We start from the raw sequence: 69076 nt of genomic DNA on the forward strand, positions 1-69076 counted from the left end.
GGGATCAGCAAATCTTTATCTTCTCTCTTACTCTTGTTTTCCAGGTTCAAACCACAGCGTGTCTAGTTATGAAGTGAGCTGAACCATGGAGGTCAGTCTTCATAAACCTTTTGGCTTGAATCTGACTTTTTTTCTCCCTCCTTTTTTTCCCTTCAATGCCAGTAGATGAGGCTTGAGTGAGGGGTGAACAGGTTAACAAGGAATCCGTTTGGAATGGGTTAGGTTTTTTTTTTTTTGAGCCGGTTTTGTTTGGCATTGCTTTGGAGAGTGATTTGAGCTCTGAAAAAGGGCTCGTGCGAGTCGTGCTGGAGTCCCATGTAGCAAGGGGATGGCAGGGATCACAGCAAGCCATGCTGTAGAAATTCTTGGAGCAGGAGGAAGGTGAAGTGTCTCAAAGGAAACATGAGGTCATTTCCCTTTTAACTTAGTACATTTCAGAGATATTTTAACAATTAATCAATATCTAAGTCTGCAGTGCATTATAGGGCTTGGCAATGTGTTATTTTATAGTCTAACAAATGGGAGCCTGCCTGTGCTAATAGGCTGAATCCCTGAGCTACAATAAAGGTTACTATCACATGGCAAGTGATAACTTGCTCCTCCCTGGCTCTTTTGAGATGAGATCAATTACGTTTACCATTTATGGAAGATATTCTTCCAATTAAAATGACGAGGATGCAAGGAATCCACTTTTGCTTTCCTTATTTTAAACTTTTAAAGTAATAATCGCTACCAAAAATCTGGGAATGAGGGGCAGGGGAATCTCTCTGTGTAGCAAGCCAAGCGTTACGACACAGCTTTGGCTTCAGGCACCGAGGCTGCTGCTAAGCCCCTTCATAGTCCCTGCTGGAACATCTGGTCCATCTCATGATGGAAGGTCAGCCTGAACAGCCGGGCAACGGAGTCTGGTCCTGACTACTGCACGAGTGCCTAGACTGTGGGGGCTGAACAGCTGTGTCTGGTGTACTTGGACAGAGCTGGGAGCCCGTGTTGCTCGAGATGCCCCTGGGGAAAGAACTCAGCTTGCGAGGTCATGCTGGGAGGCTCAGGCTGCAAATCGGCGTCCTCTGTTCCCCTTCGGGCTCCGGGGTGGCTTGAGAGCCTCAGGGCTGAGCGCTGGACTCGCAGGTTGCCTGGGCTTCCTCGGCCCTCTGAACAGGGTCCTGGTGAGGTGTTCTTGGCATGACGTGTGCATGTGAGGCGGCCTTGCGGTTAGGGCAGTGATCCCTTTCTACTTTGCTAGATCTATAGCTGGTGATCTTGGCCAGCAGTTATTCCTCTGCCCTGCTTACCCGGTCAAAACCAAGCTTGAGGGTCTCATCCTTTGGATTAACTAACCTGCCCATAACTTTTCAGGAAGATGTTACTTTTTTTTTTTTTTTTTGCATACACCTCCTTCATTATCCAAAAAAATGCCCAACGGATTGCACTTCTCTAAATTCTGTCTGGAAGCTTATATGGAGTAGTGGACAGTGAGTAACTCCTGGGTGTGTTGTTAGCACCTGGGCCGAGATGGGGATGGAGTTGACTGCTGCATCTGCTTTGGGGTTATCGGTGAACAGCGTCACAGGAGTGTAAAGGCATTAGTCATTTAATTAGCATTAATAGGGCAATTATTATCTTAATAAAATGCCTGATTATGACATTGAAGTTGTAGTTGAGGTTTAACAGCTGCAGCAGCCTGACTGAATTGTGTGTTTGTTAATCCTCAATGAGGGTGTTCTATTTCACCGAGTGATGTTTATTTAACATGCAATAAGTGTCTTAGTGAATCTCTATTAAAGGCATATGTGGAAACCTTAATTTGAAGCATTACAGAAGAGAGTGAGACTGTTCGATTCATAAAATCCTATTTAAACACTGTGAGCTCCAAACCCCAGCCAGTGCCAAAGCAAACTGTATCCTGTAAGCTCTGTGCCAGATGTCTCATGTGGGGTATACTCAAGGTCCAAAGAAAATAAGGTTTGGAGGGAACAGTTTGGCCATTGAATCTCCAATCCAGCCTATATAAAGGGGTTTCGTTTCCATTCAGGAAACACAAACCTCTTCTATATGGATCCTGTTCAAAGTGTGTTTGCTGAACAATTCTTCCCAGCAGCAGCAATTCTCAGTAACACCTACGCCTGTGAGCAGAAACTAGATCTGGTGGGAAGGTTTGGGAAATATCCTAAACCTTTCTCTAAGTTTCTGAGAAAGAGGAGACAGTAGAATGGTTAGAGTTGGTGCCACACAAAATACCCAGAGACACCTACTACCTCGCTATTCCGATGGTGTTCTGGGTCAGACACGAAATGAAGCCTTAGCAAATCTGAGTTTAATTTTTCTTGTGTGTCCTATGACTTTAGGTAACTCGCTACCATGGCTCATTGTGCTCTGGGTACTGGTGCACCAGGGTATTGGAGAATTAACCTCTGGGAGACTCAGCTGGTGTCCCAGGAGAGCCTGACTTCACTCTGAACCTGGCCTGTTTCTTCCTGGGTGCCTCTGTACAGTATTTTGCAGGTAGATGCGTGCTCATTTTGCCTGTGTTCAGAGATGTTTGGATGTGAACCAGGTCTGACCTAGCACCCTGTAGCGGTGATGAACTCAGTTAAGAGGTGGGATCCTTTAGTGCTGATGTGGTGCTGAGTTAATCTAGCCACAGAACTTCCAGTTGGCTCAGACACAGGCGTAGCACATGTACAGACACGATGCAGGCTGTATCTTGAGCTTCTCTGAGTTTTGTGGCAATTCAGCTCCAAAGCCAAACTTATGAACTCTGATGCCATGCTTCTGGGCCAGGACCAGGACATGTGCTCAGCTTTCTTTCCACCTATCCGTGAGCCATTCCTGCTGGCTGAGGGAGGGATGGGCAGCCCTGGCAGCCTTTACCATGTGAGCAGTCTTTGTTTTGAGTGAAATGCAGTAATTGGAGAGGCTCCTGGGAGCGATTCCCAGCTCTGCACTGTTTCCTCAGGTGAGGAAACATCATGTCTGTGGAACATGCTTGCTGGGGTGAAACCTTCTTGCATGTCTGTATGAGGTCATCTGCTGTAATAGCAATATCTTAATGTATTTTCTCACTGCATAGGGGGTTCTGAAGTATTGTCGTGCCTTGGAGAGGGAAGCAGAGGGGCTGAGAGGATTGCCTGAGGCTATTTGACAAGGCAGTGGCAGGCTGGCATAGAAGCTGTCTCTTGTCCAAGAGAGGCTATTCAAATCCTGTATGGACAAGACTGTCTTCTCCCTCATCCCTGGCTCCTGTTGTGTCTAACTCATGCTTTCCTTCAGTACGGTGTAAGGTATAGTTGAAAGAGCTTTCCAGCTTGCTGAGCTCTCCTTGCCTTCCCAACCACGTCCCTGGCCTAGGTGTCAGCAAGCCCAGATGCAAATTTCGTGGCACGCTGCTCTGAGCCTGCAACAGCTTAGCTAGAGGTGGGGATTTAGCTGAACACATCCTAGCTGCTAGCCCCTCTCTGTGGGGCCAGAGACCTTGTCACTCTTGGCTAGCAATTTACCGTTCCTTGCTTGTAATCTCTTGAGGGCAGCAAGCCAGGCAGGCCCATAGGCACGATCAAGACATGGGATAAATATTCCGAGTGGCTTGATCTATAGGAACAAGCACATGAGGGAGGGAATGAGTTCATCTTCTCCATGCTCTTGGCTGCATCAGGGCTGTTCCTATATTCCCCCACGTGCCACAGTGGAGCAATAAGCGGGTTGCAGGGAGAACGCTCTGTCCCTTCCCTGGAAGAAGAGATTCATCTGAACCTTCCTCCTGGGAGCAGTCCTTGGTAGGCAGCTGAAATTTTCCTTTTCCTCTCATCCCATGACTGCTAGGGAATATCCAGTCCTTTGCATTGTCCAGAATAATTCCTCTGGCCAGAGGATTAGCATGATTTGGTATCTGTAGGCTGGTTGTTTCCTTTCTTGCACTTTTTAGCTGCTTTCTCCCAGGTTGGTACCTCCAGCCCTTAATTGTTTCTCTTGTTCTTGGAATAGCAGGTTATTGCAGCTTGCCTGCAGGAATGCATCTAAAATGAAGCAAAGGACATCTCTGCTCCTTCCCTGCCTCTGCCCCAGCCCCAATGACCATGGCTGTAATCGTGCTGTGAAACATGCAGCCCCTCTAAAACACCTCTGGTAATAGAACAAAAATCAAGTGGATCCCCATGACCTTGATTTCAAAGGTGTCTTAATTTGGTGTCTTAAACTAGTCTGTGGGATTTCCAGTCCTATCAATCCCATTTTAAAAACAAACAAACAAAAAAAACCCCACCCACCACCACCAAAACAACAAAAACACACACAAAAAAACACAGAAGCGTAACAATAGCGAAAGTTATAACTACAATTTTTACTGTATACAGTTGCCCAAAGAGGTGGGGTGGAATTGGTGTGAACTTCTGTGCAGCCAGGTGGCTCGAGCGGTGTAAAAGGCACGTGGTGAAAGGTGACACGATACCCGATATAGTAAAGGTATCTTGGATTTCTGGTGCAGAGATGTGGGTAGAAGAGTGAGTGAGAACTATGGTTGAGGGAGTGGGGTTAGGTCATGGTTTTGAGAGGGGAAGAATTTCATTTCTGGTGGGTAAGTGTTTTGAGGTGTCACTTGCTTTCCTCTGCTATCCCTTCCCAGCTCAGACAACTCTTCTGTTCTTCAGTGTGCTTGCCCAGGGCTGTTGTATATGACTGTTTAAACAGCCGTAAGCCTGTTTATTTACTAAGGCTATAAATTATCTTGAAATAAGAATTCATCACCCTGCAAATACCTTGTTTTAATAGGCAAGGCTGGCTGGCTGCTAGAATGACAATAGTAATAGACCTCCTAGCTGCTCTGCCAAGTCTCTGTTGAGGACAAGTGTCCTTGTGTGGGCAATTGCTGCCTTCCAGAGGTCCAGGCAGGCTCAGAGGGTTGATTTTTTTTTTTTTTTTTTTTCTCTCCTTTGTGGGTGTATTGGGGACTGCAGCGGCCAGTGCAGGTCTCTGATGGATGAACTGTGTGTTCGAGTTATCTTGTGCTTGCTGGGATTTGCTAGGAAACTAATGATCTGTCTAGTCCAGTATCTTCCAGGTGTTAGCAGCAGTTGTGTGCAAAAGAAAGCACGAGAGGCTGATATTAATCAAGGAAAGAGCTTTTCCTAGTGGTGTTTTCTTCCTCACCCCAGCTAATAGTAATGTTTCTGAAGCGTGTGGCTCTTCAACAACAACAAAACCAGCAGTATCCTGTTCAGTATTACTGAGGTTGGTTTCTTGACTGTTATCTTCCAGTAAGTAACTAGAAGAATTTGTCTGAAAGCATATGAACATCACACTTCCGCTATGCAAAGTGTAAATTCCTTGTCGGATAACTTCAGTCTCAAATGTTTGAGGCTGGAGATTTGACTAGTCGAGACTAAAAGCCACGAAAGTGGCTTTTGTAAACTCGCTGCCTCTTGCCATCCTGCCTGTTGCATAGGCTGGGGTTTTCCTGTGGATGCTGGAGTTTCTTCTCATGTTAGAAGCAGCTCTTCATGCACGCAGTCCAGGGCCGAATGCTGCTGTACAAGCTGCGTTGATCGGATTGACTCACTCTGGCAGGTTTGGTAGCAAACATTAATCATAGGACTTACCTGTTTAGTGCTGCGTCAGCTATCGCCTCTGCAAATTTCTGGAACCACAAAAACTGGAGATGGGAAAGATCTGAGGTCATCCAGCTTCTCCATTTTTTTTTTTTTCCCCCCCTATGGGGGAAGGTTTGTTCCCTATGCTAGATTTTCCTGTACTGGGTCCAGTTTTAAGTGACTCAAGCAGCAGGGTTCTCATCGTTTCCCTTGGGAGCCTGGCAGATTTCTCACCATGAGAGATGTTTTCCGAACCCTCCACCTGATTTGTTTCCTTTCCTTGGTTCCAGCCCTGCACTGGAAGAGTGGCCAGCACAAAGCTACAGTGGGTTAATACTCACCAAATTACTTGAGTACTGGTTAACTCTTTCTGGGTGACTTTGATGTGTGTCCTGAATAAAAAGGCCTTTGAAAGGAGAATGTTATGGTATTACTTGTAGACTGACAAGCACTGATAGTGTAGGTAGCATGAGTACCAAGAGCTGTGGTCCTTTGCAGGAATTAAAGTTTTATGGATGATGGGGGGTTTTTTTTCTATACAATATAAGCATACCTGCAACTGGTGGAAACTGGCAAGATCACCCCTGAAATATTGAACTACATGGCAAGCCGAACATGTGGCAACTGCTGGTTTTATTTTAGGCGTTGCTTGTGCCTAGCGCTTAGTCAAGAAGCTTGATTTTATTTTTTTTTCTTAGCAAGCTGAAGATTTTCCCATGGATCGCTTTCTTGGCTTATCCTGTCTGCACTGCCAATGCTGTGTAACCAGTAGCTTGACTGTAATGCTGAAGTAATTCTTAAAATATCGTCTGCTAAATAGATTGGTCATGACGGGATAAAGCCATTTTCCATGAAAGATGAGTGGGATCAGACCTTGGATAAGCTGTCAAATGGGAGCCCGCACAAGAAGGGGGAAATAATTTTTCTAAAGCATGGCTGTGCAAGGGACAGAACTAGAAGCAAGTCCAACGGTCCACCATGAAGATAATTCCAGAAATATTTAGGATAGGGTGGAAAGCTCGTAGTGGTCAAGAGGTCTGTGGTAGTGTAAAATATCACATGAGGGGAAGCTTTGAGGGGTGTGGGTTTTTTGTGTGGGTTGCTTGGGGAGATGTTTCATGGTTTATCCGAAATGAGCAGAGTGGCATCTACCCTGGTTTCTCTGGTCCGATGAATGCTGTGGCCGTGCTGCGGGGGGCAAAGCCAAAGAACATGACTAATGGTAACGTAAAGAACCACCTTCCGCACAGCCTGATTCACCCCATCCTTGCACAGATTCAATCTTTCCTCCAGAAATGTTTGATAATGCAGCGCACACCGCTGAGATCACCCTTCTGGCAAGTGCCTGCTGTGGTATGAGACCCAGTCATCTGGCAGCATGCTGCTTACTGCAGTCTCCAAGGCAACCCTCCATGCTGTTCTTCTTTGGAAGCTCTGCCTATTCGTAAAGAAGCTGTCATCCTTCTTACTGTAAGTGCAGCAGATGTGAAAGATTTTACCTGTGCCAATGAACTCTAGACCAGGACGTTGTCGCTCTAAGGCGCAATGCTGAAAGTCCACTCGCTGCGTCACAAAATGTCTGTCTCCCGCAGCTTACCGAGAGGCTGCTTTTATGTTTCCTTTTCAGGTTCGTCTATCGCTAGTACAGACATCAAGGTCTGGTGTTTCCCTCTCACTGCGGGGATTGTGCTTTGTCGGGGTGAGCAAGGCAGGGGAAAAGCTCCCTGTGCTCACTCTGCAAAAGAACCTCACTGCGAGATTGTGTATGGACCTGAGACCAGAGGACTCTGTCCAGTGTCATCTGCTTAAAAATGGGAATTTAACGTACATTTAGTGACCCTAAGATCAAGAAGGTACATTGGTGTGTAGCCAGGGACTCCTATCTCATTGGAGAAAGCCAAAGCCGCTATCTCAGAGTAGCTGGACTTTAAACGAGGTGACGGTAAGAGCTGGCTTAGCCAAAGTATCTTGTATTCCCCGTGGGTGATGGCGTGCTCCTGAATTATAAAAGCTGCTGTCATTCTTGTCCCCCACTGTGAGCACTGGGAGGGAAAGCGCTGGATTTAGGTGCAAGCACTGGTTTGCTGTGCAGGCAGCTCGTGTCCAGCGGCAGCTGCTGGGAACCCGCTCCCCTGGAGCTTTCCTACTGCCTTTCTGTCAAAGCCTGTGCTCCCAAACAGCACACCTCGGTCCCCGCTTTGCGCTCTCAGCCCCAGGTTTCTCCCGACATGTCTGCCAGCCGTGCCAGGCAGCCGGGATGCAGGCGTGTGTTCAGTCAGGCGCTTTCCAGGAACTCTGCGGCGGCTGCCGTGCCTGTAAATAGTGTCACTTGATGTTTCCCAAGGGGCGGAGGGGAGAAAGGTATTTCCCTCTTGCTATCGAGGTGATGCTGCAATGCTTGAAGACAGGAGCTGTGAGCTGGTTCACTCAGTGCATCCAGGATCTGGCCCTGGGGAGGGAGGGGGGGGAACCTGCCCTTCCAGGCTGCAGAGCCCCAGTTCAGCAGTGCAATCTAGACTGGAGTCGCTGGGCAGAGAAAAATCCAGTGAGGCTGCGGCATTCGGCACTTACAATGAGCCTTCAGCCGTGATAAGATAAGAGTTTGAGTAACTGAGGGGTAGAAAGTCTGCCCAGTGGATTGAGACCACTGTTGTTGAAGGATGTTATGGAGACAATCCACTTATGCTCTTGGCTGCTCTGCTGGATCTAATTTTTTCTTTTTCCCCTGCTCATCCCCCCCCCACCAGCAAGCTGGGGAATACACGTAGGAAAAAATCAGCGGACAGTGGCATGTGAAGTGATTCTCCCGGCTGGCACAGAGGTGATTGCAAAGCAATAACACAAGTGGTGATTTGAAGCCCAAAGATAACTTGCTGCTCTTTTGCGTGCAATCCCTAAAAACATTTTGAAGGAAGGAGGTAAGAACCTGAACTTGCTAGTTTGTGAGAGATGGGGGATGCTACACAGCTGCTTTTTTTTATCTAATTGCTTACTCCAGAGCTCGTAAGAAGTGGGGATAGCTAGCGTTACAGCGTGTGGTAATGTGAACTGATGCTTTAACCGTGGGCAGGCCATGTGTTTGTGCAAAAGGCTGTTGATAAGCCAAGCCCTAAAATGTCTGTAGAGGTGGTTTTTTTTCCTCCCACCCTTCAGTTCTATTTGGGCAACATGCAGGCTGTCCATCGCGGCTGGGTTTGCCGTGCACATGCTGGATAAGAAGGAAGCGAGGTCTCCCCTAAACCTTGCCGTGCTCAGCTGCGGGAGTGAGCAAACACCTGCTATAGTGGATGTAAAGAAGGATGTCATCCTGTGTGGTGAGCTATAGGTAGTGGGGTGGGCCTTTGAGCACAAAGGAGATCTGCTGGCAGAAGGGCCAGCCAAGAGTGAGAAGGGGAGCCAGGGCCTCGTGATGTGCACGGACGCCTGGGGCCAGCCGAGCAGAAGGACGGGAGGCAGGGGAGCGAGGATCGGCCAAGCGGAAGGAGAGCTGGCGCAGGGGCCGGGAGGGAGGAAGTGCTTCATGTGTCCCGGGTCTGATCTTTAACACCAAGGGGACTTTTTAAGCACCCAAGGCTGCTGCGGGTGTGAAACTGCCTGGAGTAGCGTGTGGCACCCCAAAGAGAAGGGATGTGGAGCAGGATGGTCTGTGTAGCTCAGGGTGCGGAGGCAGACCCCTGGCCTGGTCCTTTTGCTGCGCACGTCCACGGGAGCAGCCGGGCTGCCCCAGCAAGACTGAGTAAGAAGGCTTTCCAAGCAATTGTGTGGGATGTTTTCCTTTTGATTCATCAGCAGTAATTCCTCCCGAAGACCTGGCGTGCTTCCCTGGTGGTTTGCCTCCTGCAAGTCATCCGTTCCCATTTGGGACGGGCCGCTCGGGGTGCTGACCTCCAGGCAGCCTTGCCCAGGTCCACTTCCAGGGGATGCAGCCTTTCCTTCCTCCCTAACCCCCGTAGGTATCCCGAGAGCTCCCAGCAGCGTTAAATCCTCTCAGCTCCCTGTTCCCTGACCCCGTTGTTTGTGCCGCCTTCCTGGGGTGAGAGGTTGCCCCCAGTGATTGCACTGGGTCCTCTGATCTCTTTACTTTTCTCACAGTTTCTAAGACAACCGCTGCAATGAGACACAAATGTCAGACCCTCTTCTATTTTGTGTGCCTGGGGACAAGTCTGACTCTGCTCCACCTCCAAGCTGCTGCCGGATTATACAAACCCCTGGTGTTGCCGCTTCTCGGTGTGACTGTTAACAGTTCCCATCCCCAGTTCAGTGGTGTTTCACCCCTTCCAGCCCTGAGTACAAACTTAGGGCTGGGTGTACGTTGCCTATATCCCGTGGTACCAGAACTGCACCGCATGAAAGCGAAACGCAGCATTTGGGGTCTGAAAACTGGTTCCACATTAAGAGAAACAAGTGGAGGGCTGTTCTTTCTGATGCGTCTGAGGCAGAGGTGGAACAGCTTGGGAACTGCTGGTGGGGAAAATAATCAAGTGGGCCGCTGACCATCAGCAAACTCTTAGACTTGAACCTTTAACGTGAGGGATGGGACTTTCCAGGCTGATTCAGAGCTGCTTTTCCCCCAAAGTACCTCATTTAGGCACCTTGTCGGCAAGGCCAGCTGCTGCGAGCTGCCTGGCTCGGTTCTGCATCCAGCGCTGCCCACGCTTGTTTCCCTTCCCTGCCCACTCATTCTTTCTTTCTCCTCTTGGCTGCCTCCTTTGGGAGAGGGCTCTGGGGCTTGCAGACCTGCCCCTTTGCTTCCCTGGACCTCCGTCCTGGTGATGCTTCAGGAGCCCTTGTGCCTTGGCCGAGAGAGACATCTAGTGGGGTCTGACTTCGGGGACCTGGCTTGCTTTTTTTTTATTAATATTTCTTGTATTTTTATTGATTTTATAATCCTTACCAGGAGCTGGTTCCTGCAGGAGCTGAGGTTTCTGAGTAGTCCTGCTGTACTGATTGCTTCGGGGACCCAGGTCACCGCGTGTTTGTCGCCTGGTGCTGCGTGAGTCTTGGTTGGGGCTCTGGTTCCCCTGATGCTCTCTGGAGGTGCCTGTCCTCCAACGAGGAGGTGTTTTCCGTCCTAATCTTGTGTCGTGACAAGGCGTGTCGGGCCTGTGGGAGACTAGCTGGTCATCACCTGCGTGCCGAAGGAAGGAGTCTGCCTTCGCAGAGGAACACACCTGCGAAATGGCTGTGCGTTAGCAGAAGGACCTCTTTGTTTTGGATGCATCCAGGTCACCAAGAGCTCCCCTTGTGTGTCTCCCAGCTTCCCCAAGGCAGGGCTAATCTTTAACTTGGTGTTTTGCCTTTTCCTGAAATCCTTCTCTTGGCACTCCTCCTCTTCTCGCTCTAACAGGCCGCAATAAGCCAGCGGCAGGGAGGAAGGCGCCAGAGGGGAAAGATTGCTGTGTTCTTGGGCAAGGTTGGGGTACAGCAGGGCTTCTCTGGGGGAGAAACTGCATCTGTGTTGCCACCAGACCTCTGGTCCTGTGAGGTGCCTCTTAGAAGGTAGCAGGAAGGTCTTATGGAGAGGGGCAGCTGCCAGGAAGAAGGAGAAGGGATCCTCTTGGGAAAGCAGCTTTTCCTTCAGTCTCCAGACACCTTCCTGGGGCTCCTGTGTGCCAGCTGCCAGCACCCAAGGTGAGAACTGGGCGCTGCCAGTGAACCACTTCAGTACTTCTGACTCCTGTACGAGCCGGGGTGTAGTGGCTGGAGGTTTTGGACACCCCTAATATTAGTTTGCTTTAGCTGGGAGGGTGTTGCAGCTCCCTGTCGGTACCTACCACTTCTCTGGAGACGGTGAGCACGAAAGCTGGGCGTGGAGGGAACCAAAGCGGTTATCGCACCCCTCTAAAGCAGGGAGCCCTCCCACAGCGGTGGGGTGGGCATTGTCATGCCAGTTTCCTCCCTCTTCTGGGGCAATTGCACTTGCTCTGTCCTCTGTACAATAGAAATACTCCAGACCAGGTTATCAAACCGCCGAGGTGGATTTAGGGGCGCTGGCCTTCCTGTGACAAGGGGAAGGCGATGCTGGAGCCATAGTGGAGCCTTCTGTTAATGTTCTCGACTCTTCTCCCAACCGCTTCTTCGATATCCCTTTGCCAAGCTGGAGCCCTCAAGACCGCAATCCAAACAAGACTCCTCTGGAGTTACAGGCACAGGAAACACGTGTCCAAAGCGATGCCGAGAGCGAACGTGGCGTTTTTGTCTCTGCTTGCCTCCCTCACCCATCTGATGATGTCACACGTGTGCTTAGCCCATCATCAGGGCTTTTAGGGAGGAAAAGAGGTACTGTGTCGCACCTTGCTGCGGTGGCCAATGCTGCGCTTGGTAAAACAAAACCTGTCTGAACATGCTTTGTGTTTTGCTTTCACAGGATTTGTGCCTCTGTCTGGAAAAACATCTCCTGTGCTCTCCTGGCCCGGCCCGGGCAGCTCCAGAGCCGCATGTGCAGGCACAACGGAGAGCGAGGAAACGCTGCATCTCGCGCTCAGCAGGCGACAAACCATCCCCCTGCGGTTCCCCCACGTGTGGGTGCTGACCGCCAGGCTTTAATGCCTTCAGGTGAGCTGCTTTACTCCTCTTCTCTTGCATCCGGTCCAGGCAGGACCGTTCTGTAACGGATTTGACGGAACGCCCCAGGGCACAGCGGGGTGTGGGCACAACTGGGCGTATCGGAGGCCGGAAAACTTGGGGTGAGTGTGCTGCTGGGACCTCTGCAAGTGAGGAGAAAATGGGTCAGGTGCCCTGTGCGGTGGCTCGGGGAGGACCTTGTTATCCCCAGGACGTGATATATTTAGCTAGCAATGCCATACTGGGTGGGGTGTACTGGTCCTGGAGTACTACTGGGAGGAACTGGTGTTCCCAAATCTGCCGCAAGATGGGGCAGCTGGTGTGGCAGCGTCTCCGGTGTCTGTGATTTAGGGCTGGGGTGCCTGGAGTGGATTTTTCCTGCTCTGGCACCGTGTAGCTGGAAACTCTTCAGCGTCCCAGCCCAGGGATGGCAACTGTACCCCCAGGCTGGGCTTCTGGTCTCATGAGCTGGACTGGGAGGTGGGGAGCAGCAGTTCTGGGGGTTGGCTGACTTTTCTCTCTCCCCATTGCTGTTGCAGTGATGCCATCGGCCTGGGCTGGGCTGTGGGGAGCAGACAGCTCTCCTACACACAAGGAACAGCCAGCGCAGGACCTGCCATCTGCATTCATGCCTGGAGTCCACCCCAGCGATGGAACGGAGTGAGGGTCTGGACAGAGGTAGGAAAAGTTGCACGAATGGGGAGGGAAGAGCCCCAGGCAGCGGGGTCTCTTTAGCACAGGGTGATTTGGACACAGAAGCAGCAGATTGCTTCAGAGCTGCAAGCTGTGCCTGTGGCAACTTTCTTGCTTCTGTTGGGGAAAACAGAAGCACCGAGTCTGGCCAGCTTCAGGGGAGAAACGTGCAATTGTGCACAATCTGCAATGTGCCTTAGCCTGAGGTGTGTTCCTACAGTGCCCGGTCCTCGGGTTGGAGAGCAGGTTTGCTGCCAAATCTGTACTGGAACAAGCATTTTTCTGCCCAATGTGGGGCTGAGAACTCTGCCAGAGCTGCGGCCGCAGGGACGCCCTGGCAGCTGCTCTGTGTCCACCCACATGCCAGCGCTGTGTCAGAGATCAGGGGTCAGCGAGCGACCGCAGTAAACACTTTTTATGTTGCTGTAGCATTGTGCAAGCACAGATAACAAAAATGTTCCCTAACTCTGTTTATGCCTTGGATCTCTCTACAGGGACACTACCTTCCTGTGAGCCCTTGCAGTCCGGCTTCTGCTGCGCCCTGGAATATACATCAGCCAGTGCTGCCTCTGAAGCTGAATGGTGAGATGGCAAAGCAATTTAAATCCTCCTGTTTCCGGCAGAAAGAACAACCCACCCTGCTCAGCATCGCTCCTAGAGCACCCTGGATGCTGAAAATGCAGGTTTCCAGGGTCAGGGACACTTGCACAGATGCTCACGAAGAACTGCACAGGCTGAGTATTAGAAAATATCCCAGTTTATTACAGCGTCTCCACTTCATAGAGTTTTACAAAACACAATGTATTTACAGGCAAGGAGGGGCTGACTGAACTCCCGTGGAGTGTGCCCTTCTCAGGGCAAGGAATAGGGTACCCAGGAAAAAAGGAATCAAAGGGGTGCATTCCCAAGTCACTGTTGCGTTTTTCTTTACAAAAGAAAGGTCTGAGGCCGGTGTCTAGCACAGTTAACCTGTGTTGTCCTTGCAGGGGAGAAGCTCCAAGGCGGCATTTTGCAAGCCCCTTCTGCTCCTTGGGGCGAGGAAGAGGAAGGTGGTGAGTACAGCACAACTCCAGGCCGCTGGGGCTCAGAAGAGGACGTGTCAGCTTGACTGCAGCGTAGCGTGGAGGCAGAGCGTGGTAATGCCCAACTCCTCTCTTGCAGGCCCGCAGCTCGATGGGACGGAAGAGGTGGGGGGTGGAATTCCCAAGGGGGATCTCCCAAACCATGGCAAGAACTCCCTTCCCCCCCAAAGACTGAAGACCAGAGAAAGGGGTGTGGACGGCACTTTGAAAACTAAATGAAGAAGATGACAGAATATATTCTGAAAGCTTGTTTTTGAACCTGTCCCAATACAGTTTGCCTCTAAACAGACCATGTGGTTGTCTCTTTTTCTTTTTTTTTAATTTTTTTTTTTTATTTATTGATTAAGTTTAACTTGGATATATCCATCTTGAATGACTGATCATTCAAGTTGTTGGTGGGAGCTGTGCCCACCAGGGGAAATCTCTTGCACTCGGAAATCAATGTTTGGAGTTGAGATGTGGGATTACGAAGGGCTAAACCAACCCCTGTTGGCTGTTCGGCACACAAGTGGAGTTCGAGGTAGAGGGAGGGTTTGAGTTCACATTAGAAGCTGTGTGCTGCTGGAGGAGGTGACAAAACCAGGTGTCCCTAGGTCAGGCTCCAGCCAGTAGTGTACAAGAGGTGTCTGTGTCCCTAAAGGCCTGTCTGATTTTTGATCCACGGTCGCAGGCTGGTGACCCGGCTGTAGACTCCAGGTTTGTTCCTCTGTGCGCAGCCATCGCCCCAGCTCACCACCCCGGCCAGGAACATCCGATTGCTGGGCTCCACACTGACCAGCGGCCCTCCAGAGTCTCCCTGCACAGATACAAACAGTAGCATAAGCACATTGTCCTAAGGCAAAGTAAATCACCAAAAAAAAAAATATCCTATAATCACTAACTCCATTCAAAGAATAGGTTTTGAGACTGTCTGTACAATTTCCTGAATCAAAAAAAAAAAAAAAAAAATTGTACATGTAACTACAACAAAAATTTAAGTATGGCAGTAAGAGTCTCAGTAACAACCCAGAGTGCCAGCAAAAGACTCGAAAGGAGAACCAAGGTCATGTGTTGACACAATTTGCTGCTCGTGTCCATCCCAATTTGTCCAAAGCAAGGCGGATCCATGTAGAGTTGTTGATTTTTAAGTATGGGAATACAAGCAGAAGCGCCAGAATAGCAAAGGGCATGTCATCCTAACTGCAGCTCCTCCTAACAGCAATAAACCTGAGTGCTGCTGCTGCTGCCTTACCTGGCAGGCGTCCACGCCGCCCGTCAGGATCCCCACGCACATCATGTGCTCCGTCACCTGGTCCGTCAGCAGCTGGTTGCACACCGTCTGGTTGATGAGCCGGATTTCTGCTTTCTGCAAGATGGAGGCTCCGCTGCCTGCAAGGAGGGAAGGGCGGCGTGAGGAAAAGCGCATGGCTTTTTTTTTTTTTTTTTTTTAAGGCAGCATGTCGCTTCCTTCGGGCTCTGAACAACTGACTAAATCCCCATTGCCAGAACCCGATTTTTCCATTACAGGACTGAGATGTAAACTTTGTGCGCTCCTGAGAGAATCGCATTTAATTCCCATCTTGAGGCAACTAAATACATTTAAATTGTGTCCAGCCAGCCCCCCTCGTCCCTAAAGCCAGACGTGAAAACGCAGCCCCAAATTCGCAAAAGGCAACGCTCGCGCTCACCGCCTTCCACAGTCGCTCCCCATCCGGTCACCCACAGGTCCTTGCCCACAGGGAAGTTGTGGGTGCTATCGGGCAGGCAGATGGGCTTGACAACGGAGGAGAAGGTGACGGGGTGCTGCAGCTCCATCACGGCAATGTCGTAGTCGAAGGTGTAGTCGTTGAACAAGGGGTGGGAGATGATGCGCTTGATTTTCCGTGTTTGCACGTTGGTGCCGCTGCGGTTGCTTTGGTCGGTCAGGCCCAGGTAAGCTGTCCACAGGCTGGGGTCTGAGTACCTGCACGAGTCACGAAGCACCAGGCAGGGTGAGGTCCTAGCTCGCTATCTTAAACAGTTGCCTGGAAGCGCCTCTAAAAACTGCGGGGGGGGGGGGTGGTGGGGGGGGTGGGTGTCTGTGTGTGTGGGTGTCTGTGTGTGTCTGTGTGTGTGTGGGTGTCTGTGTGTGTCTGTGTGTGTGTGTGTGTGTTTCCCGCAGCAGCGGTCCCCGACTCGGCTCGCACCTACCTGACGCCCTGCAGCCGCAGGAAGCAGTGCGCCGCCGACACCAGCCACCTGTCCGAGATCAGCGAGGCCCCGCAGACGTGGCCCTGGCTGTTGACGTGGAGGCTGACCTGCCACGGCCATTCTCCCACGTCCGAGTTCTGCCCGCCGACGATCCGCGACTTCCTCGTGTAGGAGCGGATCCCGCAGTCTGCGGTGGAGAAGGAGAAGAGGCACTCGGTTATTCCTGTTCCCGCTCAACGCTCCCCCCCTCGTTCCTCTGGGACATCTCCTACGGCACAAGTCAGGGACAGCTGGTGCCATCAGCACAATGGCTAAATTTGCTAAAATATTTACCGGCCAAGTCAGTGAAAGTGCAGACAAACTCCGGTATCATCTGTGCGAGCCCTCTCTAAACACGTTAAACACCACAGATGCTCCACACACTACTTAGCTTGGCTATTTTCAGATCAAGCTATCGCACAGAAAAGCCCAGGGGCTCTCCCCACCACTATTAAGTGTTTCTCTAAGAGGCCCAGCCCAGCAACCCGTGTCCCCCCTTCCCCAGAGTACTCACCGCAGTTGTCCTCGTCAGAATTGTCTTCGCAGTCCTGCTCCCCGTCGCACTCCGGGTTCTGCTTGCTGATGCAGCTCCCGCTGCGGCATTTGTACATGTAATCCTTGCAGGGGACTGTGGTGCGGACCGCTGCAGGCAGGACGAAGGGAGAAGGGTCAGCCGCATTTCTGGGGAAGAAGTCGTTCATCCCCAGGACGTTGCCACCCCGTGAAAAAATTCCACGCCAGGATGCGCGGCCAGGAGAAAAATCCGTAAAAGGCCCGTCCTCACCACTGCTGCAGCTGCCCTCGTCGCTCCCGTCTCCGCAGTCATCCTTGCCATCACACTTCTGCGCGTTGGGGATGCACTTCCCGCTGTTGCACTTGAAGCTGTCAGCTGTGCAGCCTGGGGAAAGAGCGGCTCCTGAGAGAGGGCAGGGCACAAATCCCACAGTACTGCCAACACGTGGCTGCGTCCATCTCCCTTCCCCCCGAGACAAGTGAAGCCTCTGCAGCTACAACGTACAAATGCCTATTTCCTGCGTTCCCACTCTTTTCTTCTCTAAATTGCACAGAAACACCAATTTATGCAGCCCTTTCTTTCCCAAAACCCCACGTTTCCTACACCTCTGCTCATCCTCGTTTCTCTCCTCCGAGCTCTCACTCGGGGCTCTGGCGTGGGCTCGAGGAAGCCGTACCAGGCGAGGCCTCGCCATGCCCTGCGGCCAGCTGGCATTTCGGGTTTCTTGCCTTCCTGCCTGCCTGCGGAGTGAGTTACTTACTGCACTGCAGCTCGTCGCTGTTGTCGCCGCAGTCGTTCACGTTGTCACAGACCCAGAACTTGGGCTTGCACCAGCCGTTCTGGCACTTGAACTGCTGCTCAGTACAGGCTGAAAAGGGAGAGCGAGAAATCAGGGAAGGGACCCACAAAGGCACCCGTGGAGTCACCAGTGACCCATCTGCCACCGCATCTACCGCAGCACCACGGGAAAACCCAGGCAGCTCTCCCAGCAGGTGTGCAAGAACATGGGAAGAAGCACACCGGAAAACACCGCGACAGCTTGGGGGCCACGCACACGTACATAAATACATAACGCGCTTATATGGCACGGTATTTCCGCTGCTCTGGGGAACAAAACTATTTGGAGAGCTGTAATGTCTCAGGCAGTGAAGGCTGAAGCTCACACTACGCCGGCAGCAGGACAGTCAGAGGCAACAACTCGATCAAAGCGGGAAAGCCCCCGGGACACCCGGCTCACAGTGCTGGCAGCCAGGCCGGCAGCACGCTCGTCCTCGGAATAAAACCTCGTACCTGCCAACGAGATCCCAAAGCAGGGGATCCCCTCCTCTCTAATTAACCGCACAATAACATTATCTATGAGATAGCTCTGCTAATCCAAGAGAAAAACTTGTGGCACAAAGAAACACGCCCCGTGTATCACACAGGTTTTCCAGATGTGCTCTGCAAGAACTGCTCGGTTCGGTAACTAAATACATCCCTCTGTGCCGCCCTGCTCAGCCCAACCCACAACAGCCTTGAGGATTAGATGGCAAAACACATTCCCAGCTGGGAGGGACTGGAAAGGGAGGGAGATCCCACCGGGAGAGGGCTAGATCAGCAGGAATCCACAGCTCCTGTGCTGGGGAAGGATCCGAAATTGATCCCTGCACGGAGTGGCTCTCGCTCCAGCCTGGGGGAGTGAGGCGGGCAGGGAGACCGGCAGCTGAACCGCAAACCTGAGTGCTCAGGCTTGGTTACCCAGAAGGAGCCCAGATCAAAGGCCCGCAGCCACCCCGGGGCAGCACAAGCTGAAGGAAACAAAAGGACAGACTTACTGCAGGATCTCTCGTCGCTGCCGTCTACGCAGTCCTGCCACCCGTCGCAGCGCATGCGCCTGTCGATGCAGCGGCCAGTGTTGCAGGTAAACTTGCCAGGGCAGGCTGAGGTGGGGGAAAGGGACAAAATGACACGTGAGCCTCCCAGCCGTCCCCTCTACGTCTCTTCCCCAAAGCACACAACGTTCCCTGTGCCTGCTTACAGCATCCAGCATTAAAAACGCCTTTTTCCTCAGGACCCAGCAGGAATACAAGGAGGTTTGCAGGAAAATAAGACGTGTTCCTACACCCCTGGGAAAGCGCTCTTCCCAATTTACGTGGCAGCCTCAGGCAAATCAGTTCCCCCCACCCCGCCAGAGCCTCAGGTTTTCAACTCACGATCGCTGGAGTCATAGGACAGATACTCAGCAGAGAAGCCAGTGTCTGTGTAGGACAGGTCTGAGTGGAACTGGACCTCTATTTTGTTGGTGGTACTGGTGACAACAAACTGGGAACGCTCCCCACAGTACCTGCGGGGATAGAGAGCAAAGATGAACGAAGCGGCGTAGGTCAGCAGTGGGCAGCCCTCCTTCCACCCCCGACCTCCCCGTCGGCACAACGGGTCACCTCGCACACCCGGAGCTACGAGGGCAGGAGAAGGGACAGCGGGTCCGATTCCAGCCAGACCTCAAGGTCTGCACACAGGAGATGAATTTTGCCGCCTTAGTGTTGCAAACACCAAGTTGTGACCTTGGAAATGATTGGGAGCGAGATCATCCAAATCCCTGCCCAACAGAGCGATGTGTCTGAGCTCAGACCCACGTGTCTCTGGAGTTGTGCAGGATCCCATCCCACCACAGCCTGGCAGGAATCACTGGCGCGAGCAGCGCTGCAGCAACCAGCCAGGGCCACAGATGCAGGTCCTGACTTTGAAACCCTCTCTCTTTGAGGAAGGGTCAGCTCCCTTGCCCAAAATGTTGTGAAACAACACTGCTCGTTTTCCCTATGCAGTACCAAGTTGTCTTTTTGGCCCAGCTTACACCAGGTTGTGTAATAGCAAACAGTAAATCTAACGGCAAATGCATCACAGAACGCGATGCAATTACCCCACCGATGGGGATTTGCTCTTTCACGCGAAACCAGGCCAGATGTTTCTGCCTCTCTGCACGCGAGGCATATGACGTGATGCTCCACAGCGTTTGGGGGGGGACTCGGCTACAGCGTGGGGCAAACCCAGGGTCAAATCCTCAGAACCAAGCGCGCGGCTCCCCTCTGCCCACGGGGGCATTGAGCTATGAGAGCAGGTCAGAGCCGAGCCCCCTCCTGCCCCGTCCCGTCCCAAAGAGCACCAGCATACATGTTCCCACAGCAAGTTTGAGGGAAACACGAGGTGCCGTATGACTACGGCCCACTCGAAGGGCCAAAGCCGCGGGTCGGAGAGCACCCGACACCTACCTCGTGCTGTTGATCTGCACATAGTCCTTGGTGCAGGAGCTGACCGGGATCCCGGGCTCCAGCACGAAGAACATGTTGAAACGCACCTTCACGTTCTTTTTAGAGGGAACCTGCAAAAGGAAGTGGAGTCAGCGGTACGTTGTTTTCTGGAGCAGAGAAAATGGGATTAAGTTTCATGGGGAAAGGGCTTGGGGGGGACGACAGAAGAGAACTGAGAAAAGAAAGAAATCCAGTAGAAAAAGAAACACCTTCCTGAAAAGCCACTATGGCTCACACGCCCTTTAGACAGTCGCTTGGCTTCCTGACCCCAGGATCCCAGATCAAACAAGCATGCAGAGGGGGGGTCGAAGCCAGACCTCTGCCAGCAGAGCCTGCTCTCCCAGGGCAGAAGGTTCCCCCCGACCAGTTTTGCCAGCAAGTGACCGGCCTGTCCCAAAGCCCACGCGCTCTAGTGCTTTTTGGGTAAAGCTACAGTCATTGGGGGCTACGGTAAGCGTCACGCAGGGTTCGGGCCCCTCGCAGCCTCTCCTGCCTTCGGCACCAGCTCCTAAAGCCTCTCTCCAGCCGTGCCAGACTCTGAGCAGCCTCTAGGCAGCATCTGCTGCGAGCTCGCTTGCACGGTGTCCTGTGTGAGCAAGTTCATTTGCCAGACCAATTAAGGCAAAGAGAGGAACCCCATCTTACTTCTATCTTCCAGACACAGTCCATGGCCGGGGGGTAGTGTGCCGGGTAATAGGGAGTCGTGAAGGTGCCGCTCTCTCCTTTCAGAGTCCCACCGCAGACTAGGAGATAAGCAGGAAGATGAAAACGGGTTAGAGATTCAAAGAGACGTGGTTTTGCCAAGCCTCAGCTAGCTATCGCCCGAGGCAGGAAAGGAGGCAGACGCAACAGTCTCTAACAAGGTTAAGTCGATGTCTGGAGAGAGCGGCTCTGCTCCAAAGCTTGGAGAGAACCCAGAAGATCAATTAGGTGCTTCCTGCATCCATCAATCTGCACGTCTCATCCAACATCATTCTTACTTTGCCCATCTCAGGGGACATCATTACAGCAGCCAAGAGCACCGTGGGCAAGGCAAGCTCCAAGATGTGACCCACTCCCAGATCTCCTGGTCCTGGCAACATCCCCAGCAAACTGAGCCCAGCCACAGCTGCGCCTCCCTCTTGGGTCGCCTGCGGCAAGGAGAGGTGATGGGGGAAACTGGGCCAAGGCCTCTGCTCACCTTTCGTCTTCGGGAGCTGGAAGAACTCAGCCTTAAAGCCAGGGAATCTCCCCTCCTTGTTGGTAACCAACGTGACGAGCATGACATTCTGGGAGGACAGGAAGGTCAGGTTGTAGGAAGGGGCGTAATTCCCACAGAGCCTACAAAGTAAAGGACAAAATCCGTTAGAGACAACTGCGTAGAGAGCCTCAAGCAGCACAGATCACCTCTGAGCAGGGAGAGCAGCTCAGTTACCAGCAGGACTTCTCGGTGTCACCTCACGCCAGGACTCGGTGACGTACAGGAACCCAATGGGGACACTCACCTGACCAAAGCGTGGGGCTCCACGGGGCTCAGAGAGTTGTACACCTTGATGTAGTCACCGTTATCCGTGCACTGCTCCAGTTCCAGTGTCTTGAAGGTCAGGCTGATGATGGAATTGGCGTCCGCCCTCAGTGTCCAGTAGCAGAGCGCGTTGTTGGGGTACGGGCTGTTGGGAAAGCCCGGCGTGGTGAAACTGGTGATCTCTCCTTCCTTGGCGTGGAGGGCAAACACACAGCTATCTGCCCGGGAGCGCAGGGAAGAGTTAACAAGGCAAACGAGGCAGTTCTGCCCTGCATTTCCCCAGATGCAGAGTGCAGCACTGGTAATTCCTCCCCTGCCTGGAGGTTGTCTCGAGGCAGAAGCCTCTTGCAGGGAGCACCCTTGCTTCCCACCTCCACCTCCAAAGTAAGGCACTGGGGCAGGGCAGCCAGGGCCACGCAGCACTGTGCCGCAGTCCGGCCGACCCCAGGCCAGCTCCAAGCAGCGCACAGAGGTCTGCCTCAGGCCCTTCCCCACCCCGCGAGGGAAACCGCCACCCCAAAGAGGTCTGGGGATGCACAGAGGCTGTTATGAGACTAAAAAGAACTGTACTTACTGTCCCGAGCGGAGTAAGCTATGCTGGGGTCGGCAGCTGCAGGAGAAAACAGAAGCGGTGTCACCCTTCGGGCTGCGCAAAGCTGAAGTGGTCCCTGGGACCCGCAGGAGCTTTTCCTCCGCAGGAGGGAGGATTCATCCCTGTCCCTCTCCAGATGGGCTCAGAGGAGAACACGGGGCGTTCGAGCGAAGGGTAGGGGTCCACGCAGCCTCCCCCACGCTGCACGGCCCATGACAGCAGCGCCGTGAAAGCCGGGTCCTTACACTCACCCTTAGAGCAGTCCCCGCTGCCGAAGGCACCCAAGGGAGGGCTGTGACCGGCAGCTTACCCCTCCAGAGAAATGTCCCCCCCCTGCAGTCCCAAGCAGAGGCCCAGGGACAGCGGAGCCAACACTCACGGAAAGCGATGACCGACTCCACTTTCAGCACGGGGTTTCGCAGGCGGGGGTTCAACCTCTGGACCAGGCTCTGCTTGTCTGCCATCGCCCTGTCCAGACTCTGCTCCCGGTACTTGGGGACAAGGAACTCGGACCAGTAGTAGGCAATGACGCTGCCTTCACTGCAGGGAAAGGGCAATTATAGGGTGAGAGCAAGGACAGAGACAGGGGGCTCAGGCGTCAGTAGAAGAAGGGGCCAGGCTACTTGACATCCCAGCCTCGCCCTCCTCCACCCCCAGATGGGACTCAGACAGCACCTAACACTCACCTGAACGCAGTTATCACTGTCTCTTTGTGGTAAGGGCCGATATCTGCATGATTCCTGTAGATGTCCTCCACCTGAAAGGTTTAAAGAAAGTTCAGCAAGTCTAGAAGTGAGGAGCAGGGAAAGGCTAAAGACAGACAGCTTCAAGCCTGCTACGGAAAATCAGAGCACGTACCCGGCATCCCTGGCTGCAGGAATCTGCAGGGGCCAGAGAGAGGAAGAGGGAGAGCTGAGAGTCCCAGAAGTGCCCAGACCTGCACACCACAGCCTGCTCTGCCTCACCTCGCCCTGCTCTTCCCTGAATACCTGAGTCTGAGGGGAAAGGCAAGACCAGCCACAGCTTCAGCACAGAGGGCAGACACCCTCCAGCCTCAGCTCCCAGCCCCGACTCGTGCACCGACCCTGGGATTTGCCCAGGCAGCCTCCTACGGCACAGGCTGGGTTGCAGAGGCAGGGAGACGCCGCGGCAGTGGGCTGGAGCTGCGATGCCAAGACCCAGCTTAAAGGCAGGCTCCCTGCACCCAGCCCAGCATGTCACGGTGAGTGGGGAGAGCTGAGAGGAGCGAGAAAGCTCCAAGCAGTCTTACATTGCAAGATCCCCGTGGCCACGGGGCAAGAGGCACAAGAGGAGGGATGCAAGAAACCTCTTACCGTGTTCTTCACCTTCTTGGCCAACATGATGAACTCCGGGGAGCTGGAGTTCTCGTAAGCATCAAGGAAATTCCAGTTCAGAACTCGCAAGTGGCCATTGAAAACCTTCTGAACGGCCGCGTTCCTGTCTGGAAAGCAAAAGTAGAGAGTCAGAAAGGGCAGTCAGAGCTGGGACTGTGGCACAGCAGGTCCCCAGGGACAGTAAGCAGGGCAGGGAGGTGGAAATGGTGTCCCCCTGCTTCCTGGAGCCTTTCCAGAGAGGGCACATCTGAGCAACAGCGGATAATGAAGCTTTTCCATGTGGATATGTTCCCAGGGTATCACTCTTCATGCCACCACCCACCAGATGTCATACTTACATTTGAAGTGCCAAACCAGGAGGCCGGTGACCAGGGAGATGAGCAGGAAAACCACGATCACGACGGTGACAACCACCCACCGCTTTGGGCCACGCTTCTCCATCTTCTTGGAGTTCATGGCAGGGAGGAACTCCACCCCTTCCTCCAGGTTGTTCATGTCCTAGGAGAGGAGAGAAGGCCAGACGGTGGAAAAGCTATTCCCAAAGCCTGGTTTGGAGAGGTCCAACCACGAAGCAGTCTAGAGCAGAACTACCTGTCCGTGGCAGCTCTCCAACACTGAGAGCCCAAGGCATCCACAGCCACCCCACGCAGGACAGACTCTGAAGGCTTTTGCTTTGCTTTTCTGCACACCCCTAAATTCCTTTTTGGACCTAATATGTGGTGATCACAGCTCAAGTAAACTCAGGGGTGAATCTGCACACCCCGCCATGACCATGGTAGGACACAAGCCCACGACCTCCGAGATCTCCGCACGCCGACAGATGATGCTGCAAACAAAAGTTCACCCCTGCAAAGCGCTCGCTGTGCGACAGGTGTGTCACCCACAGCTCGTGGGGCACAGCACGCTATAAATAGCATTCCTGTAAAAGAAGAAACCGAGTTACTTCCTTCCCTTTACGTTCGCACAACTCTGTACATCTCCTGAGCCAACGCAGCGCTCTTGTATTTCTGCTCGGGATTTCCCATTCGGCGCAATTACCAACTCAAAGAAATAAACCAAAAAACTAAGATGAACACATGAGACATCCCCATGACCAGCCAGACTCTCAGGACAAGACGCAGCCGCCCAGGAACGAGGAATGACAGCCGTAACACACAGCTCTCACCGCTATCGCTGGGCAGGGTGATGAAGAGGAAGGTCTCTGTTGCCCTGCAGCAGCTGCGAAACCCTCGGTGCCCCGGGGTTTCACTTTCTCGCGCCTTTGGCTTACCAGTCCTCCATCCCTGCCCTGCTCGCGTACCTGCACCTCCAGCCTGGGGTGGGCATCAGAACAGCTGCAGATCCAGATGTTTTCAGAGGATGCCACACAGCCCAGAGCATCCTCAGGACAGACAGACGTCGGGAGCTCGGATCCACAGCCGCTACCCCAGCACTTCCTCTCCTCCCCAGAGCTGGCTAACACGCACTGGGAGAGCAGACCACATCTTCTGCTTTCTTCTTGTGCCTCCCCTCAGGTAGGGAGGGCTCTCTGCCTGCTGCAAACTGCCCAAACCACGAGGACGCCTTGCCTGTCCAGGCTCCACCCTCCCATTTTCCCCTCTCTCAAGCCTTACTGGGCACCCGGCATCCTCCTGGGCAGCGACACGGGGCTCCGGATGACAGCAAGGATGTCACAATGCAAAGTACCGACTAGCACAAATTCACTGCATTCAAATGCATTCCTGTGCTCCGGAAGGGGTAACGTGGTCCCCGGGGTCAGAGGCTGCCTGCTAACGGCTCACGATAATTTGATGCAAATGTCACAAAAGCCCCTAAAAGTCAGGAAAATAAAAAGCAAAGGGCATCCTGTCGAGCGAGGGACCTCTGAGCCCCCCGTGCTCCCGTGCAGACCCAGGTTGCTCCTATCACCAACATCCAGCCACCACCAGAAGAAAGAAAAGACCTGGCAGGGCCACAGAGGACAATCCCACGGGGGATGCTCTGATCCCCGTTGGGTTTCCATGATCATACAGGAAAAAATTGAAAACGTAACCCAAGGAAACTTCAAAACAGACAACGCATTAAATAAAGCTTAAATACATACAGACATCCTAAATCAAGACACTCTTCAAGCAAAGTCAAGGCTGCCTGGAGTTTGATGCACTGTCTTTGAAACAGCTGTCGGACTCCCATCAGTTTCCAAATCATGCAAGAAATCCCCCCAAACCAGGTAAAGAGAAGAAACCGGCCACAAATCTTGCAAGCATCTCCCTTCTCCCACTATCAGGCTGCTTGCAGCACCGAGCCTTCCCAGGACTTCCAGTACATTCCTGATGTTAACAGAAAGAAAAATGCTTAATTCTCTTTTCATATCTTCAGGAACCTGTGGCAAGAAAACAACCTCAGGGGCTTAAACGCTCACACAGCAGCAGCTTTCCCAGACTTCCTGGGGTCAGCGAGGAAGAACCGTCTGCCCCATGTTCGTAGGGGGAAGACAGCATCCCTATGTGTTCCGAGTAACAATTTTTGGGCACAAGCTGTTAAATCTTGGCCTTAATAACACGCTCCCCTGGCAGGCTGAATTCAACTAGACGGCATTTCCATCCTGAAAGGATTGCACATTTCTTGCACGAGAGGTGAAACATTACAGGGGATAGCAGCAGCAAAACGACACAAGGAAATAAGGTCTCCTCTGGCTACAGGGAGAGCAAAGAAAACCCTGTTTTCAAATAGTATACCCTCCTGCAAAATTCCCAAGACACAGCTTCATCAAACTGCCAGAAAAAAAATGGGGCTCGGCTGCAAGCAGGAGATACTGCTGTACAAGGCCAGGCTGCACAACACTGTGGCTGATGCATTTTAACATCCTCTTCAAGCTAAAGGTGGTGTCTTTCCAGAGAGAAAGCTCTTCAGACGGGAACAACTAATCAGTGCGACTGAATCAGAAGGAAAACACAGCTCCTCTCCGCCTCCGACACATACAAACGCGCGCACCGCTCCTGCGGCTGCAGCGTGACCAAAGGAAGTTAGGCAAGAAAGCTCACCATCTGAACTTTCTTTGGACAATTTCTCTGCTTTTCTTGGAAGAAAAAGAAAAAAAAGATGCAAGATCTTAAACCTGCCAGAGTTTACAGCACGCCTCTGTCAGTGTGTTCACTCACAGCACCAAGAGAAATTAAAGGCGTGTGGGGCCTCCTGGGGATGTTATTTTTGTTATTACTATACGCAGAAGTTACCCAGTGACTAGAGGCAGATGGGATCCAAAGAGGTTTCCCTTCTTGCCCTCTGTTTTATATTCCAGATCTCATCTTCCCCCATTCTCACACCTTACATACATCATTATATTCCCCAGCCGACTCTGAGGCGTGCGTGAAGCTGCTTCGAAGAGCTGTCGCGCGTCGCGGCCCGGGTAAGCGACGGTGATTCCTGCAAACTCTCTTCTTGACACAAGGCAAAGGATCTCAAGCATCCCCCGAGCACTACGTGAACGCTGAATCGGGTCGTGCCGGGAAGGTTTCAGACGAGGCCCCACGTCCTGACACCTGATAAAAGGCTGAATCTTCCCTGCCCACACTCAGCACGAAAAGCGCCCGTTTGAGCTTAGTCCCAGACCTAAACAGCATAGCTCAGCCTCACTCACTGCGCTGCACATCCTCTTCGCTGCCACCGCTCCAGCCGTGCTGGTGACCATCCTCTAAGCCACGCAGAAACCAGATGGAATCAAAAGCAAGACAAGCTCAAAAGATCATAGTTAAATCAAGCAAAAGACAACTATAATTTTCATCTCCTTTAGCTAACGGGTGCTGCACGTTTCCTTCGCGTGTCCTGAACAGTCCATCGCAAGAGCCGATGTAAACCAGAGAGGATCTGAACGCACATCCCGCTCTCACCTCGTCCATGATTCCCCAGGAAAGAGTCTCTAGCCCAAACTGACTCAAGGTCTGACTCTCTCGCCCTTCTCGAGGAAACTACTCCAATAAACATCATTAACAGAAAACCTTCCTTGATATTCTCTCCACTTTAGTCACAGGTTCAGTTACTTCCTCTTGCTCCTCCTCGCTGAGCAATCACTGTCACCGTCACCACGGGGCTCCCCACGGCAGGATTGAAGGTTTTTGATCACGGTGTCAGCCCGGCCACGCGGTGCCCTGGCAGGAAAGCCACATGCCAATCAAGTGAAAGGGTCAGAAAGACGTTGCTCCATTTCTTCCACACCTCGGTTTCCCCTGGAGTACAGTCTCCACGAGGAATCTTGGAAAAGGAGAGCGCACAGATAGATTTATACAGCGCTTGGAGGTCTCCTGCACGCAACTCCTCCGTGCAGAGAGCCCAGAGGGAAGTCCTGTGCATAAACAAACCTTCCCACTTCCCCTCCGCAAGCCAGCCCCACGATGTATTTTCAGACAGCAACCGCGCTCTGCCAGACTGGACAAACCAGACGAAGAAGTGACTAATTCTGTCAGCAGGAAATTCAGCAGGCACACGGGGACGGTGGGAACTGCCACAGTCAATGCTGGGCTGGAGACACTTACCAGAAAGCAGAGATATCCTCCTGCAAAGGGGGAGGGCAGAAAGGCTAGGACACAGCTCTCCAGAAAGAAGATATCTGGGATGCGTACAAATCACGGGTCCGTCTGGGATCGGCGTCTCCCATAGGGGATGTTTTCTGGCTTGTTTGGTGGTTCCAGCAAGACACCTTGATGTGCCCCAGGCACCAAAGGCCCTCACTGCTCCCCTCTCCTCCAAAATACATGCTTCATCTCTCACTCCATGTCTGCATCTGGTTCACTGGACCCTGACCCACCGAAGGACAGGGCTCCTGGCCATTAGACCTGTCCCTTATCACCAGCAGTTAATTTGTTTGTCCAGCACAAGGCAGCTATGAAATAGAGCTGCTTCCCTTGACCTTCAACACATTCCAGCCTCAGCTGTTCTGCCACAGGACTGCTCAGAGCCAAAGCTGCATAGATGGAAGAAGGGAAGAGTAGGTGTGCAACCGAGGCAGTCTGGCTGCAAAAGACCCGCTGCCTGGCACTAATGTACACAGCCAAGAAAAGGAACCCGTAAAATACAAACGTGGAGGTGGCCTGGGGGGGGGTCTCAGATGAAGCAGAGTCATCGGACTACGTGGTTAGACGCTTGCCGGGTAATTACACCCTGCAGATCCCAGCTCGTGTATCCAAGAGGCAATCCCCACCTCCCCTTTTCCAGCCGCACCTGCCTCGGGTAGTGTTCAATAAAACAAATATCACATGAGAAACGAGAGGAACAAAACCCGTTGATTCACTAACCAGCTCAGGACACTGCCATCGAGCCAGGCTCAGAGCTTGGGACACCCCAGCTTGGAGATCCATGGGGTGGGCTTGTGCGGTGCAGATACAGCCAAGAAAGTTGTATTTTCAAAACCTGAGGTTTCCCAGATCACACCGAAAGCTAACACCAGCTTTGCGGTGCTGGCACAAGGGAAAACAGCCTGTTTCCCATAAGAAAAAAAACCCCAAAAGATATAAAAACTGCTGACACGTGGTGTCGCTTCACGCAAGTAGCTCCAGCACGGCTACGCAACTCTTGAGATCAACTCCTGCGCTGAATCTTGCTGCAAACCCCAGTACTCCTCCAGGAAGAAATCTGATAAGAATTATCTTCTCACTTCACTTCTTATTCTTGATAAGAAATACATGAAAACAGCACACATAAGAGCTAAACTTCCGTAAGGCATATTCATGTTCTGTTGCCCCAACATGGGCAGTAAAGCAGTGAGGAAACTGTGCCAGCATATTATTTTTCATCTTCAGTTCCTTATTAAGGGCAATGAGACTATAAAACGATGGCATCTGAACTAACGAGGGAATATGGAGCAGGAAATAAAGAACACAGAGTCCTCCAGACCGGCTACCTTCCAGGCACAGAGGGCAAGTGCAATAGTGAAAGATACAACTCACACACCCCTACTTCACGCACCAATTTCGAGCTCAATCCTCTACAGGATCCAATCATCTTGTGACCATCCTGAGTCATACGAGAATACAAATTCCTTTAGGTTTATTACAGAAGAAACTAAAGTTAATGTTTGCACAGGACAGCACAGGCTTGGCTTGCTGCCCCGCAACGGGCTTATCAGCGCAGCTGTGTCATGCAACACAGCAGCTCAGAAAAAGCGACCACGCTTCTAATCGTGTTTCTCTTGTAGCAGAGATTTTTACATGTAGGACTTAGCAATTCTTGAGGGGACGTGGGAAATAAAGCTACCTTACTGGCCTGACAGACATAGCTATGAGCCATGAAATTCCTCCCTACGACCTATGTCCCAAGACCAGAAAAGAAACATGCCAGAGATGCAAATAGCTTATTTAAAACACTCTTACATCTTTCCTGGTACAGAAAGTACTGTCTGAGCAACAAAAACGCCCTCCAGCAGCTTAATAAAAACAGCTGCGCTCCAGACCTCGATGAAACACTCCATGCTCATCGTTACATGTTGCCCACGCTCTTGACCCACTCTAATAGTTTTGAGGTGGATCTGGCCCACGACATTTGAATGTTTGGAGCCAGCAGCAGGGGAAGCACCAGCATCTCCGACCGGGCAAAGCCTTTGTCTGACAATCCCATTGCTATTAGCTGCTCCCTCCTCCGCCCCAGCCTATCGCCTGGATATCGCAGTGCCTTATTTGCAAGGGTAGCCCCGGTGGCCTTTGGATGGAAACGGCATATTCTACCCCAGGACCTTTGGTCTGATACCTTCCCCACAGCCAGGCCCTCAAAAACCCTCTCGCTGCTCCCTCAGTGGTTTTACAAAGTGATCTTTTGTTTGCTGAGCAAAGGTCTGACGCGCTCTTGATCAGCCTCGGCCTTTTTCTCGTCGTGCCTTCCTTATCCCCATTTGCCTTTGGCACCAACAGCAGCAAAACTGGCCTGGGCAGCAGCTCACCCACCAGCCACTACCCAAGAGAAAAGATTTGCACCTTCCCAAGGAAAAGGAGTAGCTTCTCCTCACCGTGCCCAAGACCTATCGCGGTTCCTTCGCCGCCGCAGGAGGAGATGCAGTCATTGCAAAACAACTCGCATTTGCTCTGCCATGGTATTTATAGGGAGCCAAGTCCAACAACAGCTGGTCCACGAGGAACAAATTCCTCAGGCCGTTTGCTGCCAGGAAGGCAGGTACCATCTTCGGGGAGGTCCTCCTGGATCGCATCAGCTCCTCTTGAACTGATGCAGGGGGAAAACTGATCCAGAGCCAGGGGAAAGGACCTGGCACACCGTTGCCCCGGCACAAAGGGACCCGCTTGAGCACTGAGCCCTGCTGTAAAGACACACCAGCGAGCAAACCTACCTTTTGCCAGGAGAACAAGCGGGGCAGGGAAGATTACGCTGCTTGCAACAGTGTCACCCCGACCCGGCCAGGGAACAAGGAGCTCGAGCTGCGTGGTATCAGCGAGAGCATCTCTTCCCCGCTCCTGGCAGTCACCATGGCCCTGACACACGCAGGACGGCGGGGCTGGAGGCAAGGGAAACTTTTCCTTGCTGTAGGCCAGCTTTCTGATCGCTGCTAGGACTGCTGGCTCCTTTGCCCCTGCCACATAACAACCGCTAAAGCCAGGTCTCAGAGACCAACACCAGACAGCCCGCAGGTGACCTGGAAAGCGCTGCTGTCATGCTTTAACCTAAAAACCCAGTTTTGAAGCAGCTCTGCGGCACAGAACAGGCTCTGGAGGTGCAACCCAAAACCACCAGTCCCTGCCCGACCCTCAGCCGGGGAAACCTGTACAAAAAGCCAAGATCGTGGCTTAAGTTCACTCAAGTTTCAAAGCAGGCTGATAACGCATCGATTAATTAACGAAGCCCCAAAGCCCTCTGTCAAAGCCAGACCTTCCGACGGCTTGAACAGGTTTAGTTAGATCTGTTGCTAAACAACCCAGACCCACAGGCTGCAAACAGTTCACCTTGTATTCACATCCCCAGCCCCGAGCTTAAGCCAAAATCAAAACCATCAGAGCAATGTTAGTGCTGACATCGAGGCGATCAAACACCGGCACAGACCGCTGCACTGCGACAGGTGGGGATTTCCACTTTCCCAAAGCTGGTTTTTCTTTTCCTGCTCTGCTGGGCTCAGCAGCATCCCCCAAATGACTTCTCCTGACCTTATCCGACGGCAGAGGATAAGGTCCTTCCTGAGGGATCCTGAGCCGCCCCAGTCGGTCCTGACCCGTGAGGCTCAAAGGAACCGGAGCAAGCGGAGGATGAAGCAGCTCAGCAAAAGGCTGACAGCTTTTGGGAGAGCCCCGCCGATCCCCCCCCGGCACCGGGTGCCGCTCTTACCTGCAGTTGGGCGCTGTACCTCATGCCGGCACCGGCGGCCATGGGGCCCTGCTCCATGGCGAGGGCGGCTGCCGCGCCGGCTCAGGCCGCCATGGCGCGGTCGCTCCTCACCTCGGCACGGCACGGCTCGGCACGGTGCCTGGCCCCTCCTCTCCGCGCTCCTGGCAGGTGCGGGAACCCGGAAACACCCCACGGGTCCCCCAATGCTCCCGTGTCCGGATGCAGCTCCCGCCTCTCCCGCTTTACAGGCGTTCGTGGGAAAATTAAGGAAAACGTCATGGCCAAAAGCCCCACGTAAGCTCTGCATCATCCGAAGAGAGCCTTTCGCCACGTGCTTCGCTTTAGTAAGTGAAACCAGAAAAATCTGTCCTTTACCAACACAAGCTGCCCCGCAGCCAGCAGGAAGGCTTGCTAGCACTCATGTACACAACAGTTTCTAGGGCAAAGCTTTATGTACTCAAGGTCTTATCCCTTCTCAGGTGACAACAGCTATCATGCTATGAAACCCTGCTGTGCAGAGGGCACTGTCCGGCACTTTAGCCCCTGCAACAAACCTGCTGTTCCCCGAAACATCCGGTACACTGAGGGGCTGCCAAAGCAAAACATTCCCTTTATCCCAGCCTGAAACCGGCTCGCAGCTAGGCTACGGCACTTTAGGAACGAGCCATCTCTCAACAAACAGAGGAGACCGGATGCAAAACGACGAGCCACACAGCAGTACAGCAGAAATTGCATGTGTATCTAAATTGGGTGCCCAGAGTGCAACAGCTCCCGGGGACTGTACGGTCTGATATTCAACAGTGGCCTCAGAGAAGAAACGGAGGGACCAGCAGCAAAGCCCTGGGTTCTGAGAATGCTCTAACGCAGGTGGAAAGAGGGCTTTTAACACTGAAATCTGCATTCCTGACACACTCTTACTCCTTCCTTTTCTCCTTCTTGGAAAGATGAATGCCCCCACACTCCAATATTTAGATTTCTCACATTCAAGACTAAGTCAAGATTAAAGATAGCTGGACCAACATCATCTTTCTTGGAAAGAATCTTCCTTTCTCTGTCTTACATGTGACAGTCTATACCAACATGGGTTATGCCCGTCAATCTATCTGAAGGCTGAACTGACCATGCCACTGCTGATCTGAATCCCTTTACACCAACTGCATCCAGCCCTGAAATTGAATTTTTTCCACATCGGAACATTTAAATATTTCCCAGAAAGCTGGGTTTGGTGTAACAGGAGTCGCCCCTGATTCACACGTCGCAGGGAGATGCTTGCTGGGTTACCTTTGTTTCCCCTTGCTCTAAAACGCCTCCTGCAGAGCGCAAGTTTTGTGTCCCTTTTGCAGGTGTTTCTCTGGGGGGAAAAAAGAGACCGTGTCAGGTCTCTGATGCTGCTCTTTTCTCTTTAGGTGAAAAAAATAACATAACTTCTGTGCTCTTACCAGAAATACTTCTGTCACCGCCCTCCCTGCTCCCTCAGCAGCTACCAGAATCCCACCCACTCCCTAAGCACCGCACAGCAGGAAGTATCTCTGGATTTAAGGCATTCCCCTTCAAAAGGTGGCTTTGTTAGTCAGCCTGCTGAAACTACCCGGCTGGCTGATGTCAGGAGCTGCTCTCAGCTCTCCCGCTGATGCCCAACCCTGCCCAGAGCTCTAGTTTTACAGCCACTCCCTACCTGGCTGACTGCAGGTGCTCCAGCCTGACTTAATACCTCCGTGAAACAGCATATTTTAGGTACAAAGGAGCAGATTCACTTTTTGAGGCCTCTCTTGCAAAGATCCGCAGGTCCTGGTTTCACACGGGGCTGCGAACGCCCGGTGTTTCCTGTCGTCCATGCCACTGGCATTTCACAAACCAATTCATTAGCCCAACTGGCTCTTTGAACAAAGGGATGCAATCACCGTGGGGAAAAAAAGAAAGCAATACACACGCTAAGACTAAAATATTATATAGCTGGGAGGCAGCTGGTTTAGAGCCCTAAATGATCAGATTCCCGTTTCTTTGCTGCAGTGATTTATTTTGTGGCTAAGTCACCACGGTAGACGAGGGCCCCCTTTCTGGGCCCTGTCCAGTCCCAAAACATCAAAGCAGCAGTTCCCAATAAACAGCCTGCCACGTGCTTTTGCGGTGAGACACTTCCACGCGTCTCTCTAGCCTGACTGAAGGACGCTGAGCCTGGCCAAGTCACTATGAAAAAAGATGTAACTGAAGCATAAAGATCAAGCCACTTACCCACGTGCAATGGCAGCAGTCAGCGACAAAGTCTCTGTTTTTTCCCCACTTATATCAACTCCTTCAGTAAAAGCTGTCGCCTCCTCGTCCTCCTAACGTCGTCTCTTCGTATCAGTGTGGCCACAGCAGCATTATGAGAGCAGCAAGTCGAGGTTTAACACGCCTTTAGGAGGAAGGAGAGCACTGGCTTTAGGCACCGCTGAAATCTGAGAATCAAGTCTGTCTTTGTCGGAACTGTATGCAAGTTCCAAGAGCTAAACCGCCCTGAGCTCGACCCCCAGGAGAGTCCCAGAGGAGACAGGGATTAGCCGCAGGAGCAGCAAACGCTGTCTGAAGAGGCAGGGTACTTCCGCATCAGCTCCCAGCCCTGGGAATGCCATCCATGTGAAAGAAGGGGAAAAGCAGCTGCTTACATAAGGAATGAAGGCAGGCTGCCTGCAGGGGAAAAGTCTTCTGATGGAGGCAGCTCCCAGTAATTCTAGCCCCGCGAAAGAGCACCGTCCATCCTCGCTGCCACACCAGTGAAGGGCCGGATTCAAACAGTCGGTGACAAAGGCTTTTCCTCCCTGCCGTGTGCCTCAAGGATTCTGTTCTCAGTGTGACTCCTAAATTCAAATTTCACCGACAGTGCCCTCCCACCCAAATTCCTGCCAGACAACCCTGAAACCAACCCCATCTATGTCTGCAGCTAAAACCTTCAATCCGGTCGGGCAACTTCAGCAGCGATACAAAAGATTGGGAGAGAGATAAAACTCACAGGGTGTCCTGTTACTTTGCATTCCAAAGAGTAAATAAAAGGCTGATTCAGTGGGAGGAGAGGAAAACGTCATGCAGAAGCCCTGTGGTTTCCAGCTGAACCGGCAGCCCCCGGAAAGCAAAGGTGAACTCTGGGTACCGCTCAACTGACAATCTGCACAGGGACAGCTTTTCCTGCGTTCGGGCCTGAGGCAGGTTGTCTTGGGATGATTCAGCCTCTCCATCTGTAATGCAAGGAGATTAATTACTGACTTTGGAGAATGGGACCTGTAAAAGTGCAGTGAGTCGCTCTCAATTGGGCACATGCTGCTCTGAGGCAGAGCCGAGCGGTGGTGCTACTTTTCAGAAAGCTGTTCAAGGATTACTGCGTCATTTGGATGGGAACTTATCCTTTGATCTGAAATGCTTCTCTCAAGAGCTCTGGAGTGAGAGTCCTGCTTCCACACTTTGGCAGGGATCACAAGTAGATTTGCCCTCCTGAGCTCATGGTCACTAGTGCCCAGCTCCATCCTGTGGAAGATACGGGCATGAGCAGCAAGGAAAGGACCTGACAGCGTGCAACAGGCTTGCAATGAAAAAGCCCACCCTCAGCCCTCCAACACTTCCCAGACAGCTCTGAGACACGCTTTCCAAATTAAGGGGGATGGTTTCTCACGCCTCTGTTGCTAATGGTGCCAGTGGACTCCAAAGGGAATCCAAAGCACTAGGAAATAACACCACAGGACGTAAGTTTGCTTCTGGGAGTATACCATTAACTGGGTCTCTTTCTTGAGCTCTTCTGCGGCTCGTGAAAGCAGAAGCTCTCTTGTGAGCTCTGAATCAGCCACAGCAGTGTTTGCCAGCCCAACTGTAAGCGCAGCAGAGTGGACAGGCTTGACTGCCTGGTTTCTGGCACTGCGTATTTTGAAACCTGGCTGCACACTCTGGCACGCCCAAGATTCAAAGCCAGTTAAGGTCCTGTCTGCCTAACACGCTGCGAATGTGTAAGCTGAGGCCGTGACTTAGCTGGGGAGAGAGATGCAGACAATGCTGTTGGAATTGCCCATTTCTCTTCAGTTTATTACAAACAAGTAGAGCTGACCCACGCTCACCTGCCTTGCCACCTTATTTTCCACAGAAAATCAAAGTTCAGACTTGGTGTTGGTGTTACCTCAACCAAAAAAAAAAAAAGCACGCAGCTTTGACTTTTCACTTACTCCTCTTATTTCCCTCACTTTGTTGGTGCAGGTCATATGTAGTGGGGGTTTTTTTCCTGTTTTATGGTCCAGCTCCTGCTGTCTTTCAGACAACACGCTGCCCGATGTTCTTCCAGCTATCCCTCCAGTGGGGTATGGTGAGACTGCACATGCCGTTGACGTGCCCACTCTACAGCAGGAAAACCGGCTGCGAACTCACCCACAGAGTTCAGTCTGTCAGAGGTGAGAAGCAATACGTGCTCTCCCAGATGATGCTAGTGCTCTCCGGGATGAGGCAGCAGGCTGGATGAAACACCCTGCTGACTCGATCAGGCTTGCAGACCTGCTCTAGTCCATTCTCCACCTCAAAAGTAGGATCACTATGTATAATGTTTGTCTGGAAACTCCCCTCCACCCAAGACAATCTGTTCTAGCATTAAGGCGTCCTTTCTTTCTGTGATTTTTCAAAACATCCAACCTAGATCTCCCTCACCATGTGAAAAATCGGTAAGCTCTGACTTACTTTCCCATGGCTCTTCTACCAGTTCTCTGAAGCTCAGACATTTGACGCTGGCTCACAAGTAGTTGTCGGGAAAAGGCTGTCCACAGGCTGAAGGAGAGCCCTCAGACACCTTCCACAAGATGGCAGGGAGATGTTGGGAAACCTGCCTCACTTTGCAACCCATCCCACGTACTGAGAGAAGAGAGCGCTCCTCTTGAAGAATCAAGGAGCTGGGAACAGCGGTTCCCAGCCAATTAGTTGTTACTCTCTGTGATGCTCGACTTAGATCATTTAAAAAGCAGGAAAAACAGAAGCAGGGATTAAATCCAGCCCTAATGCAAACTCTGATTCTTCTTGCCAAAATTGTTAAAATCCAGGTGCGTGGACATAGTCAATGAAAGACTTCTTTCCTGCTGGAAGGAGCTCCTGCGTTTGCTGCCTCTGAACAGATACAGTACCCTTTCAGCCTGCCCACATCGCTTCGACTCACCTCCGCAACTCAAGTCGCAGACAGAATAAAAACAGAATAAATCCTATCAACCAGACACAAATTCAGCTTTCTAATTACAAAGGACTCATCCCTCTGACTGGGGGCTCTCTCTCTTGGTCACAGCTATTTAAAAACACAGACTAAGATTTCACGTTGCCCTTCAAATGGATAGGGTGCTATTTTTGTCAAAATGAAGCACTTCTGGCTTTTGGGGAAATCCTCAGCTTTGCACATTAACACCTTCTGGTCTGCGTGTTTGGAACAACCAGCCAGTTAAGTTTATGATTTCTGGTAAGCTACCAGCTTCCCACATACCACACTACGACAATAAAACGTTGTTAAAACAAGGGAACAGCCTCCCTCTCTGCCTTGTGCCAGCTTTAACACCCCTTCATAGCCATTCCAACCCAAGTTGGAAAGTGCACTTTCAGTACAGGACCGCTGTTAAAAGCAATCCCTGATACAACAGCTTACCAAGTTGGTGCTTGTCATTTCAGCTACTCAGGCCACCCCAGCTACAAAACAGAACTTATTTCCTTACACGAGCAAAGCAGTGCAAAGGGAGATCAGTAATGCATAAAGCTGCAGTGACTCAAGGGCTTTTGACTGCCCATACACATAATTTCACTGTATAAATGAGAACACAGCAACGATTCTCACCACAGGCTGACTTACAAGCAACTGGCTTAAGCAGTTGAAAATTCCTCAGTGTAAATACTTTTTTTGAGTAATCAAGCATATTTTTTCATTGTACAAAGCGTATTTTCATATGTGCATCTCATAAATACCAAGTAACCATTGTTTCCTTGAGCACAAACTGAAAAAAATTTTCCCATTGACAAAAATTCATTCAGAATGACGCATCAACACGTTACGGTCACTCACCAAGTTTCAAATAATGTCAGCATCTTTGTGGGTCCTCGCTTCCAGGTCCTCGTTAACTCCTCAAGCAGCATCAGCACGACAGGTAAAGCAGCGTGACCTTCAGCAGGATTGCTCTTCTGTTTTCTGGGCAGTGACGGCCTTGTTCTGGGTCAGCGCATCCACGTATTGATGATCCCTCCTGTATTTGGGTGGTGCCTTCTGATCTTTTTTTTTTTTTTTTTGAAGTGGTGTTGTGAAACCACTTGATCCTGGAGCTCTGAAAGACCAGCATGTTTCTGCTTCAAGGATCTTGGTTCTCGCAGGTGAATTATTTTGCTCCAGCTCTTGCAAATTGTAGGACAGGGAGAAAATGTAATGTTACCAGATACGGATGTAAGGCTTACCAAATTGGTTTGGTGATTAATTCTAGACAGAAGGAAACAAATTGGTTCTGAAAATATTTACCTCTGAGTTAGCAGATCGTAGGCCTCAGCGCAGGATGCCATATACAAGATTAATCCATGCTTAAATGGATTAATCCGCGTTGAATGGGTGACTTTACATAAGACCTGTCACCCCTGAATTAAATCATTAAAAGCCCAAATTTGAGCTACTCATCCAGAATTCTTTTGATAGTCCACAGAAAGAAATGGTTGTATCCAGAGTGATTCACCCTACAAGAACCTGAAGGAGGTCAGATGAATTGCCTTCCGGAGGTATCAGTGGCTGCAAACACAGCCTAGGGTGAGTAATTCAGATTTGTCTATCTAGAAATTCAATGCAGAAGTTAAGCAAGATGAATCCATAATTTCCCTTTGGCAAACTATACGGTTATTCTACCCTATCCTCAGCTCTACCATCACTTACTGGTACATCATGGGGTTGGACAGTGAGAGTTAGGGTGCGACAAATGGTATCCATGGTCTGCGAAAATGATCCTGTGTTTCAAAACACATTCACAAAACTCCCATTAAACGACGATGCTCGGTTTGGATTCAAGAAGCTTCACCAGCTAGACCAACGCTACCCTGATGCTTTTCGACTGAATGATATTTTAGGCTACTGTTGAATGGTCCAGTGTAGCGCTAAGGATTTCCTTCGATGTACAACACATCCGACCTACCCACGTAATTATGATTCGAATAAATCTCAGATCAAGTTAAGTTGGTTGCTATGGGGTATTAAGCCGTATTTCTGTTTGAGCCAGTTTCCACCTAGGACACAGCAGAGCCTTCTCCTTTCCCCCACCGATCTCCCCAGCCTGCAACAAGTTGTCGTGTTTAAGGTTGTGGGGCAAAATTCTTAGATTTTTGGACTGCCATCCCACAGCGCTACGTGCACAGTACTCAGCCAGAAGGGTCTGAGGTCAGGCACCATGTACCGAACCCACGTCGGGCAGGACAAGAGTCGAGTCTATCGTGACTTTGTTTCTGTGGTTGGGGTTTGCCATTTGAAAAACAAACACAGACATTTCTGTATTTACCTAAAAGCTGTGCCAGTGACTTCAAGGGATTTGGAAAAGGAAGATCCACTATTAACAATATGCAGGTTGATGTGCAATTAACTATTTGGTTTTGAAAAGGAACACTTGAAGTATCCGTGAGGTGAGTTCATGAGGTTATGAGGGCATCCTACTGAGGTCTAAATCCAGAGATTTCCCCCATGATTTAAATAAAACAGCAGTTGTTATAATAGTTAGAAAAGCTTTAAATGGCCTGTGGCAGTTTGTGTAGTACGCTTAGTTCTTGTAAGCAAGGATTACATATTTGCTTGATGGAAACATCTATCCCACAATTTTTAAGAAATAATCACGGCTCTTGGATAACTCTAGCGAGCATCTCACTGTGATGAGAACAGGCTGCCCTTCCATTTTTTAATTAAAAAAGGTAATGGCACAGATGCATCAGACTGAAAGCCCCTTCGGTTTCAGGCAGGACAGAGATGGAGAACGGGTAATGTCAGCATACTACTTTCTCTAGGCCTTCTTCCTCCGCATGCGCGCTGCGCTACGCAGCTCCTACCGTCGTACTCATCTGGAACAGCTTTCAGTTGCCACAGCAAGAGGACACAGGAGCAAACACCACCTGGAACACCGCCTGGCTTAAATATACCCTCCTCCAGCCCCAGCATACACCGAGAAAATAACTCAAGCCCCTCCAGCCTACCGCGTGGAAGTTAAAGGTTACTTATTAAAAGCAAGGGCTCTTCACCTGCAGCAGCGAAGGGTTATTTTTCAACCACAGTGGAAGCAGCTCATCAGAACCATGAACCATAAAACAGGCTGTACTTTGTTCTTCAAAGTTGGGAGCAAACATGTACTATTAAATACAGCATGCAGCCCTTCAAAATAAGAAGCCCACAGAGTGACTGATGCTCTTTCCCCAAAGACCACAGACTTCAAAAAGTAAACAGAACAGGTTTTGGTGAAGAAACAAGGAATGCAAAGGTTACTCACACATTAGCAACGACCGTTATGGAAGAAAGGAGATGGTGACGACCTGAACAGCAAGATTTGAAAAACTCGGCAGCCACAATCTGAGACACGCTAAACTCATGGGATTAGATGCAGGTTTCTGGTTCTTAATACTGCCAAAGCCTCCCGTGTCCACTGACAAATTCACGTAGTTACTTGCAATAGGATTTACAGAAATGCAAAGAGCTTCACACTGTAAGCAGCTTTCAGCACTTGATTGTAGGTTTTGACACTGAAGAACTTTATTAATTATGAACAGAACCAACAGAGCAGGATTATCTTGATTATGTTTTGAATTTAGAGGCTCTTCCATGTAAGCAATACCAGGAAGTTGCTTGTCTCTTTCATTTATTTTAACTTCACAATTGAAAGGACTGAAGAATGTCCTCGCCTCCCTCTCACACCACAGCCTTTCTGCTGTCTCCTTAGTCAATAATTAAATGTACAAAAGGTAAAAAATTGACAAGGTAGGACTGGTCCTCAGAAAACCTTTATCACTCCAAATTCTGTTCCCAACGCACATAATTCAAGTGTCAGCTTTAAAATGGTGTACTTATGTGCCCTGCTCATTCACTACTTGCAGCTAGCCGCTTCTTTTTTTACAGAAACACCTCGATTTCCTCCAACCCACCCCTGAGGTAGGTTAGTTTTTGTACAGAGAGATCGACACACCAGAAGTCCAGCAAAACTGCCTGCTCCGCTCAGGTGCAGTGGTTCTGAACAGCAACACACATGGCTCCAGCCACGCAGTTCAGCCAGCACTGGACATCACCAACTAGACTGTACAACTTGGTTCTTTAAATAGTTTATATTCAATAACACAAAACTCGGAGAAAACCAAGTATTTTGGAAAAAAAAAAAAAAGACAAGAGAAACCAGGTTAAAAAGAAGATGGACAATCTATTAGCCCTTGGCTTCTTACAAAGAAGACGGACAATCTATTAGCCCTTGGCAAGCTAGACAACCATTGTACACAAACCAACAAGCTGTACGAAACCAAAAGGAGATGGCAGAGAGATTTCTAAGGCCTTCTGCCCTTTTATTCTTCTCCTGGTCTCCAACGTGTCTTCTGAGAACTTCAAGGTCATGTCCGAACAGCCACGAATTCATCTCCAGTATGTGCAAAATTCAAACAAATTTACGTAGAGATAAAATTGCAATGGTAAACCAAAACTAATGGTCAGGATCATGGGTTAAAATATTTCTTCTGAGTCCAAGAGGCTACAGTTTGGGTATATCTGAAAACATATTTCGAAATTTTAAAACAAGCTACAGTCTTTTTGACTGATAAAAAGGTTTATTTGTTGAGAAAAACTAAAGGAGGATCCTTCTGGTGAACACTTTCTTTTTGCCTTTCCGCTATATTCCCGTTCACTGACAGACTTGTTCACACAATGACTTTCTGTATTGCCTCCACTTCTCACTCTTCCCCACGGTTACTAGCTTTTTTACAGCAAAAACCGTCTTGACTCTCGTCCTGCCTTCGACAGAAATCTGATGGTATCTGGAAATGGTATCTGGAAGTGGTATCTGTTCAAAAGAAGTCTGAGCTCAGAGATGGGGGAGAGGTATTTAAAAAGTCTATAAATAGTACACTGAATGTGTTAGGGATCTACTTCCAGGCTATGTTACAAACACTCTGGTGTCCAAGCCACCATCCTAAGTCATCTGTATAACAGTAGTGACAGCTAGACTCTAGCAAAAGGAGGCAGCTTCTTCATGACTCTGAAAAGCCACTGAATTACCCCTTCCAAGCAAGTTTCCCTGGCCAACAGAGACCCAAGATCAACTGCTTTGTCTACAACCCAAACAGCACAGAAATGATATTCACAAAAAGCCCTTTGGATGGGAAGAGAACAAAGAAAAGGAAGACATCTCTTAAATGATCAACGCCACAGAACTTGGCTTTACATATCTGGACCGAAACATTTTGTTTTGCAGGTACAGCGTCTTTTGCCGTGGAGTTTCTACCTAGACATCACAATGCTGACTCCAGAATCCAGTCCAATCCCTAGCGTGACTGCGGTTAGGTAGCCTTGGGTGGTTGAATGGAGGATGACAACGGACTCAGGGAAGTTCTTGGAGAGCGATCCGTTTTCAAACCAGTGTTCATAGCTGATCTTGGGTCTGCTTTGGAGATGGAGCTGTTGTCACAACCACAGTGGAAACTGCTTTAGTAGAGCCAGAGACTGTTCCTTGCTGGAGATGGGAGGCTGGTACTGTTTGAATTCGCACCTATTTGAAATGGAAAGCAAAAAAAAAAAAAACACCTCAACTCATGTCAGGAACAACCTGGTGACACATTGCACTTGCATCACACTCTGAAGCTCTGGTAAATTTTCTTTTTCTGCTGCCAACAAAAAAGCAGTTCTATGAACAAGACCGAGCACCAAAACACATCAAGAACAGAAGATGATCACTCCATCCACTGTTCACAAGGGATGGTGGCAAGAGATCTCAAGATTAGAGAGGAAGAAGTAAAAACTAGTTTGAATAAAAAACTACGGCAGCTGCTTTTACAAGCTTTCAGAAGAAGGACGTGGATCCACTGGATACTTCACTTCTACAGAATTGTTACTAGCAGCTCTCAATGCAGATTAATTCTTTGGAATCACAGAACACTAAGTTTCCAGACAGAAAGATGGATATGCAAAGAAGCGATGTGACTTCAAGAAGAAGTGATCTGCAGAGGCCAAAGTACAAAGCACTTTAAAAAAAAAAAAACCCCACAAAAAAAAAGCCAAGTGCATAGAAACAATCCTTCCAGCAGTTGGGAACATTTCCTGACAGGATTTTGGGGTTTACATTCATTATACTATCAGTGCTTCAAAAACATTTAAAAACTGTATCTGGAAGGAGGGAAGGTAAAGGAGATGATGCACTGCGTGTGCTTAATGCAGATACTACAGCCAAGCTGCATACCTGTATTTTTACGGAACGTCACGTATCAAGTATAAAGTCTCGATGGAAATGTTAAGCCATCAAAAAGCAAATAATCGCATTATTCTAGGTGCTGTTACCTGCGTGGCCTGGCCTTGCTGCTGCAGCTGCTGTAGTTGCTGTGCAGTCAGAAAACTCACTGGCTTGTTCCCTGCAATCAGTTTTGTCCCTGCTGGCATCGTAGTCAGGATGATATTTCTACCTAATCCACTGATGCTAAGGAAAGAGAATTGTTGAAAGGTTAGTATGCAGCACAGCAGGCTAGGTCTTTCACAAATTGTTCTTCCACTGCTAGAAAATTAAAGTTATTTATCTAATTTGCTAATGATTTTAAGCAGTGGAGGTTTTTTTCCCCACACAAGCGCCAAATTTATGTCAACATTTACCACTATGATAGAGAATTACTTTATGGCATGAACTAAAACCTCTAATTCTGGACTGTGCACATCACTGGGTTAGTCTGATCAGACCAGAACACTTCTCAAGGAATGCAGAAAATAGTCGAGCACAGTGTTCTGCCCTGAAAGATTAACTGAGGGAGACACTAGCAGAATTCATGGAAGAATAAACAAAAAGACTTCAATATCTGAATGCCAGAGGAATTTGCACTGAAGCAGTTAACACTTCCCTAGTTTCTTTAACGGAGAGATGGCCTCAGATGACACGTATTTTTAGTTATGTCAGCAGGTTAATTCTTGCTCAAACACACAGAACTAATCTAATAGCTGGTTTCAAGGCACAGAATGTTTTTTCTTCAGGGTGTTTGCTAGAACCTACCTCTCAGGGCACCTAAACAAAGACTATATTCTCATTGCCAGACACCATATTCATTCAGTTTCTTGCAGCTAATGGACCTATTAACGGCCTGCAAGACTCTTCCACCCTCTGCTTGCCCGTTCCCCAGGAACCTATTGAACGTAGCCCCTCCTCAGCCTATTTCTAAAGCAAAACTACCAGATGCAAAGTACTCACTTGGCCCCGAGGTTGCCCTTGATGATGGGGGCAGTCACCACGCTCTTGCCTTTCACTGGCTGGCTGATCACCGACAGAGGCACGGTTATTCGTGCTGGTAGTTTACCCTAGAGGAGTTGAAGAACACGTGAGGAGCCACAGGGAGTTCAGCAGTGAAACTGCTTGACAACATGCAATTACCACTCAGCTTGCTTTTTAGGAGTCCCGGGAGTAGATACCAACAGCAGCTTTGCTGATGAAATCTGTGCTCCATTTCAGGCTCGTTAAAATTCACCTCCATCTCATTCACTTCACAGCTGCCTCCGCCCTGAAAACCCCCATCATCTTTGCACCACAGTATTTCTCCAAGAAGGATTGTTGCATCTGTCCGTGATTTTTACCCTCAGAAAACTATGGTAATGTCATCAGCCTATTCAACTTTCACAGTACAGTTTATGGTGCCTTCAGCTTTGGGCATTAAAATGGCATTAAATGGGGAACTCAGTAAAAAAGTTAATACGTAACAAGCGCTCCTAGTTCTGACACTATTCCAAGGAAAATTACTTCAGAGGTGCGGGGCAAGACGCTGAGCTGCACAAAGTAAGACTTTAGATAAGCAAAGTTTATTTCATTCACTCACAACGGGAGGTAAGGGAAGACATATCTGACTGTTTTCTGGTTATCCAGCATTTAGCTACAATTTCAAGCAAGCTGCAGAGCCACGTTCTACAGTACTTAATTCGAGCCTTTGTGGATGTAGAGTTTTGAGACATAAAGCATCAGTACATTTCAGCATTCCCCTTTCTCACCCACCTCCAGAAAAACTTTAGCATTACTTACTGTCTGGGACGTAGATACTACCGTGGTGCTGACAGGTACCTGCCGCACAGCAGTGGCTCCTGCGCCTATAGTTATGGGAGTCCCAGCAGCTCCCGAGGCCACAGCAACCGCTTTCGACACCGTGGCACTCATGGTCGGTAATGAGACAGCCGAGGTATGGACCGTGCCGGGCACGCTCGCTGCTGAGGAAGAGGGCACTTGCTTAGCGTGAGTAGCTACTGTAATGGTCTGCCCGGCTTTGGGCGGCATCACCCCCAGCCCCTGCACAATTCTGATAGTAGCAGCCGGCTTGGCCTCAGTGGATGCCACCGTAGTTATGGCTTTGCTCTTCTGATCCGCCACAGTCATGCCCAGAGCAGGCATCAGTCGGAAAGCGGAGCTTGTTGGCTCTGCAGTCTTTAAGTCAGGAGTCACTTTAACCACTGTGCTTCCAGCTGGGCTGGAAGAAGCAGAAGTGGCGGTGCTAGTCTTGGCTGGAGAATCAGCAGTCTGGACAGGATTGGATGTCACGTGCAAAGTTGCAGAGATGCCTTTCCCACTAGCACTGCTTCCTGCAGCTGCCGTGAAGAGGTCCTGAGTCAGTTTGACAGTAGTGACTTGAGATTTGGCCAGGGTGGCCATCATGTCCGGGGTGATACGCAGCACAGTCTGTCCCTTCGCGTCTGTGGTGATAGAGGACGGGGGTAGGCGCAACACATCCTTTCCCTGGATCCGAAAATTGGTCGCTGTGAGCGGGATGCCACTTCCAGGCTGGGTCTTCATGCCAAGTTGTCCTGTAATAGCCACCTGGAAGAGATCCGAGAAATGGCTATATCAAACCAGGACACAGTCCAAGGCACAAAGTAAAACTTCCCAGCAGGATGGGATGTTTGTTCCCATCAGAACTGAAGCGGCATGATACCAGCACTCAGTACGCTACCGAAAAAAGTTTTGGTTGCGTATCAGATGGCATTCCCCAAACCATGTAAAATATGAAATACTGTGGAGCTGCTTTGTCAAACAAGATGAATGAAAATGAGATCAACATCTGAAGACCGTTAATTAAAGAACCCGCACTAACACATCTTTTACCCATACGTGAAAATGGGGCTTAAAATACAGCACATCAGCAACTACCTAAATCTGTGTGGTCAGTAACTCATCCAGCATTATGGCTCACCATATGGCTACCGTTTTCACTATCATTTCACATCTGCCACAACAAGCAGGAAACGGCTGGGTTGTGGAGCCCAGTTCCTCGTCTCTCCCTCTCTCTCACCTGTTTGATGATATTCTGGCCAGCTACATTCTGGATGACAGTGGTAGAGGAGGTGCTTGTAGCAGAACTGCCTGGAGAGCTGGTTACGGGCTTTACAGCAGGACTGGGCGCTGCAGACAGTCCCGTCACAGTGATGCCTGTCTGTCCTGTCACGGAGCTTCCTGGTCTTTGCACCTGCACCGGGCTGGTTTGAGCTTTTACCGGCAGAGTCATCACAGCCTGCAGCAAGACACAGAGGCAGCCCATGAGCAGACTAACGTTATTCTTTGTATTGTGCCTTAGCTCGCAAGTTTCACAGACTTTTTACTGTAATACACAATTTAATGGTGCTACATAAATAAGGAATGGGGTGAAAAAAGGAGCACTGGACATTATTGTTTACGCAAAACTGTTTCCGTGCTCTTGCTCTGCAGTTACCGCATGCTCCAAGCCAGCAAATAATCCCTGTGCACCGCACCAAAATACCAAAGTCGTCAGATTAGAAGTCAGAGCTACTCCACCATTTCCACGCAGCCAAACTCACCTGAGGGAGCACTTTGGTTTGCGTGGCTGTAGCTGGAACGCGGATTTGAGGCACTGACGTAGGTTGCTGCTGCTGGGTTACCACCGGGGCTTGCTGAGACACAGCTGGGAGGCTGGACTGGGCAGCAACCACCCGGACCTGCGGCAGTCCTGAGGAGGTGCTATGATTTACCACCCGCGTGGGAGGTGGCTGCGGCCCTGGCTGAGTCTGTGAACTCTGGGCTGTGGAAAGCAACGTCCCGAGCTGCGGCATGGTGGGGGATGATACCAGAAGAACACTACGGAAAAGATAAAAGCCAGTAGGTCAGTAAAGATGTAGGAAATGACTGAGAAAGACCCAGTAACATTCACTTCTGAGACAGAAGAAGTACCTTTGGCTGGGTTTTGCTGGCTCCGATCCAGCACTAGACACACTCTTGCTAACCACAGACACTGGTGGGGGTGAAATAGGCGTTGCTGGTAATGCTGGGGCAGTTGGTGTCACGGGAGTCACGGGAGTTGGTGGCATGCTGGAGTCACTAAGGCTCAGCTGACTGGGCTCCGACGTGCTGCTGGGGAGCGCTTTCACAGAACTCTCCTTGCTACCAGACTTCTGCAAAGAAACCATGTCAAGCGTGAAGGTCTTTACAAAAACTGTTTTTGATTGCTGTGCTCTAGAGTGGGCCAAGCACTTTAAGCTGAGTTCTGTATGGTTTTGAATGATGCTCCAGTGCTAAATCCTGAAATCACAGATGACTGACTGACTGCTTTCCTCAAGTGCAGTCGCAAGTGGGCTGCTGCATTTCGCTGCTCCTGTTCTCAGGGAGAAGCCATGATAACATGCAGATTTCCACCTTGATTTATTTGCCAACAGCAACTACTTTAGAGATACTTAATATCAAGAACAATTAAAAAAAAAAAGAGACATCCAAACCCTGACAGCTTCAGCACAGCAAGGGGGGGGGAGCAAAAAACGTGTTCCACACACTCTGCTACAGATTAACCTCAAAACTGGATCTGAAAGACCATCCCTAAGACAGGGAGCACAAAGAATTCCATTGACCTTTCTGCTGAGATCCACAAGGATAACAGTGGAAGCTGGGAGGAGCAAAAGTTCCCTCCTTCCCTGAATTGATAACCCAAATAGGTGGTAATTTTCATCAGACATTATGGATGCAGAATTTATGGATTAAGTCCATACCTCCTTCCTCATCCCAAAAGCACCAAAAGGAAAGAAATTTACCATTTTAGCCGGAGGTTTTGGCTTCTGCTGAAGAGCTTTCTTGGCCTTTGCTGCAGCGGCTTGAGCCTGGTGGATCCGTTCTGCAAATACAAATCAATAGCTAGAGCTCCTGAACCCAAGCAAACTGATTGAACAGAAGAGGCCAATTCAGAACTGTAGGTTCATTTTCAGACAAGAAATCAAACACACGTTGTTATGTAATAGCACAAAGAAAAATATCAAGTAAAATTAGTCAAAAAGGCTGAAAATAAGACACGTAAGAAGTTGTAAAGGTACATAGATCTGCAGTTCTTGTACACAGGATGTTATTTTGCAAATGAATACTTTTCACACTGACACACTTGCTCTGCAAGACTTGGATGTAAGTGTTGATAGGCTAACATTAGCAAACTGACTAGAGAAAAAAGCTAGACTGACAAATTAATGTTCACTATCCAGCTGAACTGAAAAAGCTCAAGAGATTTATAAAGAGATCTTAAGATATCACCCAGAGAGGCTTACCAAACTCTTCTTCACTCCTGTCCCGGTGCAGGTAGATCCACAACTTGCATCCAATATCGTATTTCACACAGGGATCTTTCTCATAGTGTAATCGATCCAAAGCACCACTAACAACAGTATTAACCTGAAAGTTCAGAATTCATGGAATTACAAGAAGTCCCTGGTTTGGCTACCAAAGGTCATGTATAGAAAAGTAATCCTATTCGGCATAAAACCCGAGTAAGCTGCTAGCAATCTTCATTTGAGTTAGAACTGACTGAAAGCAGACGTTGCAGCACGGAATGCTGTTTGCCACCTTGGATTAAATAGAGCTTCCACCAAAGCTGAATGTTTTGAATCTAAAATGTGAGCAGCTATATGACACAGTGTTAATTCTGTGGCTTTTCTAGCTGTTTTTTCATCATCCAGAGTTCAGAGCAGATTTACAACAGAGTAGTACATAGCTGCTTTTTGCTAATCAAAGCAGCATAAAAATTATTGGGCCTTAGCCACTGAATACTGCCCGGGCCTGCGCAGGGTTATTTGTAGGAGAATCTGTCTGAGGCCAGACACGACATCCAACTTACTTGAGCACTTGTGACATCAGGAGCTAGGAACTGGGAATCTTTAAGCAGCTCACAGATTTCAGCACGAGTTCCTTCTCCGTTAGGAAGGCGAGCAGCAGCATCACGAACTGAAATGCAAACTCAGAGATTAAACTTCCAGCCGTAACTAGGCAGCTGTATTCAAGTACTTCAGCAGACACATTTCAGCATTGCTCTTTCATCCTCATTCTCCTAGTGCCTGCTTGCTCACTAAAATCTACACATACACACCTTCTTTTCTAGTTATTCCTGCTGCCAGCACTTCATCACCTTTATTTCATATCATTTGTATACATAAATATATAAATACACATTCACGTCATCCCAGCCTGCCCACCTCTTCCCTTTATAATGTAGATTCCTAAAGTCATTACTTGGGAGGGGGTCAGGGGAGCCTTTTTCTTTTTTAAAAGCAATTTTTTTGGCCATCACCTTACCAAGGGACAAGATGGTGACATACGCTGGTCTGTCTGAGCGCAGGAGAGAATGCTCTCGGGCTTTGTTTAATGAGGTTTCCTTGTCAAAAACCCCTTTCACAGGACCAACAACTGACTCAAAGCCATGCATACGGAAAGTGAAAGCTTTGTGGGGCTGGCTGTAACGGTAACGTTCCTGTATTTGGAAACAAGAGGACTGAATTTAGCAGGAAAAGTTATACAGAGGAAAGTTTTAAAGACTGTGCTACATTTATATTTTAATCTAAGTTATTTTCATTCTCTAGAGAAAGGTTTTTAATTTAAAGGCTCAAATACTGCTGTATTTGAGTTAATACCCAGTTAATATCACCCAATATCCAATAGAAATACAAGTGGTTTTGAAGTAATCAGCTAGGCCATATTGTTAGCAAATTTTATTTAAGGCCAAGATAACTACTTCAAGGCAGAAGAAACATGTTAATTCTTTACATTAACAAAGTTTGTGGAGAGTATACAACTGCCGTCACATATGCATTCTCTTGTTTTAGCGGCCAATCGTTTCAACATGTGCGTTTAAATTTAAGGCGATTCTCCTCTCACCTGCTCCTGAAACACGCGTTTCTCCTCCCCAGTGCTAGGTCGGACTACGTAGTCAGTCCTTCTGAAACAAAGGTCACCATCAGGTCTGAGCAACAAGCAGCCCCCAACGGTCCCAAAGAACAACCCAAAGGCTCAGTCACCTCACCCTTTCTGCAAATTCTTCTGAACGAATTCCAAATGCACTTGATATTATAAATAAATCCTGCAGAGATCTTAAAATATGCTCTATGCACTACCTGAAAGTTAGCAAGGACTGTAAATAATCTAGTTATCGGGACATAACTTGGGGAAAAAACAACTGACTTTGTGTAAAAGCAGACTATGAAGCTCTCTCCAGCCCCATAATGTAAAATCTTTTTATTTTAAGCAACCAGCCATTGACATCCAGAGGCGCAAGGACCAAACTTCATAGCTTTAGCATGCACTGCAGAAGCTTTCAAGCAGTACTGTATACTTACACTCTGGGAACCGGTGTTGTGGCATCTGAGCTGTCTTCATTTTCCTATCAAAAACCAGAGAAACGTCAATGTTGGACATAACTCAGTCAGGTTTTGTGCTGGTAGACGGTGATTTTTTTTCTGACTCACTTTGAAAAAAGTCTGGTCTTTGGTCTCCAACCAGAGCTGAAACAGCGCTGCCAATTCCTTCTCATGATCTTGGCAAGAACCTAGTCCAAGAAATCAGGAAAAATAAGAGATAGAAGTCCTTTATATGTTATGAAGCCAGCTGCTTGTACTTCCCAGTCATCTCCTACTCCCTTCCCCCCTCTATGCATCACGAGTCACGAGGCATCTTCCACACTTCACCAGTGCTCCAATTTCAATACTTGAACACATCCAGGCTTAGAAAAGTGCTAAAAACTAGTTAGTCCCCTCTGTCAGTATGAAGGACGGTGCTTCAACTCTGGCACAGCAGGCAAGATACTGTTGGAGATTCACAGCTCTGCTTGTCTTTCTGGGCTGCAGCAAACTCAAAAGTCAAGTCCTGGAAAAAACAACCCACCTTTACTAGAGTAGAAATCACAGAAGAGCACAACATACTCACCGAGCAATTTCCACTGCTGAGTTTTTTCTTTGAATTCAACAAAAGGTGAGAAGCTGGAAGGAACACCTACAATGAAAAACGCACGGGTCAGAGACATCACACAATCGTCCACCCCCCAAAATCCCACTGCTGTAATGCAAGCTGTTGAGTTAGACTCATGATGACAAATAAAGTGTTTTACGTGATTATGTAAGTGCATCTCTAAATTTGACCAAAGGGAAGGTAAGCATCTCAGAATAACAGTACGAGCACAAGAAAAGAACAGGGCAGCATAACGAGTCTTTCATCCCCAGGCTGTCAGATGAGATCCTGCTCGTGCTGGGAGGCACCAGGAACTCATGGCAAGCCAACTCGGTACTCACCAGCATAATGGACAACATTAAGTAGCCACTGCAAAGGCCACTACAATCTACACTGCCTCTCCCTTTAAAGCTTCCCACTAGCAAATGAGAACCACAGAATAATTTAGTCTGAAAGGAACACATCTGAAGCTTAGGTCAGAAGCCCCAGGTCCAAGCTGGGCCAACTTCATGTGTCCAGTGGAATGGTCAGGGCATCCATCTAATTTATTTATTATCTCCGAAGACAACCACAACATCTTTGCACCAAGAAGGGACTAATTTCTTCCTGCTTCAAACATCCTGCCTGCAGCACATGATCTCAACAGGAAAAACTGCCTGTCTAGAGTCAGTTTCACACACATTTTCGCACACTTGGGAATCGAGCTGGGTCTTATCTACTATCCACATGCAAAACAAGTCTACCACAATCAGGCAATGTTAAGCCATAAAGCCTATCACAGACACTCTGTCATGATTTATTGTAGTGATGAATTAAAAGTTAGTTTGAGCTACAATGTAAACCAGCACTGATTAGAACTGAGGTTTGAGCATCATTAGTATTTTTAACAGCCATTCTTACCTCTGCTGTCACCTGTCAAGTACTGCAAGGCAGGTAAAACCAGTTCAGACCAGTTAGGGGCAAAGGAGAACCAGTTATTTAGTGCACTGGCAGGAGAAGATTGCCAATCTAGGACTTTATCTTCAAGCTGAAGAGGAAAAAGAGATATTCTGTTAAGGACCTCACACTTTAAAGTATGTTTTAATAGAAACAAACCAGCTAAACATATCCAGGGGACAAAATGATTTTTATGTATATAAAAAAAAAATCACCTGACTTTTTCAAGTAACCATAACATGGTATTTCAGACAATAGACACCAAAAAGGGGAAAAAAACTTCCCCAACATCTCTGCCCTTAATATATAGGATATATCTGACCATGCTCTAAAGAACAGGTATGGAAAGACTTACAGATTCAACTGACTAAATTTATGAAACATGTTAAAAACAGACTGTGGTATGGACTCCCAAAGGGATTAACAACTTTAACATGTAAGCTACCTCTTAATATAATTTACAGCAGGACAACTCTGGAGAAAAATCACTACTACATAAATCACTACTGCTACTATAAACTCCTCTATCCCCTTGTTTTGCTTTCTGCAAAGATTCCTAGATAAGTGGGTGGTTCCTTACCACAGAAAGAGTAGCAGGTCCTTCCAGAAACAGTATCTCCAAAAGAAGGAAAAAGAAGCTGGAAGATATTTCATTTATTCCAAGGCATGGTTTCATCTCTTCAAGAGGTCTTCAAATGAAAGAGAACACAAGCAGAGTAAGTTTCCCTGAGTAAATACTTGCCTTCATATAGAAAAATGAACACGACACATTTCACACATCCCAAGCCGCACAAACCCAAAGCCTGCAAAAGTCACACAAAAACCCGAGCTGCAACATCTCTTGCTCTCTCCATCCAGGTGAGGCGTCCAGGGTCCTTTCAAGCACTTACTCCTCTTTGACAGATGACAGAGGGATGGGGGAAGGATCCTGAGACATCGGTGGGATTCCATCTGCATTGCTAAGAGAGTCAGCCAAATCTTCCACCTCAGATTTAATAATCTTCAGCCTTTTTTTCTTCTTATCTTCCTTCTCCTTTACCTTTTTCTTGAGGGTTGCAAGGTCAAATAAGGCTGTAGGTATGATAAAAGATAAGAAGAATGAGGAAAACTTCTTACCATATTTCACTGAGAATCACAAACTATATATCTAAACATATATTCAGAAACATGGATAGTGTACACTCATTCACCACCAGTTCATTCCATCCTCTCAGTCATTTCCATGATTCTTTATTTTCCCCCTCAAGGCACTCTGTCTTAATAGAAAACCTCTCATTTTTAAACCAACACGTATGAACTTAGAAAGGGCAAAGATAACTGCTTAGAGGAGAGATACAAATTAACTTTCATCATTTAACTGGAAGCACCTTCGGTGGAAACTGGAGTTGCTTGTGAGCAACTCGCAACCCCAGAGAAGTTAGCCAGCTCTGTGAGGAGCGAAAGGATACAACAATCTATCGAGACCACCTTCCTCCTTAGCTTTTCCACACACGGGATACTCTGGATTCATGCAGGATACAAGTACCGTCTCTGAGACACTGACCTGCTAAGGAACCTTTCCTGCCAGCATTTACTCGAGTCATGATGTCCTCAAGAGTCAGGTCTGTTGTCACTAGATCAGGGTGATCCTACACAGGACAACGGGATAGAAATTAAAATTGGGAAAGGATGAAGAATTAAAATAGCAACAAGGGTACAGAAGATGACCAAGTACTGAAATGCCCCAAACTTATCCGGGATCAGCTTATAAAGTTATTTACTGCAATAGAAGTAGGGAAGTCTTCTAACCCCGAAATCCAAAATTTTGTCTCTCCAAAACACATCACTAAAGAGACAAAATCCTTCTAAACAGAGAAGCACGAACAGGAGCTGCATATATACACTGACAATCAAATACAGGTTACAATAAAGGGTGGAAGGGTGGCCACACACAAAAAAGTTCCAATCATTTTGTCACCCAGAAGTAGCCTGCACTTTACAGCTAACAGATCAAATCCAGTCCCACTGCCCAGATGTCCTGACATCTTACAGGTTGACGTTTTCGTTTCTCATGGTGCTTCTTCAACATCATCTTCAAATCGCTTTCCCCAAGCTCTATCTTGTCTGCAACCAAAAAACATTCAGAGATTATTCGCAGTTTCCCCTTATTGTTACTTTACAGACTTCTTAGAGTACCATGTTCTATCCATTCCCACGATCTCCAAATTTCAGTAACTAAACTTTCCTTATTTGAATTTCATTCTTTCAACCAACCAATTTATTTCAATCCTTTCTTCCTTGCATCATCAGATTTCACTGCTGATGCAAGGACAGAAGTGAAAAGGAGCAAGAACCAGCTGTGCTGCACGAAGGGTTTGCAGACTGGATTACAGTAACCTTAGGAGGGATTCCCTCGGCACACACCCCAAAATATTTTGACCTGGACTATGCTAATGCTTCAACTGTTACAAAATATGAGAAATCAGTAGTATTGCACAAACTGCAGACCCTTGTGCTAAAATACTAGCCTTCCAAGGAGAAAAAGATTAAATAAACCAGGTGAAGAGCCAACTGTTTTGGAGACTGCAAAAAGGAAGCGTTACAAGATTTCCCATGAAACAACAGATTTTCAAACTGATTTCTTGCAAGATTTCAAAGGATTTCTCACCCGTCAATCTGTATCGACCCCTAGATTGGTTCTCACCTGCTGTTTTCATGTCCAAGGTTGACAATGTGGGGATCACTCTCAGGGGAACTGGTGGACTTGGACAACGTGCCGGAGAACTCGGAGGCCAGGAACTTAGATCTAAAATTAAGAAATAAATTTATTTCCGCAAGACTAGCACCAATCTATATAATTCGATCCCACCCCCATGTTCATTAGATCACAGCTAACAACACTGGAGTCCAGTTTCCATTCTTCTACCAAAGACGCTATCCTCACATCAAAAATTTGTCTTTCTCCATTCGCACCTCAAGTCTTTAGCTCAGTCCAGGGCGTTACCTTCTTCGTCAGAAGACAAGGTGGTATCTCCGCACTCCTCCTTCACTTCCCGCAGAATCTTCAAGTAGCGCCGATGCGTCCGTCTGTCTCGTTCTTCTGTATCGTATGTCGGCGAGAAGTGCTTTCTCCTTAAGGTCATATCAGGGCCTCCTTTCCTAGCTAAATCTAGCAAGTGCTGGAAGATGAGATAAGCGCGACGTTAGCTATCTGTGGCGTTGTAAGCTAGAACAGGTAAGTTCAACGTACATACTTCAGCAAGTTTAACATCTGGAGCTGGTGTGGTAAGCACCTTGGTTCTTTATATGACAGGCCTTAAAAAGCATTCGTATCTGCCACATATGAAATTTTAAAACCAGCATTTTAGACCACCATTTAAAGGGAGAAAAAAGCTAGGCGGAATTTCTGCACCTTTGTCTGCACACACAAAACCTCACTGTCATTTCATGTGGACTGTTGAGAGGAACCTAACCATTGGCCTGAGATCCACTTGTGCAGTTTCCATGCCAAATACCTAACACAGACATAGAATACTGCCTCTTTTGAAGAACACATTTTACCCCTTATAGCTACAGAGAAAATAACTTCCTACATGCTTCCCTATTCCTTTTCCCACATCACTGTGAGGCATTTTATACAGGCAGACATTCTTCTTCATCCATACGTTGCATATGTTTCAACGCCTAAGTGTAACAGAATGATAAGCGGGCAAGTATTTACGATGAACGCATTTCAGTTGGCAGCAATTAGCTGACAACAATATCCATCCAGGAAGAAGGCTTCATCAGGGATTTACAGGCATCAGAGTTTTGTATCTATTCTATACCAATCCCCAAGGAAGCTGGGGAATTCATACAACTACAGGTTTAGCAACCTTTCTTGTTTCACAATGACAGAAATGGTAGAAAAGGAAGGCAGAATACCTTGTTAATAGGACAGTAAGGTGTAAAGGGGCAAACGCAGGAAGTGGGGAACAAGGTGGGCGTGAAATAAAGACACTACACACAAGTGAGAGCTACGAGAGTTTCAAAACCTGAAATCTGCAAACCTAACAAAGCGTTCCCGTATTATAGGGTCCACTGGAAAACTAGAAAAGCAGCATGCGTTAAAGGAAACACCTCAGAGCATTATAAATGCACAAATACCAAGACCCTCTGTTGTAAAGACAACCTATTCATTACAGAACACAAGAACAGGATGACCACGCCCCAAAGACACTCACATTGCGGGAAGTGAGGATCTGCTTGAGCAGTCGGTAGAAGTACTGCTGCTGAGAGCTCAGGTATCGTTTGTACTGGGACTTAAAACAGAGCTGCCGGTATTTCACAACTTCAGGATTAAAGTGTCCATCTGTAAGAGAGAGGTCAAAAACCCTCTGAGTTTTCATCAACTGCTAGTTGAGAACTTAACCCCAAAACCACACAGAAGTTTATTATACTGACGGACCCCGGAAGAGTTTCTGGGCAATGTGCAGTGGATTTCCAAAACGGAAGTTTTCACCGTTGAACAATGCAGAGATGAGTTTGTTCTGATGCTCTCGGTTGTTTTCAGGAAAGTGAGGCAGGAATTTTTTTAGGTGGTCTTGCTGCGCGTCGGTCAGCACCTCCTGCCAGGTTGACAAGCTGACAACTTCAAAGAAGATCTCAGGCTAAAAATAACCAAGAAAACCCCAACAGTGAAGAAAACACACCGCGTCCTTGACAATCTTCTAGCCCTTAAGGCTCGCTGTGGTGAAATAACACAAGGCATGAGGCAGTGTCTCACCAAAAGCAGAAAGCAACAGAGTGTAAAGAGATCAGGTAAGGAAATCAACAGTACTATTAGCAACAAGAAAATAAATTCAAAATTTGTAACAACCAAAACTTTCTCAAAGGCAATTTTAAAATAAGAGAGATTGCGACCTAGAAAAAGAACGGAATGGTTTTAAAAGAAGTTTTCCGGAGATCAGTCAAAGCCCTTTTTGACACCTTTCCCAGGCTAGTCAGAAACATTTGCCCACTGTTCAGTTTGCTCTGCAAGCGCCACAGAGAGTTAAGCATCCCGTTTACCAAAGGTTCTGAAAAGGTACTCACGTCCTCCAGAAGGTCCTCGGGCAGACTAACCCTGGTAGTACCCAGCATGCAGTCCTCCATGATGCGCGTGCCACTTCCTTCGCCGCAGGGTCCCAGCTCCAGGGGGTCTGTCAACATGTGATCCAGGGAGTCCATTCTTCACCCTCCCCCGTCCCTGAACAACGGCAGAAAAACCCTCAAGCACCCAAAATCCCAAACCCAGATACAAATCCCCAGCTGAGGAATGACTGAGAAGCTGCCTTTGATGAAGCAGGTATTTAAATGCAAGCTACAGAATCAGGCTGCAAGATAAGTAAGATACTACACTGTCAGTTTACAGTTTAATTGCAATGTGAGTCCTGTCAACAGAGGAACGCTTTTCCAGACAAGAGAATACAGATGACCCATTTCGCTTGGCTTCCCACCTGCAGGAGTGGCTGTCAATACGGCTCAATACTGTGAAAAACTATATCTAAATGCTGAAAGTGGTTTTAACGCGCAAAACCAAGCAGCAGGCATAAGGCAGGATTTGTCTGGGGCTGAATTTGCATCTGTGACTGGGCCAGGAGCCCTGTTCCCCTCAAGCAGGCTGGAACTGTGCAACTCTGGGCTGCCCCGGCTGGCTTCTGAGGGAAAAAACGCATAAACCACGCGGAATACATTAACAGGGGGAAAAAAACCCAAAAAACCCTTCAAACAGGGTCGGACAGATAGAAAGCACAGAAACCCCCTCACTTCATACCCGCTATGCTGGCTCTGGGCGTGACACCGGCGTCTCGACGCGACAGCGCTTCCCCGCTCCCCCCTTCCCTCCCCGGCCAGGCCAGGCCAGGCCAGGCCGTCCCGGCGCGCTGGAGGTCGGGGAGAGCCTCCCCCGGAGGTACGCGGCACCCCCGGCCCGGCCCGGCCGCTTCCCCGGGCCGCTCCCCACAGCCCCGGCGGCGACCGCTGGGCCGGGGCGGGCGGGGGGGGGGAAGCGGCGGGAATGCCCCGCACGCGGCCCGCACCGGAAGGCGGAATCCGCTGGCCGCGCCTGCGCGTTACCGGCCTCCGCGCCTGCGCAGTGCGCGTCTCCCCTCAGGGAGGCCATGACCCTTCCCCCTGAGGCGGCGGCGCTGTTCCTGTCACGACAGAGGCCGTCGCGATAAGCAGCGTTTCTAACCCAAGAACGGCAAAGCCCGCGGCCCCAGTGAACAGACGGATAGCGCCAGTATTTTTAGAAAAAAAAAGAGAAAAAGATTTATTTATTTCAGTTGTGGGGTTTGGTGGGGGGGTTGTGGTTGGTTTTGGTTTTTTACACCTGCCATGTTGCACGAGACTATGAACACGATAACAGTCACCGAATGTACAACAAACATACACAGTTAAATAAGAGAAGGGGCAAAGTCAAACAGCCCGAGCAGTCCGAGAGGTGCAAATTCAGGGGGCTTATGTGTTGTTTGTGGGTTTGGGGTTTTTTTTCCCCCCATCCAGGAAAATACAGAATCTGACCCAAAACACCTACAAGGAGGAAGGTGAAGCCTCAGAGGAGCCCAGCTTTGAGCAGAACATGGCCCTTGCAGGTAACAGAGGGCTCCAGTTAAGCTCCTGTGGGACATAACAGATCTTTGGGTTGCTCTGGTTTAAAAATAATAATAAATCCTATACCTTCTGCACTGCAGAAATTGGGAAAAAAAAAAATCCATGCAAACTTGTCTTTTTTTTTTGTTGTCTTTCTAAAAGCAGGCACCTGCCACCTGTGCACTCACTGCAGTTCCTTACTTGGAAAGGAAAATTCATGATAGTTCAATTTCCAGGGACACTTCTTGCACAATGAGGCGTTTGTTCACTTGGGACACCGTGAATCACTTAACGCAGGTACCAAGCACGCTGCCTTGCTGTGGGACAGAGCAGAAACTTTGATAAGGAATATTTGAGTCCAAAGAGGCTGTTTTAACATTGTTTTTGGAACACCTTGTAGTTTTCAGCTTTAAATAACTGGTACAAGTGTTCTCATTGTGTGACCCTTTCCAACAAGGGTGAATAGAGCAAAATATTTTTAACCCTCCCCTCAATTTGCCATATCATTAAGGGGAGAAAGTTTGATGTTCATCTATAAAGACTACAGACCTTTTAAGACTTTAAAATCTGCCTGAAATATCCCATCTCCAAGTCTCCTATTTGCCCATTACTCGTACCACTTTTAACTCATTACAAAATCATCTAGCAGCCTGAAGAAAGCCAAGACAAAAATCTCTTCTCCCACACCAACAACATCGCAATGCCCGACGTCGTAATTCAGAAGCCGTTGACAACACGACTTCAAGCAAATCGGCGGGAACTGCAGCCACTTGGCCACCGTGGGCTCCCAAACTGGGAAGACACTCATCACTGCACATGACTAAATGGGAGCTCTGGTCCTCGTTAACTTTACCCACCTCATTAATGCCCCAGGACAGTGGTACAGCAAGAGAAGCGAAATCCCAGGAACAAAGTCATCCGCATTTTGGCAAGTCACTTCAAAGCTGTCTCAAAGTTCTGAGCTAGCCAGTATTTTCAATCTGAGTTCTCTCATCAGTATTTCCATGCCATATTAACAGATCTGTTAATTAGCAAAGCAATACCTGCTACCAGGCTTTGCCTGCAAGGAACCAGACCTCCTCTTGGCCAGTCCGAACGTTAAGTTCTCTCACGTCAAAGAGCTTTAACTGCGTAAGGCCCGACAGCACAACCTGCAAACATCTGTAGCGTTTACTGACGCAGGCAATCCTCATCTCAATCTGTGGGAGTACCTATGGAAAAGAGTCCTGCAGTCACACTCAGTGCGGCACAAGAGAAAAATGAAGCAAAAAAAAACCCCAACCTCTCTCAGTCCTTCAGTCTCAAGGGCCGTTAAGACAAAACATCCTTCTTGGCTTTTGATTTATAAATAAATGTATCCTATTATGCACAGACATTCTGGGATGAGTTTTCAAGCAGAGTGAAAGGAGGTTTAGACATACACAGTATATCCCATCAGGAGACAAGGGAGTTGTAGTCATATTCTTGCAAATACCAGAATGCATTAAATAACCAACCAACAAGACCTGTGAGGGAGAATTATGTAAAAAAAAAAAAAATAAATACACTGCCTTAAAAGATAAACTTTCCCTTTCTCCTGGTTCCTAAACGTAACATGAATTCTGTACACAGACCAGGTGTACCAAAGCAGGCAACCCTCACAGATGGCTTTCTGTGTCCCATAAACAGTGGTCCACTAGCACGTTTTCTTGTGTGTTTCCTGAGTCCAGGGCTGGTCATTTTACAGAGCTGTCCAAAGGAATTACAGTGCATTGTTAACAAGGTATTTGGAAAAATCAGAGTAACCAACTCTCCATCCAGGCTTCGGGGCGGGGGAAAAAGATGTCCACTTTGAGGTGGCAACAGAGACAGCTACCCTGCCTCCTCAGAGGTGTGCTCCTGTACCCTCGTTTTCTCCTGGCATAACTGTCTAGGTCACAGCAGGCTGAGCTGAGCCTTTTTTAAGTTACAGGCAAAAAGGTGATTTTTCCCTGTAAATGCTGGAGGGCGAAGAGACATAACAGTGGCTCCGTACTACCGTTACATGCTACTATGATTTCAATGAGTTTGTCAAACGTGGGTTTAAGACTGCACTTTTCATTCTTTCTGGAACTGCTTGGTAAAAATAGGGCAGGGCAGACAGCATGTAAACACTTCAAGGGTTGGAAAAAATAATAATTTAATGGACTGCTTCGGCACATCTTCACAGCTTCATTGTTATATCCATCCCTGCACACGTATGCAAGGAGCCACCGCTTTGCTGCTGCTCTTTTTCTCCAGGCAGTCTGCTCACGTTGAGCTGGTATATTCCCTTTCACCTTGGCTGCTGAAACAAAGACACAGGAATCAGTTCGGCCATATTCTTCCAATTTAGATGATGTCCTCCCATTTAAAACTATACATACAACATAATCTGCCAGTTCACCTTCAGTTAGGCAAGCTTTTTCCCTATACAATTTGAAATAAAAAGTTGTTTACTGGAGACACTTCCAAAGAGGAAAAATAAGGATCAGCAGCATGCCAAAAAATAAAGTCCAGAGCAAGCACAGGTTTCACTTCTCTTGTCCTTTTTGTTAAAAGCTGCATAAAATGGCATCCCAGAAGGATTTTGAGGGTACTTCTTCACGGTCACTGGGGACTTAAACCCTCTTAAAGCATTAACAAGAGCTCCAAGATTGTAGTTGAAGTTACGTGAGCATATACTTTAAAACATTGAGCTCCAGGATACCCATCTAGCTGGGCTTTTGGGGAAGGTGACAAGTACAAGCAAGTGACACCGCAAGGCTTCTTCATTCATGTTCTGCTGAGAAAGTTCTCGGTTTAGCGATGTGCACTTCGCTGCCACCGTTCCCGTTGGTGGTTGTAGTGATTATGTACTGGGTGGTTTGCTGCTGACTGCTCGTTTGTGATTCCAAGGTATCCGTGTGGGCTGGTGGCTGGGAAACGCCAACCTGTACCTCGCTGGAGAGCGAAGAGTTCTGTTTGACATCCAGATCAGGCTGACCTTCAGATATCACATAGTGAGTCTGCACGGGGAATATAAAAAAAAAAGTAATAATTGTTTCACCTTCTGTAACTTTTCTGTTCTAATAGTCTGGGACTTTTCTGTTGCTGTGCTAGAAGACATTTTGGTAGGAACAAGGAATTCTGAAATTACATTGTGTTTCATTTAAATGAATTTGAGAGCAACATAATCCTTGTCCTTTGTTTTGAAGTACGTTGAACTACTTTGCATTTGGTTACCTTACCAATGGTTAAACTAATTACACAATTAACCCATCACTACAGTTAAAATAGCAATTTTTAATACAACTGTTCTGAAAGGTTTTTTCCCCATTTTCCACATGTTCTGGCAGAAGTTGCATTTCAGTGTCCAGTATCAATGCAGTACAACTGCCAGCCTGTCTCCTTATGCTGCACTGCTTACCTAGTAACATAGCAGTAACTCTTATTTTCTAATCCTACAGATAACAAAGCTATCAAAATGTTTCCAGAAACCATTCAGAAGTTCTGTTTAATGATACAGCTTAATCATAAATATTTTTGAGACTAATAATAAAAAAAAAAAATAAGGCCATGATTATTTTCCTTACCTGAGTAACTGCTTTCACTTGCCCTGTGTTGACAGTGGTGACCGGTGTACCTACAGCGGTCTCTGTGATCACGTACTGGCCTTGGGGAATGGTCATCATCTGAATCTCAGATGCTAAAAAAAAAAAAAAAGAAATTGGAGAATTGAGACCTTCAGTCAAACTCAAAGAGCAACTTGAAAGAATGTCTTATATCAGTAAGATTTCAAGCCTGAAACAGTGGTTGTTGAGTAGAAATTCAGGTAGTATAAAGCTTTGTAAAACTGTACAGGCCTTGGAATCATGCCAGCTAACATCAGCTGCAGCTTTGGCAATTCATGCCGAGACAACACATCCTGTTCTCACCCAAGAAATCACAGAATTGCCATCCAGAGCTGCACGGACATGAGAAATCATCTCATGGCACCCTCATCTCCTGTATGATTCTTTCAAGCATCCATCCAAATTTCAACAAGCTGCTATCCGACACACAGGTCCTTGTGGAATACAAACTCCTTGGAATAAAGGAGCCCAGTCTACCTGCTCGAACTCGTGTCAGATAATTACGGACCTAGAGCAGGAAAGCTAGTACAGCCATTTCCATTTGTCTAACCCCACTTATCTTCTTAGACCTCTACGAATATTAATCATGAAGCTTAATGAACTCTGGAAACACAGTCCCATTTGGTAGCCGGAGAAATGTAGCACATACTAGTCCCAGACACTAGCCAGACTACTAGTGAGAGTTACTGCTGACACGTACAATAGCTCCGAAATGAGTTCCACGTGCTGGGAAGATACGCGTGCTGGACTGAAGACCCTTGCTGCTGCTGGAGGGCTTGGTTTGGTGTAGATGTAGTTGTCTGCATCTGCGAGGGGCTGAGTTCCTGCTGAGATTGTTGCGAGGAGGGACTCAAAGGCTGACCCCCAACCTAGAAAAACCCCAAAAACAACAGGCATAAGTGTTCTCAGTGTACTAAGGACTGTACACCTCTGTACCATTACAAACATTCCTTCTTATTAAGGGAAAAACACAGGGAGTTTCTATAGCATATCAAGCACAAGAACTGCAAAGCTCTCCTCCTTCTCTCCCGACTTGCTTCACTCTGTGGTTAGCATGCAGACATCAGGAAACTGGAACAGAGACGTTGCTTGCCAAAGGTTACACAGCAAGTCTGCAGCAGAGAACTGAGATGAGAGGCTGAACGTTACCCAACTGCACAAAAAGCTGAACTTTAAATATTTCAGGAATGCCAGTTTCCTTTTATATCTCTCTGTTAGCTAACTTTAGTTAAGCTGCAAATTTGTCTGTTCCCAGCCACTTCTCTCTCTCTACGTTGTATATGCTGTTAGGAACACAAACAAACCAAACCACAACAAAACACCCTCATACACCTTAGGAACATCTGGGAACAACTCGACGACCTCAGAGATGTTCACGTGACAGTCATTTTATGTGTGGTTCTTTAAATGACATAGAAAAGACTATCTCCTGCATCAGTGTGTGTAATGTGCCAGCTAAGCAGACTGGTAGGGAAATGTTTCCTGCAAGAGAAGAGTGAAACACCTGTGATGGTGGCTGAGTTGCTGGCGATGGCTCTGTGACCTGGATGTGCTGCACCTGGATGGCATGCTGGGTATACGTCTGGGGGTCATGAAGCTGCCCAACGTCCACTGTGGAGTGCTGCGACTGGTGAGGTGAGGTAGCCTGGAAAAATAAAAGGAAAAAAAAAATCAAAGCAGAGGTGTATACTTCAAATTCTTTGCACAAGCAGCCATGTCAACCTCTTGTGTGATACAAGGTCAGAACAATGAGGTATGGTTATGTGTCAGCGATATCAATGGAAAGGACTTGCCTAAGGTCACACAAGCTGTCTGTGGACTCAAAGGGTCTGAAAAACAGGATTAGTGTCAACCACTGGACAATCCCTCTTTGTAAGCATCTTTCTATAAAATGTATACATATTCAAGATCTGTGGATCCAATACCGTAGTCTGACATAGTGCTGCATCAAGACAAGTGCTCAAAGTCTTTCTGGCTTAAGGCTTTTTTGAGCAACACCTGCTCATGATACCAATTGGACTAATTTAATTACAAGTCTCAGATCTTGATAAAATTAGTATTAGCTGCTGGAATCAGTATTCATGCTCTTGGATTGTTAGAACAGCCACAGTCAATATTAACTGGAGCTGTTGTTCAGTTAACCAAATTCATAACCAAATAATAACATTGTTTATTAACTAAATTCATAACTTTAATTCGTAATGAGGGGCTAAACAGAACACAGAATATCAGATTCAAATACAGACACATGGTAGTTTCCGCTTCACCCAGTGGATAACAGATTTGAAGGCTATGGCAATTTCTTAACAGCTGCCCGAGTTACTTTCCTCAGCTCAGTTACTCTAGTTACACCCTGGTTTTATTTTTAGGAGGCTGTTGAGCATCAGAGAGAATGAATATTTTAATAGATGACACGAAGGGAAAAAAGCAAATACTTTCTGTACTTCCAAATTTTGGCTCTGGCTCACTGAGAACAAGGAAATACAAATTAGTCTTCTCAACTGCAAAAACGGGTCACCCACTGACCCACTTATGCAGTTGCTGGAAAATCTTCCTAGAGCAGACTTGAGCGAAGGTGCCCAGATGGGTAGAACAAAGTTTGGACTGCGCTGGTATGCCTCCAGCAAGCTGACCGAGACTGGCAGGACTATTTATACCCAGAACCCGATGCATTATCAATCAATTTATCTGTAAAAAATAGCCTGCACCACGTTTTATAAGTACATCTTAACAAACTTCCCAGCACTACAGCCCTAAGGAAGCACAGGTTTGATATGGAGGGGGTGAAAAGCACATCAAAGCCCCCCTAGAAGTTACTCACCTGGGCCACTTGAACTACTTGCAACTGTATGTGCTGAGACTGCTGCAAGCCAGTTGTGGCCTGAGACACAGGGATGTACTGGATTCGCTGGTAATCTCCCTGGGGAGTCCGATAGTCTGTTGTGAGGGTCTGGGATATCTCCGTCATTGCCTGTGTCAGTAAATCTGTTGTCTGCGCAGGGAGAAAGATGCAGACCATCATCACATGTTGTCTACTGGATTTGTCTACTTTTGCAGGGCTCTAGTTCTTTCATCACACTGAATTACACTTACACCATTAGGCCTGAATATTTGTTTACAAGAGCTTCACGTGTACAGAGGATGGGGTCATAAGCAATCACCAGGGATCATCCGCTAGGATTGCTCTCTTCTGTCTAAACACTAGTCAGCACCATTAAGGGCTAACTTAACTTACAATAATAAAAAAAATCCCCTATTTTAGTCTTCTGACCTAACAGTATTCTATTAGACAACAAAAATCCTGCATTTGTAAAGAGTTGACTTGGTTTCCAAGTCAAAAAGTGCTTCTTAGACATATTCCACCTTTCCTCCTCACCTGCCAGAGTGATACTTTTCTTGACAACTCTGTTTCTAAAGAGCGTAAAGACATTTAGCACCTAACAAAACAGGTTTATGAAGTCAACAGCATGCTGGTTGAATCTGCCTGTTTTCAAGCAAGACAGTCTTTTATCCAGTTTCAGTCTGCAAATAGGAAGTTTTTAAACTGTAGTCTATAGGGTTTTTAAAGCTATGTAGCACCCCAGCACCCCTAAAAGACACAAAACTGATTTTGTAATCTCGGCTTTCATTCTGTAGCAGCTGATGTGTTAACAGTGGAGAGATCAGCCACTGGAGGCTCAAATCGCTCCCTTCTGCACTGTCCAAAGAATTACAGGGAGACTTTGACTCCTCTGAACAGTTTGATCAGTCCCCAGTCATGATTAAACACGTCCTCTTGATCCCAAGGAACACAAGAACCTCAGAGAATAGTCCCAGTGAAAGTCCCCAAGATGTCTTTAAAATGATGTCTGTCAAGTAAACACTAGGATTATACCAGAGGGCTTCTGTTCTGTTCACTTCCCTCCATTGGCCTGATCTAAAAAGTCTTGAATCCTTACCACAACAGTCTCTCCAGTAGTGCTGTCGGTGGTTAGAACGGCAGGAGTGGAACTGATGACAGCTGCTGCCAGCGGGGCATGTATTGTGTTAGGCAGCTGAGCAAACTCCGGATGCTTCTTGCGAATGTGCTGTACCATCTTTGTCTACAGAGAGACGCAAAAGAGCATTAGAAGGACAGTCAGCAACTCTGCTTGGGGCAAACTGGAATCAAACAACCCTGCAGACTACAATTTCTAAGTTTCCCTCAGTAAGGCAGCACAATTCCCACTATGGGATGCTCTGGTAACAAGAAGAAAGCAAGGATCACAAAGTTGCTGCTGATTATAGCTAACTGATACTGAAATATTGCCCCAAACATCACAGCCTGTAAGCTTTTTATCCCAACCCAGCCAAATCTTTTGGGGACCTTTTCCAGAGGTCGCCTTTTCTGCATTTTGTTTCCCTACTGCTCTCCCTTGTCGCTATCAGCGAGTGCTTTCCAAGCTTTTCCATTTGTGACCGCACTCTGATAACATTTCCATTTCTTCTTTCAGGCTCTTGCCCTCTATTCTGGGAACCCTTTTACCATAAAATGAGCAGGCTGTGCCTGTATTGTCACAGCACGCAGCATGAAACCACGAAAGAATAAAAGATCCCTGCTTGCAGACTGACAGATGACAGAAACCGTGGTGAAAAAGCATCACGAGAGAGGTGCTGTCTTCTGAGGCTATGAGACAACCCCCGTACCTTACTGCTGTACTGCTTGGAACAGTGAGGACAGCAGACCGGAGGGGTGGCTATGGTGCCTGTCAGCTGGGTGTGGGTACTCAGCATGGGATCTGGCTCTCCTGGACCCGCAGGGCGCAGTTTCCGGATGCTTGGAGGTAGCTCGGCACCAGGATGATTCTTCAGGATGTGCGCTTTCCGTTTACTGGCACTCTTGTACACCTGCAGGGTAAAGATTTGGAATGAAAATGGCCTAATCCTGATGTCAGCGCAGAAAACGGCTACCAGTTACCTTTATCTGGAATGTCTGCATGTTGCTTTAGACAGTATGTTTTGTGAAATCCCCAATCAATTACAACATCATGCATGAATAAGTCTTCCAGTGTTTAACCAAGCTGCAAAAGCCACTCCTTGCATAGCACGCAGAAGCCATTTGAGAACATGTTGTATGCCACAACAAGACATCAGAGGAGGACAGAAAGGTAAGAGGAAAAATTTTGCCTGATACTTGAAGGTCAAACGTCAGAGAAGCCACCGATCACCAAAGTTGTAATTTGCCCACTCTTGCACAAAGCATCAAACTGTTTTAGTAGCCTTTAGTGATCAACATATCTTTTATTTTTTTTTAAGGCACATCAGCAAACGACTATTCTGTAATATTATTTAAAACTATCCATTTTTTCCTCTTTAAACAAGAGGAAGGAGGCTTCACAGAAGAATGTACTGAGGATAAGAACGGTCAGTCAAAATACACTCCCTGGCAACTAAAAGTCCCCATGCACAAAAAGGAAAAGCCAGGGAGTAAGAAAAGGAACCCCAAGGCAGTGCAAAGGCAGCTTCAGACTCCACTGAACACTGGGAATTACTGGCATGTGACTAATTAAACAGCTTAAAATAAAAGGAGCTGGAGACTTTTAGAAGTGCTACAGAAACCAAATTAACTTAGTGTTCAGGAATTAGAGATAGATTGGATACTTAGTCCTGGGTTGCAAAAAGTGATACAGGACTAAAGGATGGTGACTGCTTGCTGGATCACAGTATTTTAAGTTTTACCAACTCCAAAGACAGCAGAAAGAGAACTGCAGTTTTCAATTAGCATTCAGTCGCCTTGGCCTAAGTGCAGTTCAACTTAATTTCTTTTGGATAGCGCTGCAGAAATGTTGCTGGAAAGCACCTCAAAAAAAGCTACAAACCCTGCCAGATGTTGCTATGCATAGACAAATTGGCTCCATACAGGTCTAGTACTGAGCTACCCTCTGAGGGGTGACGTCCTTACACACCTTATCACAGTACTGACAGAAGTAATCTCTGTTGGGTTTGATGATGGGCAACGTGAGCTCGGGCACCTCTTCTATTTTCATGTCTGGATGTCTCTTTGATAAATGATTCACCTTAGGAGAAAAAAAAAAAAAAAAGAGAACAAGACAGCATATTACAGATGGAAGTCAGACAATTGCTTCTTTTCCTAGACACAGATAACAGCCAAACCAAAGCTGTAATGATGCTAGCCAGCAGTGCCGGAAGCATTCGCTGCTGCAAGAGTTATTGTGCATTCACAGTCAGCTGCTGAAGGTACACATGTTCTTACTGGATCTCATTTACTATTTCTCTAATCAAAATAAGATGGGAAGGGGTAAAATAGCTTGCCAGAACTCTCTTGCAGCTGAGAGTGAGGTAATGTGAAGGACCTCTGCCCAGGGAGGCCTCTGCTAGCAGAGATCACAGCCCTCATGAAATATTTGCAACTAAGCTTTCTTGCCGCTTAACACCCTTGACACAGTCGCAGTTACAGGACATGGCCAGGAGAGGCCCCTCAAGAAGGGGGAAGAAGGAAAAAAAAAAAATAGGAAAGGCAGCCAGGAAAACAGGCAGTAAGCCTGAACTTGGCAATATAAGACTCTCTCATGTTCTGCTAACTACATTACACATCAATCAGCATTAGCATTGACATATGGTAGTGACACCCAGACATACAACACAGGCAATGAAACATACAAAGGCACACATTTGCTGAAGAGACAAAACACAGTTTGTTTGGTTGTTTTTTTTAAATATATATAATTTCAACTCAACTACAAAATTCTCCCAGTTTCACAGCATGTTTGTGTACCAATCATTAGAATTGCATCTTTATTCCTTAACTATTCATCAAAATTGAGTACAGGAGTTGTTAGGAGAAGGTAGAGCACACAGACACTCACCAACATCCCTCTCCGGCGGAAACCCA

At 48.2% G+C, this 69076-nt stretch overlaps 3 protein-coding genes and 1 long non-coding RNA gene across 21 annotated transcripts in view; 1 reads left to right on the top strand and 3 right to left on the bottom strand.

Annotated features, from left to right (window-relative positions):
- Positions 1-2368: 2368 nt before the first annotated feature.
- Positions 2369-14018, top strand: LOC142604896 (uncharacterized). 3 transcript variants are annotated; one of them, XR_012838746.1, is made up of 5 exons: positions 2369-2502; positions 11950-12137; positions 12686-12824; positions 13334-13421; positions 13826-14018. It is a non-coding gene; the product is annotated as an uncharacterized LOC142604896 (long non-coding RNA). The 3 variants fall into 3 exon arrangements; XR_012838745.1 differs by lacking the exon at positions 2369-2502 and adding an exon at positions 11611-11861; XR_012838744.1 differs by lacking the exon at positions 2369-2502 and having other exon boundaries at positions 11611-12137.
- A 207-nt stretch (positions 14019-14225) lies between these two features.
- Positions 14226-34573, bottom strand: ST14 (ST14 transmembrane serine protease matriptase). Of its 7 annotated transcripts, none has more exons than XM_075774480.1 (19): positions 34322-34573; positions 33909-34071; positions 23720-23879; positions 23361-23488; positions 22713-22783; positions 22406-22566; positions 22009-22044; positions 21415-21652; positions 21111-21250; positions 20576-20673; positions 19892-20001; positions 18836-18966; positions 18458-18562; positions 17404-17511; positions 16644-17027; positions 16091-16277; positions 15589-15863; positions 15153-15289; positions 14226-14717 (listed from the first exon to the last, which is right to left on the bottom strand). In XM_075774480.1, exons 3-19 carry the CDS (start codon positions 23874-23876, stop codon positions 14556-14558), a joined length of 2628 nt encoding a protein of 875 aa, XP_075630595.1. In that variant the 5' UTR covers positions 23877-23879; positions 33909-34071; positions 34322-34573; the 3' UTR covers positions 14226-14555. The 7 variants fall into 7 exon arrangements, with proteins under 7 accessions (XP_075630595.1, XP_075630600.1, XP_075630597.1 ...); XM_075774485.1 differs by having other exon boundaries at positions 16644-16772; positions 16917-17027; positions 33909-34573; XM_075774482.1 differs by lacking the exons at positions 33909-34071; positions 34322-34573 and adding an exon at positions 31677-32012 and having other exon boundaries at positions 16644-16772; positions 16917-17027.
- A 5812-nt stretch (positions 34574-40385) lies between these two features.
- Positions 40386-57914, bottom strand: NFRKB (nuclear factor related to kappaB binding protein). 3 transcript variants are annotated; one of them, XM_075774309.1, is made up of 26 exons: positions 57777-57914; positions 57056-57209; positions 56430-56631; positions 56206-56333; positions 54987-55161; positions 54687-54788; positions 54033-54106; positions 53547-53631; positions 52894-53074; positions 52584-52692; positions 51968-52094; positions 51047-51112; positions 50590-50669; positions 50461-50504; positions 50003-50060; positions 49424-49598; positions 48969-49075; positions 48403-48526; positions 47902-47981; positions 47051-47271; positions 46681-46957; positions 46158-46376; positions 44900-45685; positions 44081-44187; positions 43189-43324; positions 40386-42403 (listed from the first exon to the last, which is right to left on the bottom strand). In XM_075774309.1, the coding sequence occupies exons 2-26, from the start codon at positions 57188-57190 to the stop codon at positions 42278-42280; spliced, it is 3924 nt and encodes a 1307-aa protein (XP_075630424.1). In that variant the 5' UTR covers positions 57191-57209; positions 57777-57914; the 3' UTR covers positions 40386-42277. The 3 variants fall into 3 exon arrangements, with proteins under 3 accessions (XP_075630424.1, XP_075630423.1, XP_075630425.1); XM_075774308.1 differs by having other exon boundaries at positions 50003-50063; XM_075774310.1 differs by lacking the exons at positions 54987-55161; positions 56430-56631; positions 57056-57209; positions 57777-57914 and having other exon boundaries at positions 50003-50063; positions 56206-56334.
- A 400-nt stretch (positions 57915-58314) lies between these two features.
- PRDM10 (PR/SET domain 10) overlaps positions 58315-69076 on the bottom strand; it is a 45277-nt gene continuing 34515 nt past the window's right edge. For all 8 annotated transcript variants that reach the window (XM_075774833.1, XM_075774827.1, XM_075774831.1 and 5 more), the window contains 9 exons: positions 69051-69076; positions 68130-68240; positions 66871-67071; positions 66144-66287; positions 65027-65197; positions 63710-63850; positions 62906-63074; positions 62167-62279; positions 58315-61599 (listed from right to left, as the gene is read on the bottom strand). The exon at positions 69051-69076 is cut by the window's right edge and continues 154 nt beyond it. In XM_075774833.1, coding sequence (XP_075630948.1) covers positions 61363-61599; positions 62167-62279; positions 62906-63074; positions 63710-63850; positions 65027-65197; positions 66144-66287; positions 66871-67071; positions 68130-68240; positions 69051-69076 — 1313 coding nt within the window. In that variant the 3' untranslated portion in view covers positions 58315-61362. The remainder of the gene's footprint in view (positions 61600-62166; positions 62280-62905; positions 63075-63709; positions 63851-65026; positions 65198-66143; positions 66288-66870; positions 67072-68129; positions 68241-69050) is intronic.

This window comes from Balearica regulorum, chromosome 23 (genome assembly GCF_011004875.1).
Source record: "Balearica regulorum gibbericeps isolate bBalReg1 chromosome 23, bBalReg1.pri, whole genome shotgun sequence".
In the NCBI taxonomy this organism is placed as follows: domain Eukaryota; kingdom Metazoa; phylum Chordata; class Aves; order Gruiformes; family Gruidae; genus Balearica; species Balearica regulorum.

Bases quoted from the DNA above. Each gene is read 5' to 3' on its own strand.
- NFRKB (XM_075774308.1), bottom strand. From the start codon at position 57,190: ATGGACTCCCTGGATCACATGTTGACAGACCCCCTGGAGCTGGGACCC. The intron at 52,095-52,583 runs GTAAGGAACCAC...TTTCCTCTTCAG, and splicing joins GACCTGCTACTCTTTCTGTG to CTTGAAGATAAAGTCCTAGA. The intron at 49,599-50,002 runs GTGAGAGGAGAA...TTCCAAATACAG, and splicing joins AACGCGTGTTTCAGGAGCAG to GAACGTTACCGTTACAGCCA.
- ST14 (XM_075774478.1), bottom strand. From the start codon at position 31,733: ATGGAGCAGGGCCCCATGGCCGCCGGTGCCGGCATGAGGTACAGCGCC. The intron at 17,512-18,457 runs GTAAGTCTGTCC...CTCCCTTTTCAG, and splicing joins CAGCGACGAGAGATCCTGCA to CCTGTACTGAGCAGCAGTTC. The intron at 14,718-15,152 runs GTAAGGCAGCAG...GTATCTGTGCAG, and splicing joins GCGGCGTGGACGCCTGCCAG to GGAGACTCTGGAGGGCCGCT.